Genomic DNA, 72089 nt, shown 5'->3' on the forward strand with positions numbered 1-72089 from the left:
AATAACAATTCAAAACAATAACAAAAAATAATAAACTTCAACCTTTTGCATATCTGACATTAGTGTAAGTTATTCACCATGAGGATACTCTAGGTCAAGCATAAGTTTCTGCAAGAACCATTTCCATGATTCTTTTCCTTCCCCTTCCACCACATCCCAAGCAACCGGAAGCATCTAGTTATTTCTGTCTCTTCCAACAGCCATAAGCATTATGCCCTTCGTAATAGATTTCAGAAAGTATTCATCAACAACAATAAAATACATACAACCTTCTTTCCAACCTTACTTCAATGCATGTAAACAAACATACATCCTATGAAATCTTGCCACTCCATCATTATCTCTATCCACTTGAATTGTTATTGTACTTCCAAGATTAAAGTGTAGCAACTTTGCAGCATACCCCTAAAGAGTAACAAACTCTTCAACATAGGAACCATGTATCTCCCTCAAAATGGTTAATCTAGCTCTTCAACATATATTATATGTTGCATAGAACACAAGTTCTGTTTTGAAAATTTCCACCAATGAAGATATCTTCAATTTTGGTTGCATTAATATATTATCTTTGAAGTACTTCTGAATCATCTTACAAGATAATGTTGTGTGCTTATTACTCCTACAACACTTATGCACTGAATTATATGTATTCACAACATAACAATCAAATCAATTGTCATGACTTGCAAATATTTTCCAAGGACAACCGACATTACAACACACCATTGTCATGTTCTTCTCATTTTTTACAAACCTCAATTTAACACCTTTTGCCACAGAATATTTCATTACAACCTCTTTGAATTGATAACAGTCTTCAAATCTCATCCCCAGCTCCCATTTTGGGATGTCACAATTCGGATTATATTTAGGTCCTATTATTCGACTCCCAGAATATGCCCTACAAATATCTCCATTGTCATCACTATCACCATATTCGTCTCGGTCTGAAGACTCCAAGTACTCACTTTCGTTACCTTAAAGCTTGGCAGATGTTTCGTTTACTGCATCTTCCTCAACAAAATATTCTCCACTGTCTTCATCAAGTTTAACTTGTTTCTTTCCCATTTCCATCCTGAAGATACTAATTTTTTTTACCCATTTTATTTATTTATTTATTATTATTATTATTATTATTATTATTATTATTATTATTATAATAATAATTATTATTATTATTATTATTATTATTATTAAAAAAATAATTACAAACCGGCCCAAACCCTAGCTCCCAGCCACTGCTTCCAGTGAGTTCCAGCCGCCCCACGTCTACACTGCCGACGACTCCACTTCCAGATGTCTAAGCCCGCCGTTGCAATGAAGCCACACACGTTGAAGCCCTATGGTGAGTCACCATATGGTGAGTCACCACCATAGCTATGGTGACTCACCAAAGCTTCCCTCTTGGGACTGGTCCGATCCGAGCACTGTGGTGACTATAAAAAGCACCACCAAACCTGAAAAAAAGGGAGGGAGGAGGAATCGGAGAAAAACGGAGAGACAGAAACAAAGAGGGGCCACAGCAAGCCAACACAGAACAACCCAACAGTCAAATATCGAAAGAAAAGAGAAGAGAGAAACTTACCGAGGAAACTGCAGTCATCAGAGCCTCCTCGTACCATCGGAAAGCCGAGAGTCAAAGGTAAAAAAACCTTAGATCTAGGTCGATCTAAGGGGATTTAGAGTAAAAGGAGGTTGGATTTGGCCTTTAGGAGTTGAGATCTTTAATTTGGTGTAGTTTGGTAATCTCCGGCCACCGGAGACAGCAGCCGGCGGCGGCGATCGTCGCCGGAAACGGAGACCGGTTCTCTTCTCCGGTGAAGGAAAATGAGAGCTTCTCTCTCTTTAGAGAGAGAAGCAAAACCAGACAAATGAAACAATAGCCCAAGGGAGGCCGGCCGTTTGGGTATTAATACCCTCATCAAAATGACGCCGTTTTGATGAGGGGTACCTGTGTAATTTACATGTATGGCTAAACCTTTTTCGTAGCCATCCTAGTTTTGTAATTATTCATTTTAATCACTGAAACTAACTTCTGAATGTTCTAATTCAGTCTTCGAATTTTATTTTTTTATGTTTTAATCCTTACCAGTATTAAATAATATATTTAGGATAAATATCATATTTTGTCCCTAATAATTTTAATATTTCTATTTTAATCACCGATTAATTAATTAGGTTAAATTACTCTATTAACCATTATCTTTCATAATATTTTGAATTATTATCTTTATTTTTAATACTTTATATTTAGTTTTATAATTTTAATTTCTTTATTTTGATCATTATTTAATTACAATATTATTTTGTTATTACTTTTATATTTTAATTATGGCTTTAATTATTATTTTATTATTTTAATCTTATAAATATATTTATATATTAGTTTAAATTAAATATTATAAAATTATAATTTATTTTTATTTAAATCATTTTATGAAAAATTATTACATTTTTAATATTTATTTTATTTATTAATATCAAAGGAAAGATGTGTCTTAAAGGACTTAGAAGTTCTTTTTTGATATTCATAAATAAATAAATATCCTGTTTTTATAAATTATATATTAATTATTTTTAGAAAAAATGTTTTTTAGTTATTTATTTTTTAATATCGAAGAAAGGAGCTGTCTTAAAGCACCTAGAAGCCCTTTTCTGATATTTTTAAATAAATAAATATCTTATTTATACATATTAATATATTTTCTTAAAATTATTTGAAATAACATAATTATGAATTAAATATATTTGAATTCTTAAATTTCTAATAATAGAGACAATGTATAATTAAAAAGTACCAATTTTGGGCGTTGTAGGGGTGCTAATCCTTCCCTAAACGTAACCGACCACGAATCCCTTTTTATTATTAAAAAGAAAGAATTTTTGGTTATAAACGCAGATCAGTTCATCTTTTAACTGATGTTTTCTTAAAAACTCTTTTAAAAGATAATTTTTAGGTATTCGACCTACCTGACCCAAAAGGCCGATGGAGACTCCCAAATTATTTTAAAAACCATTTATTCACATCACTTTTCCCACCAAGTAAAAAAAATTCGTGCCCGAACGAAAACCGGTTACGACAGCTTGGCGACTCCGCTGGGGACTGTCAAACTTTAAAATTAATTATAAATTGTCTCTATTAATTAGAAATTTAAAATTCATTTATTTAATTTTTTTAAATTCTTTTCTTTCAAAATTTTTTATTATTTTATTAATATTTTTTTCAGGTATTAATTATTTTATTTATCTGTTAGAGGGTTGAACGTTTCTCCTCACACACAACACTTGCATTGCATAACATAAAGCTCTATAATTGAGTTTGTCCCTTTTAAGTGGGAGTGAAAGCGACGTCTTCGTGAGAATTTATTCTCCGTGTCAGACCTAGCAAGTAACTTTTGGGGTTCATATGCTCTATGTCTTCGTGAGAATTTATTCTCCGTGTCAGGCATTGAGAAATGTGTCCCCTCGAATTGAACTCGATCTGCTTAAGTCTGTAATGGACTAAGATTGAGGGTTGACAGCCCAAGGGGGCATCAACAAGGATAATTTGAGTACCTTTACTCCTAGAACTGAAACCTTGCATATAATAAACCCTAGAAACTCTCTAGATTTGAAACCATGTTGAAATTTTGTCAATAGGTATACACAAAGGAGAAATAAGCTCTAGCTTTTAATTTATTTTATTTCATTTTCTTTTTCCTGAATAAATGCATGCGAACTAGAAATCATGCGGTTAGGTTAATTTTTTCAAACAAAGCATGGAACTAGAAAGCATGAGGTTAAGATTTATACCTTGATAGATAGATTTTTTCCATTAATTGGCACTAACCAATTTTTTTTTTCATTTCTCATTTTTCATACATATTGTTTGCTCTAAACTTGTTTATATTGATTTCTTTTGTTTGCATTGCATGATCATGGCATAACCAAAAGGTGTTGACTTGAAAGACTGTTCATCAAATTGGAAAGAAATCATAAATGGACAAAAAGTTTTATGATCAAACAAAATATGATGCGGCCAAGGAAAGACATCCTGAAGAAACTCTGAAGATAGAAATGAGCAATGCACACAGAGATCCTGTTATATTAATACCAAAAGTACTCCACAAAGATTCTGCCAGATTGATACCAAAAGCAGTCTATGGTAAGAGCATCAGTCAGGGCATTCAGAGTGGAGGAGGTTTTTATGAAGCTCAAGCATGTTATTTGAAGGACTTGAACGATCAAAACAAGAAATTGAGCACAGAAATGAAAACCATGCATGAAGATTTTCAGAAGATCAATCAAACCTTTCAAAATGCTGGCCTAGGAAGTACCCCAGAAGAGTGGATAACAGGGGTCACAAAGCTGAAAAAAAGCTGCAACATATATGAGACTCTTGTTCAATAACTTATTGGACAGAAAGGTTCTCTTACAAGGGAAAATGAGCAACTCCGAGAAATGACACAGAAGATGAAGGAGAATGTCATGGAAGAAGTTGTAGTCCAGACAAGCAATATGTCCCTTAAGCTGATAGACTAATTTGGCTTTGGAGAAGTTAGGAATGAAATATATCCCTATATGTAAAGTTTTGTTTGATGTACCGAAACTTTTGCGTTCAATGAAATTTGTTCTAAGATGATCACTCTTGAGTAACATCTTTTCATACATGCATTTGTATTTTGCATTTGTACATTTTTACGTTTGTATTTACATTTACATTTTTAAACCTATATCATGCATTAAAACATTTCATTAAATAATTATGTTTATTTATTTTCAATATCAAAGAAAAGGGCAGTCTTAATATAACTGGATGTCCTATTCTGGTATTTTAAATAATTTACATTTACATTTTTACATTTGCATATTTACATTTGGCATCTCTGCATTTGTATTTTTATGTTTGCTTTTGTATTGCACAATTTGTATTCTTATTATTACATTCACATATTTACATTTGTATTTGGCATCTTTGCATTTTTATGTCATAATACATTAAAACATTCATTCATTAAAATAAGGATTTCAAACGAAGTGATCTTGGTTTTTCATTGAAGCAAGAACGCTCAGCATGACACAAGAAAAATGTCTAAAGAAACTGAGGATAGGCTAGCCAAATTTGAGATAGAGCAGAAAGAAATACAAGAGGAATTGAGTAGCAAGTTGGCACAAATTGAAGCTAATATCACAAATTCTCATATCGATCTACTGAACAATATGAAAGAAATGATTGAGAAACACCAGATAGCTGGAAAAAGTCTTATTGAAAACCCCATAAATTCTTTGGGTGTTACACCTGTTCATATTCCTGAGTTCACCTCTGTACCCCAGGAAATTCAATCACCGATTTACTTCGCTGTTAAGAACTCACCATATCAAGCTGGAGCATCGTTCCCCACTGATTGTCCTACTACTTCTGAGTTAAAGCCTGATGAATTTTGTATTAGTAATGAGGTCCTTGACCTAAACAAATCAGTTGAGAAGGAAAAATTCACTCAACTATTGGAAAATATAGAAGAGGTGGTAAAATCTATAGAGACAGTTGAGTCATTTTATGGGTTTGATGCCAAAGAACTAAGTTTGGTCCCTGGCCTGGTTATTCCACCAAAGTTCAAAGTTCCATATTTTGAGAAGTATAATGGGACCACATGCCCTTCATATCATATCACTATGTATTGTCGTCGTATGACTGGCTATGTAGAGAATGAAAAGTTGTTGATCCACTGTTTTCAAGACAGTTTATCTGGGTCTGCATCCAGATGGTATAATCAGCTAAAACGTACTCAAATACGTTCTTGGAGGGATTTAGCTCAAGCTTTTTTGGGTCAATACAAGCATATGACTGATATGGCCCCTGATCGAACAATGTTGCAAAGCATGAATATGAAGTGCAATGAAAGCTTTCGACAATATTCACAATGATAGAAAGACGTTGCTTCTCAGTACATCCACCATTGACTGAAAAAGAGTTCACTACTTTGTTCATCAGCACATTAAAATTTCCTTATGTTAATCACATGATAGGGGTTGCCCCTAATAATTTCTCTGACATCATCATAAGTAGAGAAATCATCGAAATGGCTATCAAGAATGGCAAGATAAGAGGCTCTGACAATACTAAAGTCAAGAAAGAAGCTGGGGTTAATACAGTAAGGTCTTATTCAGTTAAAAATGGTGCCAAACCTTATAGAGTGATCAAGAAGAAGAAAAATGTGCAAGGATTTCAATTTCCTCCCTTCCACTGTTCGAGTGAAAAATTGCATCCAAAAATGCTCTCAGCCAGATCAATTACTCCACAACTTGATCAATCACAGTGGCCTCCAAATGAGAATTGGACCTATAAGGAAGTTCCTTGGATAAATCAGACTGGAATTCCAAATTGTTCAGCTAAGGTTCCTAGTAACCTTAAGGGAAATTTCCAAGACCCTTTAGAGCAAGCAATTCAAAAATGCAAGATAAAAGAAGGGGTTAAGGTTCAATGTTCAGAAACCGTTGTTGCAACAGAAACTAATGTAACCAAATCCTACGAAGAATATCGGGCACAAGAAAATGGGAAAAGAAATCAAAAGGCTCCCATGGATGTAATTCGAGATTGGCCTATAGGTCTAAGAAAGAATGAGGCAGATATAACCCAGAAGACACTTCAGATACATGTATCAGATTTTCCAAAAACCAGTAAGGAAAAGGACAACTTAAGAAATCTGGTTAATATTACCCCAGTTATAGCTGAAATGAGCATTCAGAACCCCCTCGATAACATGAGAGCATTCATTCGTTCAGAACGATCAAAGAAAGTGATAGCCTCGCGAGCGAGAAAAACTCTGAAGGTGTTTCAAGAATCTATCTCAGACCTGTACCCTCATTTGGTTAAAGGTCAATACATTACACCAAGATTGGTGAAGGTGTCACCAAAGCCTTATGCCCATTGCTATGATCAAAATAGCTTCTGTAATTTTCACTTGGGAGTATCTGGACATTCAACAGGGAATTGTTGGTCACTGTTAAAGGAAATAGAGACGCTCGTCGACAAGGGAGTCTTGACACAAGAAACGATCAAGGAATGGGGGGAAAATAAGGATAAAATCCTGGGCCAAGCACACACCCAATAATAGAGGAGTAATGATGCATAAACAAGTGAAAGTGTTATCTACCACTATAATACTTTCTATTTTCAGCATCTTGTTTGAATATGTTTTTTATTCTTTTCTCCGCTTTTTGTGCAATAAATAAATATGTGTTTCTTTTATGGTTATGAGCAAGGAGTCAAATTTTAATCTTGAGATTATTGAGTATCAAGTAGATCAAGAGTTATAGATCTATTGGCAAGTGGTAAAATTATATCTTCAATATCCCATCTAATGCCAATTACTCGACCCTTACCAAAACCAAATCCTGACACTACATTTATCTGAGATTCTGAAGAAATGTCTCTACTTGTTTTTGAGACATCAACTCTAGATGTTTACCTTCTTGGATAGAGTTGGTTGGTTTATGATATTATCCCTTCCACCATATACATGACTTTAAAAGTCAAACATTTGTCCTTCCAAACACAAAACCATCATAAACCAAAAGACCTCAAAAGAACCAAACTTTCAATTATTCGTGAATTTTACTGCAAGAAGAGACGAGATGAGGCATCATGGACCAACTCATTGATGATAATTTCGAGTGATTAGGGCATACTCAAAGAAGAAGGGGAAAGTGATTGATTGAAATAAATATATCATGCATTAATTACATTTTTTCATGTAAATAAAGTTAATCTTGAATATTCATCCCCCTGTGGATACCTCTTTTTACAAAGGTTTCTGTGTATGAGATGATGAACGGAATTGTTTCATTTATCCTTTAATATATATATATATCCTTTGTTGTCCCCATTTGAGCCTGAATAATTTTTCTTCTAATTCAACCCTAACCAAGGATTACCCTCTACATTGGGGGGCAAGGTAAAGGATATTGGCTCACAAGAATAAAGATTGTCAATACAGTTTTATTATGAAGACAAGTTTCCATGAAGTCATGAAAGTTTTGAACTACAAAGTATGTCAAATACAGAGTGCTTGAAGATCAATCCAATCAAGAATAATGGAAAACTTCCAAAATGCAAAAGGAAAAGGAGGTGCTCAAAGCAATTGAAGTATTACTCATCCAGCAAAGAAGGAAGGAAAAAAAAGAAGGAAAATTGAATCAAGATGGGTGACTTATTGAGCCTCAAGTTACAAGATTGATCAAGTACGAACAAGAAGAGCAAGAAATGACGAAGATATGAGAAATTGTAAATGAATCCTAAATTTGGCAGTCTAGAGGGATCCAAATGATGGAAAAATCCCCAACAAAACATATCCAAGTTAAGCAAGGCAAGATTGATGGCATCAGAATGAATTGATCCTTGGTTTGATTACCCTTAAACACTTATTTGGGCCTTTTTATCCCTTCCTTTCGTAACCATAAGCCATGGCCTACGTTACGTACCTGAAAAGTCCATGGATTTCTAAGTAAAAGAGGATATCTTTAGAATTCATTCCGCCTCCCAAGATTGATTTTTATTTGCAAAAATTTGTTTTTAAAATCTTTAATGCATGATATGAAAAATGATAAAGGGGGGTTCAAGATGTAAATTTTTAAATAACATCTTGAAATAAAAGGAGGATTCGAGTTAAAAACCTAAAAAAGGCGGCTCGAATATTGAATGGTGCAATAACGACATAAGAGACGATCTTAAGCTCTTAATGAAGCACCACACATCTCAAAAATGGTCCTGAGATTCTGGAAACGATAAGCATCTCTACAAGATGAGCATAACAACCATTTCTTCAAGTTAGTGGAAGCCCGAAGCGACATACTGAACCAATTTAAAAGAACCTACTTTACCAGAATCCACCTACACCTTAAATCAGTCAATAGTTTTGACACTTGCCATAGGACTATGATTTTTGAATGATTTAAAAGTGTAGTTGATTTATTTGATATTCATTAAACTCATTGTTTATGATTTGATTATATTGTGAACCTGAAAGGGGTAATACTTTGCAAAATTCTTTCATTCTTCAATAAAGAAAGGAGAAAAAACATTTTCAAACAGGATAGTCTCAAATGAGGAAGGTCCTTGAAGCAATTGTTGCTTATTATACCTCTGTTGTAGAAAAAGAATAAACGAGGCCAGAATAATGAAGCACTTCACATTTTTTAAGGCAAGTGGTCCAAGAAGCCAGAAAGTCTGGAGAATTGAACTTGTGACACTCTCCTATGACATTATTAACGGCTCATCAAGAAAGATTATCGTTTATCTAATGCTGAGGGCGATAAGCATCACCAAACAGATTATTTTCCCCAACCATCAATTCATGTTCTCTAGAATATTACATCATAAAGCCATGAACAAGTCACTATCTGCACTCTGGTTATACTATGATACTGGTTCAAGTCTTGATGCATCATTGTGGCCTCTTCCATGCCGATTATTTTCCTTGTCAGGATTATATCCATTATGTCATTCAGAAGATTGTTGAACTTAAATAAGACATTGGAACATATCCTACACTTGTATGCCATTCATATTGGGTAACATTAGTTACAGGATTCCAAAAGTTGAGATAACCAGTTTTACCATCAACTAAACCTTTCCGTGGTTAAGGAACAGTGGGATATGGAAGTGTGTATTTTGGAGCAGCAGAAGAGACAGTCATTGCAAGGAGATGCACCAACAAAAATCCTCGAGTCCATCTTGATGGTGTTTAGTGCTTCCATTAAGGTTGTTACACGGGATGCTACCGACAACAAGGTCGAATCTGCCAAATTTACTCATCAATTGCTCCAACCGATCATCATTCAGTTCTTGCACATTTGTTTTCAAAGGTATACCAAGACAGTAGAAGGCAACCTCTGCGTCACTGATTCCAAAGAAAAGAGACAGGACATTGATACCACCGGGGAACATGTCTCTAGCAGATCTTTATCCTCGTGTATGGTTTTTAGGGAAACCTAGAAGCATTTCCACCTCATCAGATTTAAGTGGAGTAACTTTATTCTTTCCAACCCATACTAGATTCCATTTTCAGCACTCATCAAGAACATACTTCTGGACACTCGAAGGTGGCTCATTGTCATAAGCTTCAAGAGCCTTACAGATCCTTTCTGTCAATTTGGCACTTCCTGTGCATGTTTATAAACAGTTCAACTTTGTTCTTGGATTCCAGGAAGGCCATCAGTTCTTTGTCAATGGAAAAGCATCATGTATGGCACATGGAGGAAGCAGAAAAAGAGGAAATCTGTTCTCAATTGGCAGATTATGAATATAGCCCATTTTCAGTGTAGCAGTATGAAAATACTTTGAATCTACAAGTTTTGGTTTTACAACATCAGTACTGTGACATTTCAGTCCAAACATTAACTGGAGCAAGTGTCATGTTCTCATAATAGAAATAAGAAGACCCAATAGCATCTTCTGGAAGTGTTCTTTGAGTTATCTGATCTGATTTGGTATGAACTCCAAAACCAATCAGTGAATTTGAAAGATGAATTTGCTCATAGTAGAAATAAGGAGACCCAATAGCATCTTCTGGAAGTGTTCTTTGAGTTATCTGATCTGATTTGGTATAAACCCCAAAACCAATCATTGGATTTAAAAGATGAATTTGCTCATAGTAGAAATAAGAAAACCCAATAGCATCTTCTGGAAGTATTCTTTGAGTTATCTGATCTGGTTCGGTAGGAATCCCAGAACCAATCATTGGAATTGAAAGATGAACTGCATGATCGTCTTCATTAAGAAGCTTCTTTTCAAGCTTCCTCTGCTTCTTCCTTTTCAAAAATCATAGCCCAAGTTTCGCCTTTGCTTGTAATTGGGGTCATTGTATAATGAATTCCTATTTTCTACTGAAAGAAGTACGTCAGCAACCTTAGCCATTTGATCAGCACATATAAAATCTGTCAACTCTGCAATTGATGAATTCAGACCACATATATCCATGGTTATTAAAGCCTCAACCTCTGAATATCTTGTTTTTGTCAAGTATAACAGTTTATTCTCCTCATCAGAATCAGAATTCAGGATTTCCTCGGTATCAGAAAGAACTATCAATATCTGTGAAATCATCCTGAAAGATCGCTTCATAATCAGATGAGTTGTTATCAGAATCAACATATTGCATGGGTGTGGATTTTTCAAGAGCCTGTACCACTGTATATTTAGTCTTGTTATTGTATTAGATTACTGTTCGCATAAATTGGTTTCTCTCCCACAGAAAAGTATATTTCAGAGATGACCTTCACTGAAAGATGATAAGCCACTGTGTCAGCCTGGAACATATTACCAAGCTATTTATATTGCTCTGTCTGACTAAATCCCTCCAGATACAGAAAATGGTTACCTCATTCAGAAGACACATATCTCAGACGTTTTTGTCAGAATGATTGAGTACTTCTTAAGTTTGTAATAATATGAAGAGAATTTCTCCAGTTACTTGACAATACTACTGTTTAGTGACACCAGAATGAGAGTATTCAAGATAAACAGATTTGGGGCACGAATAAAGCCACAAGTACCTACAATAGTTCATTGTCAAAATTGGACCTCGTGGGGATCATGACATTTCAGTCAAACAGACGTCGAGAGTAAATCAGAAATAAAAAATTGAGGCATCTCGAAAGCCCAATTCAGACAGATCTAGAGGGACATTTTGAGGGTCCATTTTCAACCAAAAATAGAATATTGGGGCATTTTGAAGGCTCACAACAATATGAATATTTGGGCATTCTTAGAGGCTCATCTTAATAAGAAATAATGTTGAGCATACTTTTAGCATCTGTATCAGCAAAATGTTGGGGCATTTTAAAGGTTCTTTCAGACACATCCATGTGGGGCATTTTGAAGGCTCAGATTAACAAGAAGCAAATGTTAGGGCATGCTGAAAACCCTTTTCAATCTGAATCAGGAATGTTGATGTATCCTGAATGTTTATATCAGCAAAATGTTGGGGCATGCTGAAAGCCTTTTTCAATCAGAATGAAGAATGTTGATGTATTTTGAACGTTCGTATCAGCAATTGTTGGGGCATGCTGAAGGCCCACATCATCATGTGTCAAGATCATTGACTTGAACAAATATTTCCAATGAGACATAAAGGTATGAAGAATGAAAATGGTGAAACAATGACAGTGAAGTTGACTATACATAATTGCTTCGTTCATCAGGCAGTTACATTATGATCATGTTGTTGAACAAATATCTACTCAGCAAGTATGTTTTCAAATACCCAATCTTCTTAACCGTGTTTCACATGACATCGTGTTCTTTGTTAAGCTACATCACGGTTGCATGAATAAAGATGGTCCCTAGGTAGACTACTCGATCCAGGGTTCAGTTCCTCAAGATCTCAGCTTTGAATTTGGACTTTTGTGTGTCGGTGATAATTGAAAATATTTTTTTGAGATTCCTGTCAATTAGTTTCAACCATACTGTTGAGGTTACGAAGCTGTTTTTCACATCAGTTTTGTTTACTTGATGACATTGAAGAGAGAAGTTCATGTATATTGCTCTTTCCCGATGTTACTGGGGTTATCATTGCCAGCCAGGTTGAACTGAATTTTTTGGGGTTTATCATGTACGTTTCATCCCCAGCAGCAAGAAATCCATGAATATCTTTCTGTATATGGATCCTATAGCTGAAGTATTTCTACTTTCTACAATGCTCATTACAGAATAAAAACGTGATCAGTATTACACTTATCCTTGCCCGAGATGATATCAAGATCAATTAGTGTCTCCTATTCAGTTCGACACCAGCACATTTTGTGAATTTGACCAACTTTTTGGTCATACCAGTATTTCACTTGTATTCCCATTGAGTTTTGTTCTCAAATGGTCTTGTGACATCATACAAAAAATTTGAACACCATGCAAAGAGCTTCATTGACCAGCAATTCGAGTAGAAACCACAGGAAATGATGAATGTGTTGTCAAATGTTTTACGAACCAGTTATTCCGATGCTAAACCAATGTTGTTATCATATGGTTTTCCTTTATTGATACAAGATGAAGTTTGTCTTCTTCAACCCCAAGATTAGAAATGAGATATAATGAAGATTTCTTTCCACAAAAGGAGAGCTGAAATTTTAAACAAGAAACTAGTGGTATCAAAAGGTTGAACTACAGGTTGTTGTTAAGCATCTCGACATGATATGATCCAAGTTGCCTTATTCAAGATCTGATTATATGTGGATACATGAAAGGAATTGGAATAAATCTTCCTTGTGATGTGTTTCAAGAGTTAAATTAGAACAGACTCTACTCTCCTAATTAATCCTTGCTGAGTCAGGCATATCTACATCTACTTCTTCAAAGATGATAGATTCCCTTTTTAAAGATGATAGATTCTCTTTTCAAAGATGAAAGCTTTATCGGATTTCTGCACAACTCCAAGCAATGAAGTTGATTTTATCCAAGACAAAATGGGGCATCAGGGTCATAATTTTAACTACGACAAGAGTTCCACAAGTAAAAACATTTCTTCTGAGACTTAAATGAAGCAAAGAAGATGCAATGATACAAGTTGATCAGATGATTCTGTAGAAATGCAAGCTTGATAGCATAAGTTTCTACACTGATATCCAGAGGTAACACTGGCAATAAATGATGAAGTGAAGGAAGACCAAGTTCATCACTTTAAAGTCGAATGAAGATTGCATCAATATTCATGCATCATATTTAGACATTTGAAAAATAGGAGCATTTTCATTCATTTTATCCATGTTGAATTTTAACAGGAAATTCAAAGATTTTAGCAAGGATTCAAATCCATCATTTGATGGATCAACATTGCCAGGTCGAGTTCATAATAAGAAGAACTCATCTGAACAAAGAAGAAGAAGTTCGTAATGAGAAGAACTTGTTCAACTTTTCGCTTGAATTCATCATTCGATGGATCAACATTGCCAGGTCGAGTTCATAATGAGAAGAACTCATCTGAAGAAGGAAGAAGAAGTTCATAATGAGAAGAACTTGTTCAACTTTTCGCTTGAATTCATCATTTGATGGATCAGCATTACCAGGTCAAGTTCATAATGAGAAGAACTCATCTGAAGAGGAAGAATACGTTCATAATGAGAAGAATTTATTCAACCTTTTGCTCAAATCCATCACTTGATGAATCAGCTTTTCCAGAAAAAGTTCATAATGAGAAGAACTCATCTGAAGAAGGAAGAAGAAGTTCATAATGAGAAGAATTTGTTCAACCTTTTGTTTGAATTCATCATTTGATGGATCAGCATTGCCAGGTAGAGTTCATAATAAAAAGAACTCATTTAAAGAAAGAAGAAGAAGTTCATAATGAGAAGAACTCATCTGAATAAAGAAGAAGAAGTTCGTAATGAGAAGAACTTGTTCAACTTTTCGCTTGAATTCATCATTCGATGGATCAACTTTTCCAGTGAAAGAGTGCATAATGAGAAGAACTCATCTGAAGAAAGAAGAAGAAGTTCATAATAAGAAGAACTTGTTTAACTTTTCGCTCGAATTCATCACTCGATGGATCAACTTTTCCAGAGAGAGTTCATAATGAGAAGAACTCATCTGAAAAAAGAAGAAGAAGTTCATAATAAGAAGAACTTGTTCAACTTTTCGCTCGAATTCATCACTCGATGGATCAATTTTTCCAGAGAGAGTTCATAATGAGAAGAACTCATCTGAAGAAAGAAGAAGAAGTTCATAATAAGAAGAACTTGTTCAACTTTTCGCTCGAATTCATCACTCGATGGATCAACTTTTCCAGAGATAGTTCATAATGAGAAGAACTCATCTGAAGAAAGAAGAAGAAGTTCATAATGAGAAGAACTTGTTCAACTTTTCGCTCGAATTCATCACTCGATGGATCAACTTTTCCAGTGAAAGAGTTCATAATGAGAAGAACTCATCTGAAGAAGAAGAAGTTCACAATGAGAAGAGCTTGTGCAACCTTTGCTAGATTACATCACAGAAGGAGATAAATTGTCATCCCCAGTGGAAAAGTTCATAATTAGAAGAACTAATCCCAAAGAAGAAATTATTCAACATTGCCATCATAATCAAGTGAAGTCAAATGGATAAAAAATTTTATTATCTTTTCGTCTTTGCCCTATTCTTGTTAACACAAGAATGAGCAAAGAGGGGCAGCTGAAGATACTAATTTTTTTACCCATTTTATTTATTTTATTATTATTATTTATTATTATTATTATTATTATTATATATATTATTATTATTATTAAAAAAATAATTACAAACCGGCCCAAACCCTAGCTCCCAGCCGCCACTTCTAGTGAGTTCCAGCCGCCCCACGTCTACACTGCCGACGCCTCTACTTCCAGATGTCTAAGCCCGCCGTTGCCATGAAGCCACACACGTTGAAGCCCTATGGTGAGTCACCACCATAGCTATGGTGACTCACCAAAGCTTCCCTCTTGGGACTGGTCCGATCCGAGCACTGTGGTGGCTATAAAAAGCACCACCAAACCTGAAAAAAAGGGAGGGAGGAGGAATCAGAGAAAAACGGAGAGACAGAAACAAAGAAGGGCCACAGTAAGCCAACACAGAACAACCCAACAGTCAAATATCGAAAGAAAAGAGAAGAGAGAAACTTACCGAGGAAACTGCAGTCATCAGAGCCTCCTCGTACCATCGGAAAGCCGAGAGTCAAAGGTAAAAAATCCTTAGATCTAGGTCGATCTAAGGGGATTTATGGTAAAAGGAGGTTGGATTTGGCCTTTAGGAGTTGAGATCTTTAATTTGGTGTAGTTTGGTAATCTCCGGCCACCGGAGACGGCGGCCGGCGGCGGCGATCGTCGCCGGAAACGGAGACCGGTTCTCTTCTCCCGTGAAGGAAAATGAGAGCTTCTCTCTCTTTAGAGAGAGAAGCAAAACCAGACAAATGAAACAATAGCCCAAGGGAGGCCGGCCGTTTGGGTATTAATACCCTCATCAAAATGACGCCGTTTTGATGAGGGGTACCTGTGTAATTTACATGTATGGCTAAACCCTTTTCGTAGCCATCGTAGTTTTGTAATTATTCATTTTAATCACTGAAACTAACTTCTGAATGTTCCAATTCAGTCTTCAAATTTTATTTTTTTATGTTTTAATCCTTACCAGTATTAAATAATATATTTAGGATAAATATCATATTTTGTCCCTAATAATTTTAATATTTCTATTTTAATCACCGATTAATTAATTAGGTTAAATTACTCTATTAACCATTATCTTTCATAATATTTTGAATTATTATCTTTATTTTTAATACTTTATATTTAGTTTTATAATTTTAATTTCTTTTATTTTGATCATTATTTGATTACAATATTATTTTGTTATTACTTTTATATTTTAATTATGGCTTTAATTATTATTTTATTATTTTGATCTTATAAATATATTTATATATATTAGTTTAAATTAAATATTATAAAAATTATAATTTATTTTTATTTAAATCATTTTTATGAAAAATTATTACATTTTTAATATTTATTTTATTTATTAATATCAAAGGAAAGAGTTGTCTTAAAGCACTTAGAAGTTCTTTTTTGATATTCATAAATAAATAAATATCTTGTTTTTATAAATTATATATTAATTATTTTTAGAAAAAAATGTTTTTAAGTTATTTATTTTTTAATATCGAAGAAAGGAGCTGTCTTAAAGCACCTAGAAGCCCTTTTCTAATATTTTTAAATAAATAAATATCTTATTTATACATATTAATATATTTTCTTAAAATTATTTGAAATAACATAATTATGAATTAAATATATTTGAATTCTTAAATTTCTAATAATAGAGACAATGTATAATTAAAAAGTACCAATTTTGGGCGTTGTAGGGGTGCTAATCCTTCCCTAAACGTAACCGACCATGAATCCCTTTTTATTATTAAAAAGAAAGAATTTTTTGCTATAAACGCAGATCAGTTCATCTTTTAACTGATGTTTTCTTAAAAACTCTTTTAAAAGATAATTTTTAGGTATTTGACCGACCTGACCCAAAAGGCCGATGGCGACTCCCAAATTATTTTAAAAACCATTTATTCACATCACTTTTCCCACCAAGTAAAAAAAAATTCGTGCCCGGACGAAAACCGGTTACGACATCCCAATTTTTAATTTATGTATGATGTTTATAACTTCATCATCCACATCAGATGTAAAATCTATATTTTTTATGAAACCTTCTTGATCCTCTTCATTAGCAATATCCCCTAATTCAACATCATTTACAATTGGCTCACTATTACATATTTCTTCAAAAATAGTAGCAACAACAACCCTTAATTCAACATCCTCTATAGCAGCTTCAAACTCATATTCACTATCAGAATCGTCTACAACAACTTCAACATCAACTTCACCATCAGGTTCGTCCATTAGCAAAATGACCAGACACTCCGTTTGCCTCTAAATCATCTTCACCAACTGGCCTATCTACATTAGCAAGCCCAAAAATACTTCATATGCCTCTAATTTATCTTCACTAGCAAGCCCATCACCATTATCAGACCAAAAAATTACTTTATTTACCTATACCCCATCTGCACCAGCCTTAGTAATTTCTTCATCCACATCAATTTTATTGTCAACATAGATATCAACAGTACCATTCTTGATCAGTAAATTCATGACCTACCTAACTGTATCATCATTGTGAATCAACAACAAACTATCACAATCAAACTTCACATTAAGTACCCTAGGACACACAAATTTATGCGGTCCATATCGCAAAAGTTCTACATTCCCTAGTATATCCCACAGGTATAACACATCTTGAACAACTTGAAATTTTTCAGTTGATCCATTTACATATTCAAATCCCGGACTTGCATTAAATCTACCACCGTGAAAACATTGCAGCACATAAATATCACCAGCCATAGTACTTCATCACCAATAAAGAAAAGATAGCATTAGCCATTATTATGTGGAATGTATAAATCATGTTGCATAAATAGTAGCCGTCATCGTCATGAATAACACATGGCATAATTTAAAAAGCAAAAAAATTAAAGTAATAAAGAAAAAGAATCCACATGAATCACATGCAAAATCCACATCCTAACAGACAAAATTATAAAGAAAATATAAATGCACGTGCATCATTTGCAGCACATGCACCACATCCCACCCCAAATTACATTAAACCCTCGCATGCTATTAAAGAACACATCTGGATCAACAGTCAAAATAATAACAAATCTAAGCCGAACACAACATGCTATTGAAAAACCAGAAACCAAATTGAAACATCAATAAATTTCGGCCAAACAGAAACATAATAATGCCAAACACAACATGCTATTGCGGAAACAGTAAAACCAAGTTAGAAAACAATATAATGAAAATAATAACAAAACATCAGAAAAGTAGGGTAAACTAACAACATTTTCAATCTGAACATATTATGGTAAACAATAAAACAAGAATAAAAGAAGGTTTTCAAAGTGATGCAATATCTCACCCCTTTTTCACCATATACCCTTCCAACAACGCTGACCTGTGAGAACAAGAATAAAATAAGAAGTTAAACAAAATAATAGTAAAAAGATTTTCACAATGCAAAACTCAAAGTAAAAAAAAAATTGTTCTTACTATTTTTATTGCATTGGTCTCGATTCTAAGTTTCCAGAGTTTGCGAACAAGTCATGCATGTTTTTTAGAGTTTACGAAGGAATCATTATAGGGTTTTAGAGTTTGGAAACTATGGTCAACGACGGTTTCTGTTGGTCAAAGGGTTCAATTGGTTTCTTTTATAGAGTTTGAGCCAAACTCCCCCCCTAAAAAATAGGGGGAGCATTGGTTCTTTTTATTTTTTGAAACTTCAAGGCCTTTGATGCATTTAAACCTTATTTTTTTATTCTAGGCCTAACTCAAGGTGACAAGTTTCATTAAAAAATTAATTTTTTTCAAAATTTTAATATGAATTTGGTTTTTTATTAAAAAAAATTGGAATTCGTCACCTCGAGGTGACGATTTCTTTTTCTTGTAACAATTTTTTTTCAGCTACATTACCCATGTAAATATCAAATTTTGGTATTGGGTAAACTACATGTATAATATATAAACTATCATTTTTGTTTTCTTTTGGTACCTAAATTTTTACCTGTTTCAAAATTATATCAAAAGTTTACTTTTTTATTTCATTTTGGTACCTCGCTGTTAAAAGTTTAGCGAAACAAGTATGACATTTTTATGAGTAGATTACATCATTTATCACTCAACTATCTTCTCACTCCTATTTTGGTCACTAGAGTTTATTTTTTAATTTTATGACATCATTTTTTATTATTAATTTATTAATATATAATTAAAATAAAAAAATTTAATTTAATAACTTTCATATTGCTCCTAATGTAATCACTCTAACTTTTAAATCTAATTTTAAAAACAAAATACCAAAATGAAATAAAAAGTAAACTTTAGATATAATTTTGAAATAAATAAAAATTTAGGTACCAAAAGAAAACAAAAATGATAGTTTATATATTAAACATGCAATTTACCCAATACCAAAATTTGATATATTTACATGGATAATGTAGTGAAATGTGTTGACATTTGAAAGCTCAAAAAATAGTTACACCAAAAGGAACTTTTTAATTACGAGCTTTCCACAACTCAACATAGCAAGTGTCTTAATAGAAACCAATGAGAAGAAAAATGACCTAGGTAAAGGTAGAATGAAGCGAGATGAATAGGGTTTAATATCTTCTCTAACTGAGATGAAGTAATAAAAGCCTAACAATGGAAAATTTGCAAGTCCTCACAAGGTTGAATATTCACAACAGTCGAAGTGGGGTTCATTTTGACATAAATGAATAAGCCGTGCCGATCATCCCATCAGAATGTCTAGCTTTGTTAAAAGACCAAAAATATGACCAAATGTGGAGCCTATTGTGAAAGTACAACAGTTGATTTGAGGAAATCCAATCGGTGTTTGGTCAGATTAATCTTCTCTTTTGCTTCTGCTGCTTTTTCCTGAACACCACGGACGATATCCTCGGGAGCTTTCTCGATGAACTGCAAAAAGAACATATTGTAGAATTTTAAGGAACTTATAAGAAATTGCAGGCATCAATATGCATAGGAAAATTGATTTAGATTGTTGGAGAGAAAACCAAGCCATCAATTGACACATCCCATGAAGACTTGTGCGAGTAAACAGCAATCCATCAGTTAACATTTCAAATGCTTTAGCACATATACTTTCCCAAATTTGACAACATTCTCATTTGATTTCAGAAAGACAACGACTTGAGCTTCTCCCTAAAGTCAATTCTATCTAGGTTTCTGGTTACATGCCCCCACAAAATTTGACACATGATAAACAAAATGCCATACTGAACATTTTCGGGAATTCTCTCCAAGAAACTTTTGACTACTACAACAAAATAGTGTTGCTTTATAAGTTCCGTGCCTTTATTTTATCCTAATTTTAATTCGTATGCTCCACAATATTTTAGAAGCTTAAGCACAGTGGTCACGAGTTGTAAGTCACTACGCCTTACTCATAACAGATCCATTAACCACATGCTTTGTTATTATATGACATCGATGCCAAGGGTAATGCATAATATCAGTGCATCTACAACAATGACCAAATAGTTCATACTTTAGGGGAGCTGAGGCGAGCTTTTAGTTCCTCATACTCTATTTGCATCTTTGATAGGCACTTGGTTAAGCGTTCGACTTCAGCAGAAATATCAACAATATCAGCAAGGGGAAGATATGCCTCAAGTCCTTCACTTGCAACAAGGTTTAGCATCCTCTGCAAGTATAAATAAATTTTGATACCTCGCTTTTTATATATCAAAGAAGAGTCGACCAATAGCAAGTACTATCAGGTGAAATGAACATACAAAACATTTATTATTCCAAAGACCGAAAGATATATGGTTCAAAGTAAACAAACCTGGAGGAGAATCAGTGAAATGAATATTGTCTATATATAGCTTGGATAAGAGAGCCAAAACCTCCTTCTCTTCCTGCATCAGGAGTATACAACCTATCAAGATTTATTTGCAGACATGCTAATCGTATGCAAAAGACATTGGCATTGCTCATTAAGCCAATCCTTTTGCCACCTGACTTGACAACAGTCAAAGGTAGTTTGGTTACGAGTTTATGTTATGCATTGTAAGATGGCTCAAACAAGAAAAGAGACAAAACAATGCCATTTATTTTTCTTTACAGCTAATAAGACAACATCTAAAGAAACAAACTATACTTACAGACATATACTGAATGACTTCTTCACTGCCAACAATAGAAGCAGATATACGCTTTGCTGGCTCAACAGAGTACTCGGTTCTAGCATTCCAGATTGCTCGAGTCTATCACACAAGTTACCAGAAATTAGTGATTGATTTACCTTAGTACTTATGGCTTGAAGAATAGCAGGAATGGAGCCTAGGGAAATGTATAGGGGAAAAGAACACATCTATATACTCACCAGAGCTTGTACAAATCTTTTTACCAAATTAGTATTCCTGGGAAGAGAAGTTTCAGGCCAAGCAGATATTATAAGAGCTTCTGTTCGACTGGGAAGTGCCTGCAGATAATAAAAACAAAAAGAAAAATCCACAGAAGCAAGAATTATGTGGAAGTTGAATCCGTATAAAACCTTAGGGACTGCGAAAAACAATAAACTATAGAAAAAAATATTTCTTTTTTGAAGCACTATTCACGTCTTATTCACACAAGTGCATGTGTGTAACCAGATGTGCACATTAAAATCTAAACTTGGAAAGGTGCAATACATGCTTTGTGATAAGGTAAGGAAGAATGGGGAAGAGGTTCCTATGACCTGTGAGTGTTAATAGAAATGTATGCAAGAGAATTTAATCTAAACTTAATATTAACAGGAATGGCCAAATTCAAGAAGACAGCAAACTAATTTACTTTGAATTTGGAAAAAGTATTAACAAAAACATAGTAAAACACAATGAAGCCCACACCTGCCACAATTCCTCAGTTAAGAATGGCATGAATGGATGTAATAATTTCAGTATATTCTCAAAAACGTAGAGTAGAACAGCCTGTGCTACTAAAGCAACTGAATCATCTCCAGAGTGGTAAAGGCGAGCTTTACTGGCTTCAATATACCTATGGAAACAAGAAAAAAATCCCGTGCATGAGATGCAGATATAAAAACCAATCACACAACACTAAAATAACTACAGTTAGTCAAAGTAAAAAACTATACCACTGTACCACTACGTTTTGCCAAAATATACAAAACATGACAGGTATTTAATGTATGCGTCATCAGCACAAAATGATCCAACTTACAATAGAATTCTTATACTGATACCCATAAATAACACATGCGATCCACGAATTGAATTTTACCCCTTCACCCTTAGGGAAAATAGGGTATTATGTGCTATATAACAAAAGCATAAACTTTGTTTGTTTTCAGTTTTCACATCAGAACAAAGGGCATACATTTTGGTTTCAATGATCAGTGAATGACATAAGATCTAGACCTTAATGGCATAAAACAATAGAACATAGTTCTGTTAGTAGAAAGTTGATCATAAAAACATTTAACATACCAGTCGGCAAAATCACCCCAAAAGAAATCATATATTTCTCTCCCAAAATCCCCAAAGAAAAATTTGTTATAACTCTATGTGACATCATCAATAAGCATATGCAGTTTTGAGACCTGAAAAATGAAAAACAGTACTCAAGTAACTTCTGTCTCATTCAGAAAAAGGATAATCAGGTATGAATGACTGTAGCTAACTTGGTTCAAGTATACAGAAAAAGGGAAGAAGGATAGAAGCAAAATCACCATAGTATTATTTTCTTACCACCCAACATTCTGGAAGAGGAAGCCTTAGAAGATAATCCTCCGTGTTAAACTGAAAAAGAAATAATACTTTTCAGTTTACAATAGGATGGCACCCATCTTCTTAGGAAAAGGACATTGTGATGGTGTCAAAAGTAAAAATAACTTGCACCATATGCAATAATGATAGCTCCATATGCAAGCACAACTCAGAATAATACCATTGATAGAACAACCAACAAATACAATAAACGCCTCTTCAATAATTAGAAATAATACATATACACTTGCTCTGATTTTGCAAGAAATGATATGGTAGCAAAGCATACAGTTTTCCAATACAAGGATAGACGTGATCTAGTCAATCTCACTGATCTGACTAAAGAGAAACGAACCTTACAATCCTGTATGTTCTGCCAACCAGAAACATTATCCCGATTAGGCAGACTGTACAGCACAAACTTGCCAGCATTCCATAATTTATTCGTGAAGGCCTTGTTTTCTGTTAGCCTTTCAGTAGATAAATTTAGATCCTAGAGAGAATTCAAGGAGCATACTGTTATAAGAAACATCATGTAGAAACAGTAGCAAACATTCTATGAAACAATTTTCAATATTGAATTATCAACTTGTTGCTTATAGTAAAAGACAAACCTGACCAGCCGTTCCTAATGCGAGAGTGAATCGCAATGCATCAGTGCCAAACTCCTTGATAGTATCAAGTGGATCAATAACATTGCCAAGAGTTTTAGACATTTTACACCCCTGAAAAACCTTACATGTTAGACAGATATTTTTTTTGAGCCTTGTGAGTGATGGAAATAATGTGTCGTTCTTAGAAAAACAAACTGTAAGGGCAAAATATAGATACAGCAACAATACATTTCCCCTTCTTTGCTCTGTTTCTGCACCAACCCACCCACCCGCTCCACATTTTTACTTTTTCTATTTCAGGTTATAGATAACAATCAGTCATATGAAGGCCAATAATTTCCAATTGACAAATCTACATTGTTCATGTCCATTTTGAAACCCAATGTGTCACCCTTTGTAATATTTACAAGGAAGGAAATCATGAGAGAAGATAAAAAGGAAAGATATAGGGGAGGGGTTGATATGATCATATTTATAGGAATCAGAAGACAACTACCTTGCCCTTAGGATAGATATGAACCATGAAGATATTACGGTTTAATTTTTTATATCAATTGAATATCAAAAGCTCTCATATAAACAAACAAACATGGGCAAGTTGAGAAAATATGCAGATGCAAGGGAACACCACTTGAGAAAACATTTTGGACTTTAAAATTTATTCCCAAGTAATAGCCTAATTCATTCTACTTACTTGGGAATCACGGATTAGACCATGGTGATAAACATATGAAAATGGAACAGTTCCTGTGAATTCAAATCCCATCATGATCATTCTTGCAACCCTGAAGAACAATATATCATGCCTGTCCAAAGTGAAAAAGTGTTAATGCCAACAGTAAAAACATATAGAAGTAATCAAATGGAAATTCCTGAAACCAAAGTATGCAATAAAGCCATCTAATTTCTTATTGAATACTGTAATAGAAGCACTCTCCTACTGAAAGAATAGTGTATGGCATCTTAGTTATAGCAGTTAAACAAAGGGGTTCATACCCAGTTTCAAGCATTTTTGTCGGATAAAACCTTTTAAAATCCTCTGCCGACTCATCTGGCCACCCAAAAGTACTGAAAGGCCATAAAGCACTGAAAAGTAGCAGCAGTTCTAGTATAGTCAAAAACTATAACATTTATCACATAAACAAATATTGATGTGTGCAGACAAGTTTCATTTCCAGAGCATGGTAGGACCTTATCAAAATCTCCTAAACTTAGATGAACCAATAATTAAAAACTTAAGTTGAACAAGACGGATTAAAAAACAACATATTCCATTTTCTACCAGTTACTGCATTACTAAAAAAGCCCCACAAGTGAACTCATCTGGAGTAGTAATTTCAGGAACTTCACAAGCTATTTCAAATAATTAACAGTAAATTTTTCACACCCACGTGGTGGGTTAAAGAAATATTTTATGCTAAAAAACATTATTTGTTTTTTGAAATTTTATCCAATAATTATTACAGGTTGAGTGGTAAAGAATTTATAAAATCTTAACGAACAAGCATTTGACCCTTAAATGAGTAGTTTTTAATTCTTATTTAAAAATTATATAAAAATATGAAAGTACAAAAGCGCTATTATAATAATATTAATTATTATTTAAATGAAAGGGTATTCTAGTAATTTTTCACTGAGCTAGAACCTGGTTAACCAGTGACACCAACTCAGTCAGGAGCTTAATAATAGTATAGATAGATAGATAGTTGCCTCAATGCTTTTTGCACCAAAGTTAGATATCAAACGTATTTTTACTCAAATGCTGATGTAGTCCTAGTAGGAAAGTGACAGGAAATCCAACCATATGGAGAGATTTTTTTTCCTTTTTGAAGAAAAGCTAATAATCATGCAAGAAAGTTCTATGAGAATATTAATATAATAGCCTTATTTGAATGACAATTTCAAAAATTACTTCCTTTCTGTTATGCGATCTGAAAGACTTAAACATGATTCATTGATGTGTCGACAGATTTTTTTTGGCATAGTTCTTCATATCTAATCAAGAACTTGTTTCAGAAAGGAGAAAAAAGTAGAGTGTACTCGTTTGATTGATTGCTTGAAATATTTCATCATTTAATTGCAGTGTTTATTACATTATATTAAAGATTACATTACAAATACCATCTGAGGTTTATAAAGAAAGTCCTTTACAGACTTTTACAGACTTGAAAAGGTGCCGACAGAAACAAACACAACATAGAAGAGAGTAAACCAAAGAGACAGCAAAATTAGAACAGACAAAGACTGGTTTTAGACTTTAAATGCATAACGTGTTGGACTCTAGCTTGTAATATAATTGAGCTCCATCCAATCTGTTAGATTTTCTTAGGCAATAAGGATTTTAAAAGGAAAAAAAGAAGAAGAAGAAAAAAGGAAGTCAAATTATGTACCAAAACAGAGGGAGAAACTCTAGGTGAAAAATGACTTTCCATCCTAAAAGAGAGGATATGAAAGTTTCAGAGTTCAAAATTGAAAAACCAACCTTGAGAACCAAGTGTCAAGAACATCAGGATCCTGATAAATTTCTACATCTTTTCCGTATTTATCATGAGCCTTCATAAGAGCTTCCTCAGCATTCCTAGCAACTATATATTCCTCTTCACAATCTTTTCCAACAATTTACCAAACAGGTATGCGATGTCCCCACCATAGCTGTCTGCTTATGCACCAATCCTTGATATTTGTCAACCAATGATTATAAATCTGTAATCAAAATGATCAGATGTGAGTGAAGGCAGATACTCACAAACAGAAGTAACCTTAAGGGTGCGTTTGGATGGGGGATTGTGAGATTACCGACGGGAATTTTTTTTTTCCGGAATGTGATTCCCCCGTTTGTATTTCAAAGATTCCCAACCCCCGGTAATAAGCCATTCCCAACAGTGACATTTTGGGGAATTATTACCGGGAATGTGATTCTCCCAATCCCTTAAGTATTTGTCATTTCCCGGCATTTTAGACTAAAATGCCCTTAATTTTTTTTCAAATAATATCCTTCTTCTGTTGTTGAATAAAAAAATTCCACGAAGTTTAAATTGCAAATTTATCCTTAAACTATTTTAGATTTACAAAAAAAATCCATAATTAGAATTTTATATGAAGTTCAGGGGTTAAAATAAAATAAAACCCTTTCATTAAACCTATTTATCTTTTAAATTTTGTAAAAAAATTATATAAATTTTATGAATTTAAAATTTTTAAAGAAAATATATAAATTAAAAATAGTAAAATTATATATATTTTCTATGATCTTTTATACAAATATTTTCATTTGAATATTTAGAATTCAACTTGTTAAAAAATATATATATAATAAGGACAATTTGGTAAAATATACATTCCAATAATCTTTTATTCCTTTATCCAAACATTTTAATCTTACATTTCTGCTAAACGAACCAAACACAACAATGCAACAATCCCAATAATGTGTTAGGTAATGTTACATTCCGGTAATCCTATTCCCGGAGGTAATGTTACATTCCATGAACCAAAAGCACCCTAAGTAAAATATCGATTGACAGGAAGACAGGTCCCAGATGACAGTGGCATTTGCCGAGGGGTGTTGCACATGAAGGACGACTAAATGTTGTCCATCGTCTAAGCAAGGAGGGAGAGCTAACTAGATGGAGATTGGAGAATGACAAATGGTATCATCGTTAGACAACAGTGTGTCCTAACTGGGTACATCCATGTTTAGAAGGTCATAACTTTTTCCGTGTCCACTTAAACATGTTGATATGAGCATAAAATGCAGGTATTTTAGGAAAGAAGGAAAAGACAGCAGCATATCTTAAGGGAATGCAATTATGCTTATCATCTTACCTTCTCAAATCTTTCAGGAATAATGGTCAATTCTCCCTTTTCAACTGCATGAAGAGCCTTTTCAGCTAAGGGCTCCATCGTTACAAACCACTGCTTGCTTACTAGTGGCTCTATTATCTAATAAGAGAACCAAACATGGGAAAAATATGAGAAAGAATTACTGAGAGTAATTATCAACACCGTAACTTCAAAAACAAAAGAACATAATTAAATGAAATATCCACACCTCTCCTCCACGCTGAGATCTTGGCACTCGTAAGGTGTGGGGTTCCTTTTTCACAGCTAAGTCGGTCTCCTCAAGATCATTCCACAGTTTCTTCCGTGCCTCAAACCGATCAAGGCCACTAAAATTTAAGAGCCAACCAGAATAAATTAGGAAAAGATAAAAAGGCGACTTTAATTTATCATTTGTTCAGAAAATCCTAACAAATTACCAGTACAGTCCCGCAACCTCATTTAGTGTCCCGTCCTTGTTCATAACATTAAGAATGGGAAGACCAAGTTTTCTAGCCAGAAGATAATCATTATGATCATGTCCAGGACTTATCTTCAGCACACCAGTCCCAAAGTCTTTATCAACATACAGCCACCATTGATATAATCAACAATGCAGAAGTGAGGTTGTCAACTTGAAATTCATTTATTTAATGGAACAGTTGCAACATTTTCCACCTCAAGCAAATTATTCATTCTTAAACTAGAGATGAAACCCACAATGAAGATGCCTACAGGTTACTAAATGAAAAGGATGCGTCCAAAATTTGGAGCACAATGTCATCATGATGCCCAATGCGACCTTGGGCAAGACAAATATCCCACAGCTTGCCAAAGGCAATGCATCCAAATATCTTACTTCTATGAACCATGAAGATTGAGGAAATTATGGGCATGGATATCAGAGACTCCAAATTGCACTTCACCCTTTACAAATCAAATGGTATAATTTATTATGCTATGGCAATCAACTTCAGAAGTATTAGCTCATATGCTTCTCCAACTCATTATTTTTCTTGAAGCATCCAGTATCTGACACCCATCTTGAATGCATATTGAACACGAGTATGAGGATATAACCTTCAAGGACCCAACAAATACATGGAAAAAGAATAAAAAAGCCTGTGTCTGAAACATATTTGTATCAGACAATCACAAATGAGAACACCATAAACTAGCTCCTGTCTTTTATCTAATGTTTTCCCATACAATTATCACTATTCAACTTTAGTTTCTCCATCACTAGAAAGAATTTTTCCCTCTTTTATATCTTGAATAATATAAAATGTTTAAGCCTTTACAGGACAGACTTCAATATCTATGTTTCATTAACATTTTTCTAGTTAAGTAAAATTCAACTAAAAAGCTTACTATAGTTAATCTGCCTCATCTTGCACTATTTCCATTTTAACCTTGATGTTATTACAAAAGACTAACTCTCTACCCAAAACAAAATGAGAAAAAATGATCAAGTGAGAGAGAGGTTTAACAACTGGAAAAAACCAAATGAACCTTTTATGCATTTGGAAATCAGAACAGGCAGTGACGATTTGAAAGTATTCAAGCTTAAAGAAGGCCTAAATCTAACTTTGCAACGCCAGATCATAATGTCTTTGTCAATTTAGGTTCTTACAAAGAAAGGTGCTACAGAAATATGAAATGAATCCCTACAAACAAATTTCTAAGGTCATAAATATTAATGAAACAGACTAATTCTAGGTTCAGATCTTGGGCTCTCTGGCTCAGCAATCACACCTAGACATACCAAACTTTTTTTTTTATAGAAATGGGAGATCTCATTAAAAACCCCCTTCATAACCTATGAAATATACACTATTTCACAGGACATTGGAAGGAGGAAAAGAGTGTCAAAATTTTATTGAATATCATAACCATATTACATTAGAGTTTACATCATACACCATACAACTACCACTAACAAACATACACAAAACCCCCTAACCAACCTCTCTTGTCTACGCACAAACCCACTCAACCAATTCCCTCTATAGCCAGTTTATCCACCTCCCAATTGGACCCTCTAGAAATATACCTAACAATCACATCCCTATCCCTAACTAAAAATATAATCTCCTTCAAAATAAGACTCAACGAATCAGGACAACCACCCTGGTTTTTGATCCAATTCACCACTGAGAGGCAATCACATTCTAATATTAGCCTCCCTTTCCTACACCATATAAATTCTATAAAAAGCATCACAACAATTCAGCTACTGCAGGACCCTGACTAACAGCCTCCAAGAAGGACCCCAACAGAAAACCCCTCGAGTCTATAAGAATCCCGCCAATGCCCCTTTTAGCCAATCACCACTGACTGCACCATCCACGATCAATTTAAAGAATCCCATAGGAGGCGGAACCCATATAGACCGAGATAAATCCAATCTCTTATGGCTACCACACTGGTCCGCAACAGATGGGTCACCAATCAACCAATCAAAGGAAGAGGAAAAATGAGGGTGCTTAGCAGAAAACCAAGCCACCAGTCTATACCGAGCAAGGAAGAAAAGATTAAGCTGATCCTTAGACTTCCTTCAAAAACTATCTGATTCCTATACTTCCATATAGACTACATCACGACTCCCGGAATAAACTTCCATATTTCAGACTCCGGAACCATCCCCCACCAAGCCTGAAAAAAAAAACTGCAGGATCAAAATGAAGAGGAGATTGAACATTCCAAAAACGCATAAACCTGCACCATAAACCCCAAGACACACAGCAGTTGAAAAACAAGTGAGAAACCGACTCTGGAAACAACCCGCATAAAGGACAACTAATGTCATCAATACCAAGAACCTTCCTCTTCAACAACTCACACTTCACTGCCAACTTCTGATGTACAACTTGCCAAAGGAAGGATTCCACCCTAGGAGGGACAAGTCCACACCAAACCATACTAACCCAAGCCTGACCAGGCCCCAACACATCGAACCAGCACTTTAGACAATACCTCACCGAATAAGCACCATCACCACACCCTTTCCACAACAAACAATCATCACTCCTCTGATCGACACTCACACTCTTCAATAATTTCATCAAATCTAGCCACACATCCAATTCCCAATCTGCTAGATTTCTCCTCAATTTGATCTCCCAAACCCATGATAACGAGCAGAACAAACCAAAATCTGAAATTTTACCCCATGTATTAACAGATAGGAAAAGCAGTCTAGGGAACCTATTCTTTAACGGCATTCGACCAATCCACACATCATACCAAAATAAAATAGACTTCTCATCCCCAACTTTCAAATGCAACAACTTTCGGGCACACTCACCCAAAGCATCCTCTTTCAACCAGCTTTGAACTACATTCTTCCACAACCAAGAAGCATGGCTAGGAAACTTCTTCAAGAGAATATCACTACTATCCAAATTGTATTTACAACATATCATTCTTTTCCACCAAGAGTTCTTTTCACAAGAGAATTTCCACGCCCGTTTACCCAAAAGAGCTCTATTCACTAACTGAAGATTAGAGATTCTCAGTCCTCCACAATCCTTTGGCGAACAAATAGTCGACCACCTAACCCAATGGATCTTTTTCCTCTCAACCGAACCTCCCCAAAGGAATCTAGCCATAATAGAATTTACTTTCTTCAAAACTGATGTTGGAATTCTAAAAATAGACATAAAGTAGATAGGTAGCGAACAAAGTACAAATTTGACAAGAACTGTTCTGCCAGTAAACGAAAGGGAGGAAGCTTTCCTCCCAGCCAATTTAGAATCAAATCTCCTAACCACCGGCTCCCACATTGCAGCCGAATTCCTTTTATCACCCAGAGGAATTCCAAGATATTTCGTTGGGAAGGTGCCAACTGAACACCCAATAATATCAGTCCAATCTTTTAAACAGCCTTGCCGAAGCCCTCTGGATATATTAAATTCCTCCGTGGGAGAACCATTAACTAAAACAGAAACAGTGGCCGACGAAATACATTAACGAATCCAAGAGCACCATTCTCCCCAAAACCCATGAGAACCATTACTTTTAATAACAATGTCCAATCAACCAAGGCATATGCTTTCCTAAAATCAACTTTAAAGGCAACTCCAGCTAACCCTTTCCTCCTCCAATATTCAATACCTTCATTTGCTATAAACGAACAATCCAAAATCTGCCTACCCGAGATAAATACGAACTGGGAAGGCCCAATTAATAAATCCATTCAACCTCTAAGTCTACTAGCTAAAGCTTTTGATAAAATTTTGTAAAGTCCCCCAACAAGACTGATTAGGCAAAAATCTTCAATGCATTCTGGACCTAACTTCTTAGGGATCAAGGTGATAAAAGAGTGATTAATTCCTCTTTCCCACTGTTTTCCAGCAAAGAAATCACTACAAAACCTCATCACCTCATCTTTCAGGTTCGGCTAATTTTTTTAAAAAAAACCCATATTCAGCCCATCTAGCCTTAGTGCTTTGTTAGGATCCGACTCTGAAACTATTTCCCATATTTCTTCTTCTGAAAATAGAACTTCCAATCATGTGGCAATGTCTGAACTAAGTCTGGAAAAACCAACATCCATCTCCTCTACTTCTATAGTATTTTTCGTGTTATAAGTGACTTTAAAGAAATCAAGGATATGGGCTCTAATAACGCTCGGATTCGAACATTGCTCCCCATTAATCTTCAGAGAATGATAGAATTCACCCTGCCTCTACTGGATGCACAATGATGAAAGAATCTAGAATTACGGTCCCCCTCCAAGAACCACTTGCACCTTGACTTCTAATGCCAAATTCGTTCCTCCCTAGGTAAAGACTCCATAATTCATTTTTAGCCTTCACGATCGAGTCAAAGGAGAGAAAATGCGACCCCTGCTGCAAGGCCAACTCCATCTCAAGAATGGATTTCTCAAGAGCCGAGATCTTCCCTAGTAGTTCAGAGTGTCTATTTCCGGTCCAATCTTTAACAACTGCCTTCACTCCTTTCAACAGGTATGTTATTCCTCTACGTCTCTTCTCCATCTTTAATTCACCGATTTTTGCTTTTACCATTTCCAGAAAACTTTCTTTCTCATCAAATAGTTAAATAGTTTAAACGGTTGAGGACCCCAATTAATTGCGCAAGTTTCTAGCAGAATAGGATTGTGGTCAGAGAGAACGAGGAAGCAGTAGTTGAGAAATTATTGGGAAAAGATCTAAAAACGTTTTGTCAACAAGAAACCTATCTAGCCTTGTTGAGTTAATCGATTGATGGAATCGGCCAAGAGGGGGTGAATTGACAATTAAAAATTTGGTGGAAGCTTTTACAGAAAATTGAAAGTAATTGCACAGCGATTTAGAGTGATTCGACTTTCTCAACCAAAGTCTACGTCCACTACCTTAGCTATCCACACTAAGGATTTTCCACAAATTCACTAATTTGTCTTTCTTTTAGGACAAAGAGTAACCTTACAAACCATCAAGAATTATACCACAAATTCTTGAGAACACTCTCTCCCAAAGAGAATAATACAAATTTGCAAACTTACAAGGAAATCCTCACAAGGTAGATTGTTTGCACAATTCTAGAACAAAGAAAAGAACACTCAAGAATGATTACAATTGAGCACAATAAGTGTTCTTGAAAGCAAAATGAATATTGAATGAAAAATAAGCTTGAAATGCTCAAACTTGAGGTTTGATGCTTTCTCTTTGATTCTATCTTTATTCTAGTTGCTTGTTGTTTCTTGTTATTGATCAATGGCTTCTAAGCTTGCTTAAATACACATTGAATCACTTCTGAATGCTGGGATCATTAATGAAGTTTTTAGAGCCGTTTAAGTGTGAAAACAATTAATATTTCTGCTTAGAGCGTGGGGGAATCGGTACCCCTTAAGGGGAATCGGTTCCCTAAGTGTAAAATTCAAATATTTCGACCGTTGAACAGTGGGGGGAATCGATACCCTCTGGGGGAATCGGTTCCCTCCGAGCATACTGGAATTCTCAGAGCCAAACCATTCAGGGGGGAATCGGTACCCCCTTGGGGGGGAATCGGTTCCCTCTGAGCAATCTGAAAATTTTAGTTTTGAAATGGTTCGAAATATTTTGTAAAATTGTTTTGAAATTATTTTAAGACTAAAAATTAATTTTACACTTGAGTAAGGATTAAAAATGACATTTGAAAGATTTGGAGTAATATTTTGATATTCGAATAATTATATAAAATATACTTAGAAAATCTTTTTGGAAAATCTTAAAATTCATTGAACTTAATTTGTTATATCGAAATATCAAAATGTTTTCAACAATCTCCCCCTATTTGATATAACAAAACATTTTAGTAATTTTAAGATTTTGAAATTACTCCCCCTTACTTTAACACTTCTCCATTTAAAACATAAACATTTAACACTTACTTCTCCCCCTTTTTGTTAAATCAAAAAGACTTTTAAAAGAATTTAAACAAGGTTTTCAAATCATTTAGCCAATTGAATATATATAGTTTAAGCTGCTAAGAACACAATCAAGAGAAACGTTAGCCATTAGTTTCATAATCAATATTCATAATTAATGTGACATGGCAAAATTGGTCATATTGCTAAAATGATGTAAATGATGCAATAAATTTAACTAAACCAAATATTTAAACATCCAAACAAATCCAAAGTCTAATAATCCACAAAATCAAATATTCCAAAATATTCAAAATGTTGAAACAATAAGTTTTAAGTTCAAAGCAAAACACATAATCAAGCATCCGTAGGAGGATCGGGATGAAGAAAACGAGCTCGCATAGCGGCCATCTCATGAGTGAGTTTATTAATACGAGCGTTGGTTGCTTCATTGTTTGCACGCATCTCCCGGAGAATTTCCAATTGTTGAGCTCACATTGTGGATAAATGAGACTCTATTGAAGTAAAGTGCGAATCTATGGTAGCATATCGAAAATCGAATGTCTCCATAAAAGATTGAAAATATGAAGGCATTTGATTTGTTTGTTGTGCTTGCTCCTCGGGGTGCTCAGGCTCATCTTCGGCTTCATCGATGTCTCGCATTAATTGTTCAAGCTCAGGATCGTCGCCAGCTTCTGGTGGAGCTCGTGAAGAACTAGCTCCTGGAGTATTTTCAGAAGATCAAACCCATTCACCGGTTTCCTTATCCTTTATCCATCCCGCTCTCGTTAAGGAAAGAAGATTAATTTGTTTCTTTAGAGGAAAGACAGCATCTAGACCTACTCTAAGCCCGGCTTTAGAAAAAAGATTACTCATAATGCAACCGTAAACTAGAGATGAACAGAGTTTTTTGTTAGGAACAAGATTTACGGTTTCAACGATTTCAACAAAAATAATCTGAGGTAGGTTTATTTTAATACTGTTTTGAAAACAATGTAACCACCAAAGATCTAAAGCACGAAGAGTAAAGTAACGACCTCCGGATGGTCGAAATCACCAAAAAATCATTAGATGAAGAAAACGATCATGAAGGTCTAAGACACTCGCACTATCCCTTCTTTTATAACGAGAACCTAAAACCTGTTTTTCATTTGATATACCATCATTATCTAATCCTAATGCTTTGGCTACGTAAGCCGAGTCAATATGTAAGAATTGTCCTAGGAGGTAGGAACGAACTCCTATGGTTTCAGTTTGAGCTCGGTTTTTTACACAAACGGCATTAGAGTAAAAGATGCGAATAAGTTGATGGTAAACTATAGGTTCAAGGTCACAAAATTTATCAAATTTCCACTCTTGTAAAAGAGGAAGATATCTAAAATCGATATCTAACATAGCTTGACGAAAAGGGATACGTTCTTCTCTAATTTTGTAAGAGTCAAAATATTGATAATACCAAAAACGATAATTTCTAGGACCATGATGATTGAAGCACGAGTTTTGGATAGTCATATTAGGATCAATAGGATTAGGATTAGGAATTAAAATTTCAGGAATAGGAGGATTTGGAGGTGGATTTGGTTGACGGTGTGAGCGACTAGATGATGACCTAGCACGTTTAGGATTGGACATGGTTTAGGAAGTCGGAATAGAATGGATAACCTGCAATTTAGAAAACACATGTTTGCAATTCAATCAATCCCAAAACTCAATTTAGTTCTCAATATTTCAAGGTTCTCTAAACCAATCCTAATGGGCAAAGTTTTCGAAAAACTTATTGAAGAATAAGGTTTTGAAAATCAATATATGTATAGTTTTTAAAATAACGTAATTCAATCAAAATATAATTTTTTTTTTATTTCGAAAATTTAAAAAAATTTGGAAAAATCTTGTGTTTTTTATAAAATTAGTTGTAAAAATTTAGTTTCTAAACACTAATAAGCAATGCCCAATCACTATTTCTATTTAAAAACTAGTCCTATGTTCAAAATTAATGAAATAGAGAGTTTAGAAAAATTTAACTTGAAAGATGAGATTGAGTGGATTTTGATGTTGTTTGCACGATTTTAATGATGCTAGCAGGTTTAGAAGATGATATTTGAAGTGAATTCCGATTAAAAACGTTGATTTGAGAAAAGAATGGAGATAGGGAGAGTAGAGAGGGGAAACGGCGGCAAGAAAGAAGAAGAGGGTTTAGGATTTTTGGGTGTTCTGCCCGTGTTAAAATCCAGAACCCCAGGGGGGTATCGATTCCCCTTCAAAGGGGGAATCAGTTCCCTCATGAGGGTATCGATTCCCTCTGTACCAAAATGCTAAAATTCGATTTTAAACACACAAAATACTAAATTAACTTTCTCTAGTAGTATTGGCAACTCATATATTGAAAATTAATCGGGCAATGAAAAATTAATCATGTTCAAACAATCAAATTAATGTTCAAAGAATCAAATTAATTTTTAAACTATATTTGAACATAAGTTAATTTTCATCAAGAATCATAAACTCCCCCTAACTAATAGCAAAGAATGCAACTAAAAAAATTACTATTCTAAGCATTTTTCATTTAGTCTTAAAAGTGTTAAAATTATTTTTTTAAACACTAAGTGAAGATAGGTTGGTCAAACCTAATTCTCTCCTAAGTGTCCAAAATCTTTCCTTGTCTAAAGGTTTTGTAAAGATATCCGCTAATTGGTGCAAAATATCAACAAATTCTAGAACTACATCTTCCTTAGTGACATGGTCTCTAATGAAGTGATGTCTTATTTCAATGTGCTTAGTTCTAGAGTGTTGGATGGGATTTTTAGTGAGACAAATAGCACTAGTATTGTCACACTTGATAGGAATGGTACCTACTTCAATTCCATAATAAAAAAGTTGTTTCATCCATAAAACTTGTGCACAACAACTACCAGCTGAAATGTATTCGGCTTCAGTGGTAGATAATGCAACACAATTTTGTTTCTTTGAAAACCAAGAAATCAACATATTTCCAAGGAATTGGCAAGTACCGGAGGTGTTTTTCCTATCTAATTTACATCCTCCATAATCCGCATCAGAAAAAGCATGCAAGCTAAAGCTAGAGTCTCTAGGATACCAAAGTCCTAAACTAGGAGTGTTCTTAAGGTATCTAAAGATTCTCTGAACAGCTAGTAAATGTGATTCCTTAGGACATGATTGAAATCTAGCACATAAGTAAACACTAAACATAATGTCTGGTCTACTTGCAGTTAAATAAAGCAAAGAGTCAATCATTGACCTATATAATTTAACATCTACATATTTACCTCCTTCATCTAAGTCAAACTTTGTTGAAGAGCTCATTGGAGTGTCGTGAGGTTTGCCATTTTCCAGTCCAAACTTTTTGAGCATATCTTTGACGTACTTAGCTTGATTGATGAAGATGTCATCTTTTCTTTGCTTGATTTGGAGTCTCAAGAAAAATGAAAGCTCCTCCATCATGCTCATCTCAAACTCACTTTGCATTAGCTTAGAAAATTCTTGGCAAAGAACATCATTAGTAGAACCAAATATTATATCATCAACATAAATTTGAACTACTAATAAATATTTACCTTTATGCTTTAAAAACAATGTAGTGTCAACCTTCCCTTTTGAAAAACATTTTTCAATTAAAAAGTTTGACAATCTTTCATACCAAGCTCTAGGAGCTTGTTTTAAACCATAAAGCGTTTTTGTCAATTAAAAAACATGATCCGGAAATTTTGAATCTTCAAAACCTGGAGGTTGTTTCACATACACTTCTTCCTTTATAAAACCATTTAAAAATGCACTTTTAACATCCATTTGATATAATTTAAATTCATGAAAACATGCAAATGCTAATAACATTCTAATTGCTTCATCCTAGCTACGGGAGCGTATGTTTCATCATAGTCTATACCCTCTTCTTGAGTATACCCTTAAGCAACAAGTCTAGTCTTGTTTCTCACTATATTACCACTCTCATTATGCTTATTCCTAAATAACTATCTAGTACCTACAGTAGATTTATTACTAGGTCTTTCAACTAATGTCCATACTTTACTTCTCTCAAATTAATTTAATTTTTCTTGCATAGACATAATCTAATGTTCATCATTTAATGCTTCTTTAATATTCTTAGGCTCTATGCATGAAATAAATGCAATATAATTACAAATATTTCTAAGAGAAGATCGAGTTGTTACCCCTTTGGATGGATCACCTATAATCTCACCATCCTTGACATAGTTGTACTCTCTTGGATAAGATACTTCCTTTTCTTCAATGGTTGGATTTTCAAGAGGATTATGAGTTTCCTCATTTTTTGTTTTTTCCTTTGATGATGGTTCTCCAACGTCATGTCTAACGTCATTTGTATTTATAGCACCTACATCATCATTCACACAAGAATCCTTCATCGGAAGGGGATTATCATCGAAAATAACATATATAGACTCTTCTACAACTAAAGTTCTTTTATTAAATACTCGATAAGCTTTAGAATTTAAGGAATAACCTCACTTTTAGTATCAAATTTGCAAGGTTTTCTTTACCGTTGTTTAAAACAAAACATTTACATCCAAAGGATAAAATAGTTAATGTTAGGCTTTTATTTTTGAAAATTTCATATGGAGTTTTCTTTAAAATAGGCCTAATCATTACTCGATTTACAACATAACAAGTAGTATTTGTGGCTTCCGCCAAAAAATATTTTGGCAAATTATTTTCACAAAGTATGGTTCTAGCTATTTCTTCTAAATTTTGATTTTTCCTCTCAACAACTCCATTTTGTTGAGGGGTTCTAAGTGCTGAAAAATTGTGGCTAATACCATTAGAATTACAAAACTCAGTAAATCCAAGATTTTCAAATTCAGTGCCATGATCACTCCTAACACTAGTTATAGAGTAACCTTTATCGTTTTGGATTACTTTTGAAAACGTGATGAATTTTTCTAATGCTTCATCTTTAATACTTAAGAATAGAATCCAAGTATATCTAGAATAGTCATCTACCAAGACAAATGCATATTGTTTTCCACCCAAGCTAGTAGTCCTAGTTAGCCCAAAAAGATATATATAGATTAATTGTAATACTCTACTAGTTGATACGTCATTAATGGATTTAAAAGAAACTCGCTCTTGTTTTCCTTTAGCACAAGCATCACAGATTTTATCATTATCAAATTTAAGCTTAAGCAACCCTCGAACTAAATCACCTTGAATTAGCCGTTGCAAAACTCATACTAGCATGTCCTAGTCTCCTATGCCATAACCAACTATCATGTTCATCCTTAGCAACTAGGCACAATTAGTCATATTAATAGAATCTAAATACACCATGTATGTTTCCTATTCTATGACCAACAAGCATAATCCGATTAGATACAATGTCAATGACTTTACAACCATTAATATCAAACATGACATTGAATCCCTTATCAAAAAATTGACTAATACTCAATAGATTATGCTTTAATCCATTCACATATAAAACATTCTTAATTTGTATGGAAGAGATATTACCAATAGTACCAATACCTTCAATGTGACCTTTTGAATCATCACCAAAAGTCACTTCTCCTCATTTTTGACGTTAAGCTCAATAAACCGGCTTTTGTCTCCGGTCATGTGTCTTGAGCATCCACTATCAAGGTACCATGAATTTGGATTTGTTTCTCGTGCCTTGTAGCAATGCTCTTTTTCCTACAAACATAGATTAATTTCTAATTTTTTGTACCCAAAATCTTTTGGGTCCATATTCATTAGTTTCCAAAATCCTAGTCCCCTTAGGTATCTATTTGTGTAGGATATCATTATCTTTAGTAGTAATGAGCTCTTTAGGAACTCATATACTTCTAACGATTTTTCCATTAGAAGTTCTTTGGGGACCTCTATGATTGTAGCTTTTAAAACTTTTTCTAACAAAGTTGGATTTTGAATTTTTTCCATTTTCAAAACGTTTTGCTCCAACTTATCAAAAAAAAGATCATCAATTTTCTTTTTATGATCATCATTGACCTTTGAAAGTAAATTTTGCAAATCCAAATTTTTCTTTTCAAACTCTTCTAGTTTGATTTGCAAATCTTTGATTTTACTTTCAAGATCGTCGTTGGTTTTGGATATGAGTTTATTTTCATTTTTCAATTTTGAAACATCATTTTTATATTTTAAAAACAATTTCTCATAATCCGAAGCCAACCCATTATATTCCTCTAATAATTCATCATAGGATAAATCTTCAAAATCAGATGAGTTAGAGGTTACCTTAGAATCTTCCCCGAATGCCATCAAGTACAAGTTTGCTACTTCTTGTTCCTCTTCATCGGAACCTTCTTCGTCGCTCCATGTAGCCACATGAGCCTTGTGCTTATTCTTTGATTGACCCTTTCTCTTTAATTGTGGGCAATCATATTTGACATGCCTCGGCTTTTTGCATTCATAGCAAATGATCGGATCCTTCTCTTTTGGTTCATTTTTTAGGCCTTTATTTCAGTTGAATTTTCTTCCTCGGTAAGATCTCATCATTTTTTTGAACCGTTTGGCAAACAATGTCATTTCCTCGTCATCATCATCTTCATCCGAATCACTCTCATCTTTTATGGATTTGAGAGCAACTCTAATGTTTTTCTTCTTCTCCTTCGCCTTTGGTGTCTCTTCAATCTTATCAAAGTCCACCTCATCTTCAAGCATCATTTCATGAGTGAGGAGTAAACCGATTAGCTCTTCAAGAGTTAAGGACGTTAGGTCCTTAGACTCGATGATTTCCGTCTTCTTTGATTGCCACGATTTTGGGAGGGAGTAGACTAACTTCCTCACAAGTTTTTCACTTGAAATGATCTCTCCATATGATTTGAGACCATTGACAATCGTTGAAAATCTATCAGTCATAGCTTTGATATCTTCATTTGGTTTCATCCTGAAATTTTCATAGCTATGCGTTAGAATACTAATTTTAGATTTCTTTACCTCATCGGTACCTTCATGAGTGACTTGAAGTTTGTCCCATATTTCTTTGGTGGTTGTACAAGATAAAACTCTTTCGTATTCATCTGGTCCAAGAGCACAAAATATGATATGGATGGCTTTGGAGTTGAGCTGGAACATTTTTGTCTCCCCTTCACTCCACAATCTTGGATGAGTGAGAGGCTTGATGTATCCTTCTACTACGACATTTCATGCTTCCATGTCACTTGCTTGAATGAAGTACATCATCCTATTTTTCTAATAGGCATAGTTAGCCCAATTGAAAAAGGAGGCTTGTTGACGGGCATCGAATCGAGATCGGAGTCGAAGTTTGAAGCAGAGGCCATTGATGACTTTGATTATCGATGTAACTCTTCTCGAATCGACTCAAAAGGCGATTAAACCTTCAAATAGGTTAGGCTCTGATGCCAATTGATGAGTTAATCGATTGATGGAATCGACCAAGAGGGGGTGAATTGGCAATTAAAAATTTGGTGGAAGCTTTTGCAGAAAATTAAAAATAATTGCACAGCGATTTAGAGTGATTCGACTTTCTCAACCAAAGTCTACGTACACTACCTTAGCTATCTACACTAAGGATTTTTCACAAATTCACTAATTTGTCTTTCTTTTTAGGACAAAGAGTAACCTTACAAACCTTCAAGAATTATACCCCAAATTCTTGAGAACACTCTCTCCCAAAGAGAATAATACAAATTTGCAAACTTACAAGGAAATCCTCACAAGGTAGATTGTTTGCACAATTCTAGAACAAAGAAAAGAACACTCAAGAATGAATACAATTGAGCACAATAAGTGTTCTTGAAAGCAAAATGAATATTGAATGAAAAATAGGCTTGAAATGCTCAAACTTGAGGTTTGATGCTTTCTCTTTGATTCTTTCTTGATTCTAGTTGCTTGTTGTTTTTGTTATTGATCAATGGCTTCTAAGCTTGCTTAAATACACCTTGAATCACTTCTGAACGTTGGGGATCATTAATGAAGTTTTTGGAACTGTTTAAGTGTGAAAACAATTAATATTTCTGCTTGGAGCGTGAGGGGAATCGGTACCCCTTAAGGGGAATCGGTTCCCTAAGTGTAAAATTCAAATATTTCGACCGTTGAACAGTGGGGGGAATCGGTTCCCTCCGAGCATACTGGAATTCTCGAAGCCAAACCATTGAGGGGGGAATCGGTACCCCTTGGGGGTAATCGGTTCTCTCTTAGCAATCTGGAAATTTTGGCTTTGAAATGGTTCGAAATATTTTGTAAAATTGTTTTGAAATTATTTTAAGACTAAAACTTAATTTTACACTTGAGTAAGAATTAAAAATGACATTTGAAAGATTTTGAGTAATATTTTGATATTCGAATAATTATATCGAATATACTTAGAAAATCTTTATAGAAAATCTTAAAATTCATTTAACTTAATTTGTTATATCGAAATATCAAAATGTTTTCAACAAGCCTGACCACCGATTGATCCGCTCTATTATTCCCCCAAGTAAAACTACCACCACTCAAAGGAAGATAAACCAGATTCGCATTCTTAACAAATTCAGAAAACACCCTAATTGAATGAGAGTTTTGAGACCTACCTACTTTTTCTTCCAGATTCAAATAAGCGTTAAAATCCCCACCTACACAGATAGGCCAAACAGCTTGATCAATAAAGGAGTATAGCTTATCAAAAAACCTTCATTTTCTGCTTCAATAGAAGGATCATACACGTTGACAAACCAACACTAAGAGCATGTTTCTTTAAATTTTCCTAAAAACGCTACAAATCTATTAACCACAAACTGATTCATTACTTCAATCTTCTCCTCGTCCCATAAACTTAACAACCCACCTGCAGACCCCACCGACGAAACCATAGCACATCCTTGCAATAACCTCCCTCACCTTCTCCTTTCTCCCCAAGCCCCGCACGTTCCATGTAAGACACGAAAAATTTAACTTTTATAAATAAAAACCCAAATACCACCACAGGACTTGACAGACATACCAAACTTAACAGTTCACACCTACCCCCACCTCCCCAAAATGGAAAAAGAAACACACAGACAAAACAAGAACAATCCAACACACTTTTGTGCTCTAAAATTGTATTTAAATTCTTGTCATGTATATTCCTATCATTTTGAGTGACAAAGCATTAGGAAAATAATCATTATTACATTGATGCAGAATGCAACAATATTTAAGAAAAATAGTAACAAGTGCTTTTACCTTATCAAAGATAATAGGAACATGACGACCATAAGTCATAGGAACAATAGCCATTTTACCAACATATTTGGAATAACGCTCATCCTGAACAAAAGTAATGTGTCAATCATACAAGGGCATAGAGTTCTGAAGTTATACCTTAATGTGCAAGTTTTGCTGGCAATATAATGTGCAGGGAGAAAATGAAAAGCATAAAAATAAAGGTGATATACCTTAGGATTCACAGTAATTGCTACATCACCAAATAAAGTTTCAGGTCATGTGGTTCCTATTGTTAAGAAACCACTCCTATACAGAACAAATATTTAAGCATCAGTCGCAACACATGGCAATACTAATAAGGTAGATTCAAGATGATCTATTTAAGGACATATTACAATATGAATTGAAAGTATATATAATTTTATATTACAATCAAAATCAGAATAATATAAGTATAGAAAGGAGATTCCCAACCACTTAGTTGCCAAATTTAACACCCCAATATGGCTAAAATTTTCAAGCTCTCAAAGTTACATGACATTCCCTGCCTTCTCTCCATCCTATATCTTTTAACTATGACGATTATTAATCAAGTTGTCTTACTGCTTTTTCCCCTTTGATTTACTAAAGTCCATTCATACTATAAGAAAAAGTAAGCAAACACATAAACAAACACCGAATAAAACTAAATACCTTGAACCTCCAGCGACTCGATACTTGATATGATAGAGGGTGCCAGGCTCTTCAGAATATTCTACTTCCTAGGGAGCCATTGAAATGACAAAGTTGAATGATAAACAATGCAAAACGAAGAGCAGAAAAGACAAGCAATATCCTCATGAAACAAACATCCATACCAAGTCTGAAACAACAGTCTGTAACTTTGGAGACTAGTTAACCATGTAAGATCCTAAAAGAAAATATCATATCATTTAAACTAGGTTTAGAGTACTATTGTGCAAGGGACAATCAAATAAAATCAGAAAAAATCTGAGCTGAGTTGTATAATTGTATACTTAATAAAATTAAAGAATAAACAAATAAAAAAAGAAAGTAGCCTCCACATCCTACCATCAAGCACCAGAGAATCTATTCAGGTCACCATGAAAATAATTGTATTTAAGTTCTAAAGGGAACCTCTAAGTTTAAAACCTCCTTCCCTTAAAGTCTTTTGCTGAGCTATTTTTAGATCAGACTTTGTATATGTGTATGTACAAAAATGGAAGTACAGACAAGTTTATTTACATCAATTCCATGTTACCAAGTGGGACCAGTCAATAGCCACTACTTGAATTAGAAGTCAAACTGAAACATAGGTACACCTACATCAATGAATTCCAAGGGGTAAAAGATATACAAAATCCTTTTTAAATACTAATACTAGTCTTTATCGTTTTCCATTTGATATGGTAATTTCTTTAAGCTTTTTGAATGGAAAGATAATATTTACATTCTATTCTTTTTCCCACTATAGACAACTAAAGCAAATGAGAAAGAATAGAATATTAAGATCAAATGTATGCTGCGTGGGGATTGTGGCATAGGTTTCTGAATTTGTGGAAGATATCAGTTGTCATGCATGAAAATGCATATTGCTTTCTTTCACCTTGGGAGGAATTGGTGCCTCATTCAGCTATTTGGACTTCTATTCCTGGTGTAGTTTTGTGGACGATTTGGAAATGTAGGAATGCCATTGTTTTTGAGAAGGGAGTGTTTGATCCAGTTCAGTTGTTCTTCACAGCAAGGTTCAAATTAACAGCTTGGTTCCTAGCAAAATTCACTAATATTCCCATTTCGATGGATTCCCTCATTGGTGATCCCTCTCTTGGAGATCTTTGCTCTGCCCCAAAAAGTCAGCTAGCAAATCAGATTTCTCCGTCCCCTCCCCCGGTTGGTTTTCTAAAGTTGAATGTGGACACTGCTGTCAAAGGTGATTGGAAGGCAAGCGGTTTAGGAGGAATTCTAAGAGATAACTCCGGCACAGTACTAGGATCCTTTCAAGAAGCTTCTGGTCTGGGTCCTCCATCTTTGATGGAATTAATGGCCATTAAATCTGGATTACTTTTCTTCGAATCTTCTATCTGGTGTTCTAAGGGATGGTTGATTATTGAGAGCAATACTAAATTGTGTGTGGAGTGGATTGAAAACTTGGATAAATGCCCAAGTATGTATGTTTCAATCTCTAAAGAAATTGTGGATAAGATCAGAAACTTGAAGGGTATTATTTGTTGGATAGCTAGGTCAGAAAACTTAGAGGCTAACGTTTTAGCAAAGACAGGAATAGGTTAAGATAGGGAGTGTGGGTTGGTTTTTGTTTTTTCTTGTCTTTTGGTTTATATCTATTGTATGGGGGCAAAGTTTCGTTGTACTCATATGCTATGTATTGCTCTTTGCCTCTTTCAATTAATAAAATTTGAGGCACTCTTTTCCTCCTTCCACTGATCTATGGAATACCTTATGGTGTTCTAGAAATCATGAAGGGGGTTTTTAAAAAAGCCTCCATTTCTAAGCATGTTAAATATCAGTTAGCAAAGTGCAAAATGGTAGTAATCAATGGAATTTTGACATATACCTTGATAAATTAATCCTTTCTCATGAAGTCTAACAAAAGCCTCAATAACAGCTCCTGCAATAGGAACGCAAGGTTCAGAATAAATGAACTTACCCTACTGATATTTCAACAATGTAAGTCCCTGATTAGTACTTTATAATGACCACTACTATTGTTATAACTTCACACATAATTTAAAAGACTTTGAAGACTAGCTAGATCACTTTTACTAGATAGAAAACCGGTCTTACGACTTAGCTGCTCATCAAGGGTGAAACATTCCCTAGTCCAGTCACAAGAAGCCCCAAGTCTCTTAATCTGATTAGTAATGGTCCCACCATACCTTAAAAGGTAAACGAAAATTGAAATTAGCAATGAGAAAAATAAATTAAAATATATAGAACAATTATTACCTATATCATGCAACCTTAAGAATAAAATATGAATAATAATACCGGAAATTAGGCAACAGGTGAAAGCAATAAAAACTTTACAAGTATCCCTATTTGGAGGGAGAAGAGATAGAATTCATTTTAGTTGCATAGTCCCAGCCCCCCTTTTCGTCCAAAACAACAAAACATTAAACACCGTAGACAATATGTACAAAGTAACAGAATCAATATCAGAAAAGAACAGCAGGGAAAACCAAGTATTCAAATAATTTAAGGGAATACATACTTCTCTTTCCACTTCCAAACTTGTTTTGCAAATTCATCTCTACCCAGTTCTACCCTTTTTATTCCTTCAGAAGTCAACATTCTTTCCGCAACCAACTGGGCAAAGAAAAATAAAATAGCTTCAATTATACTCATTTTCTACATGTAACATAAAGTATAATGAGGGCAGAATACAAATCAACATTGAAACTGAAAACATTATATTTACATGGAGGATTAAAAATAATATGACCGTAAAGATCAATTTTTTTTCCAGAAAACATTACACAAGTTAAATCTGAAGGTGGCTTAATTAGATTATTGGACTATTCCAATATGTCTCTCTTTTTTTTTCTCTCTTTCTAGTTTAGGAATCGGATGAACAGAAATCATGGCCATGAGGCCATCAAGAAACTAACCTGAGTTGCAATACCGGCATGATCAGTTCCAGGAAGCCAAAGTGTTGATCTTCCGTACCTAACCATGAAATCCTAAAAATGACCAACATAGGAGAAATATAATAAAAAATAAGCATTACAAGACCAATAGCAAAGCCAATAAATTGCAACGTCTAAAAAGTCGAGGTTAGAATCTATTGGAACTAGAAGGATCCTTTTATCTTTCTTTATATCTCATCCTCATCTTCACCTTTTTGTACCAAATCACTAACCAATTGCAATTAAAAGAGTGCAAACTGTTTCACACAACATTTTTTCTGATGGTAAGGAGTTAAATTGATCAATGTAGGCTCATATACGTTGAAATAAAATAAAATTATGCTATATGAAACATTTTTCGAAGTTGAGATGCAACGGTTTCCCACTTAATTATCTATACTCTCAAGTTCGTAAATAAACTCGGAAAACCACAATGAATCTTGTGTCAATAATGCCTGACAAATGCATCCTAAATGTTTGACACTGCCAGTGGAATAAGTAATAAAACTAAATCCTTTCTGGAGCATCTTAAAATCATTTTCACAACCTCAAGAGTCACAAACATTGCATGTCCCATATGCAGAGAGCCAGGAACATTAGGAGGTGGCATTGATATGACAAATGGATCACTTCCCCTGTCAAATTTCGGTCTGAAATAGCCTTGAGAATGCCACCTGAGATCCAAGAGTTCCATAAATACTATCCGCACAAATATATGTTGACAAAGTTTACTTCAAGTATGAACATAACCATATCCAAATTCTAAAAAAGGTGAATGCACATATGCAGCAGCATAACAAGCATGCTTTCTGACAGTTAATTCAGAACAGCAGAACAATTGCTAAAAACAGCATTTACAGACACACAGTTTTGCCATGATAAAATATATAAGCCTAAGCTTACAAACATATATAATTACAGAACTTGCATAAATGAAATATTTAAGATCAATATTTGGGCAGAATTTTAACCCAAAAAAACGTGATCTAACGTTTTTTATTTATAGAAGTAGGAGGTCTCGTTAAAAACCCCTCTCATAATTGACCCTTTCCAAAAGGAAAGGGTCGACAAGCGGAATGAGGAAAAGAGTACCTCATTTTATTGATATTTCATGAATACACCAGAAAACCTTTACATAATAACAGAAAAGGTTGTCCTCAAAAGATGCAGGAACAACCTGTTAAATAGCAAACAATCACCCAATCCCTTCCTTAGCTAACTTATCAGCCTCCCAATTACAACCTCTAGGAATTAACTTCACGAACAAACCCCTAGACAATACATAAGACTCAATTTCCTTAATAAAATTACTAAAGAACACAGGGGCGAGACTAGGCGACTGGACCCATTCTACAACATTTTTGCAGTCACTTTCCATAATTAATCTGCCTTGTGTAGCCCAAACTGAGGAATAAAAAATTTCAGTAGCTTTCCAAATAGCCTTCAACTCTGCTAATGGGGGAGGACCAGGTCCGACTCTCTCTGAAAACGACGCTAGATCGAAACCATTTGAATTTTTAAGAATACCCCCAATGCCACCAGCCATCTCATCGCTTCTCATAGCACCGTCGACATTAAACTTGAAGAAATCAGCAAGGGGAGGGAACCATTTATGAACTACCCTATTCGGAACCTTTAAACACTTGAGACCATCTGCTAAAGAAGGATCAACTATTAACGAATCCACCGAAATCGACACTTGATGAAACTTGACTAAAAAACCACTTGACTAATCTAAATCTGACAATGAAGAAGACGGACGACCTGTCCAGAACCTTATTCTCAAAAACAATTGAATTCCTATGTTTCCATATCGACCAAAGGATCATACCTGGAATAAATTTCCAGATCATTGAATTCACCACCAAATCAGACCAGGAACTAATTAGGGAAGGAATATCCCGCGGCAAAGTTGTACATACATCCCAAAGTCTGAAAAACTTGGTCCAAATCTCACCAGCTACTGGGCAAAAAATAAACAAATGTTGGACAGTTTCATCCCTCAACATACACATCGGACAAAGCTCCCCATCTGATAAGGGTATCCCCCTGTTCTTCAGCTGTGATTTAACTGCCAGTTTTTGTTGAGTAGCTTGCCAAAGAAAATTTTCAATTCTAGCAAGCACCAACCCCGACCATACACAATTCTTCCAAATAGGGTTCACCACTTAATCTTTAACAAGAGTCCTACAAGATTTGACCGAAAACAACCCATCGCCTTTCCCTGACCATGATAAAAATCATCCACTGCCTCTGTCAACTGAATGTTGTTCAATTTGATCATTAATTCCAACCATTATTCCAATTCCCAATCGCACAAATTTCTTCTTGTTCGAATATCCCAAATCCAACTATTAGAATCATAACAGCCAAAATCGACCACCTTACCCGATTTATTTGGGGACAATGCAAAGATTCTCGAAAACTGAATTTTCAAAGGAATATTATCGACCCATACGTCATTCCAAAAGGAAATTGATTTACCATTTCCCACTTGGAATCTAGAATGTGATCTTAATCTCTCACCAATCAAATCATTCTTCAAGAAGCTTCTAACAATTCTTTTCCAAATCCAATAATCTTGGGTAGAATACACCCTACAAACCAACATAGACATACTATCAACTCTTTTCCAAATCCAATAATCTTGGGTAGAATACACCCTACAAACCAACATAGACATACTATCAACGTCGTGTTTGCAGCAAATCAAATCTTTCCACAATGTATCCTTCTCTTTAGCAAACTTCCAAATTCATTTCCCTAGCAAAGCCCGATTAGTAAGATTTAAATCTAAGACCCCCAAACATCCATTTTCAATCGGACAACACAGCGTTTGCCAATTCACCCAATGGATACGATTCTTCTCTGAACCATCCCCCACAAGAATCTAGCATCAACGAATTCAATTTCTTACTAACTTTACTCGGCAGTTTGAAGACGGATAGGAAAAATATCGGAAGAGAGGACAGAAATGATTTCAATAGCACCAATCTACCAGCCAAGGATAGTGCAGAAACTTTCCAACCTGCAAATTTTTTGTTAAACCTCTGTATAACTGGATCCCACAAATCCTCTGAATTCTTCTTTGCTCCTAACAGTAACCCTAGATATACCGTCGGGAATGAACCCACAGAGCAACCTATGGATAAGGCCCAATCTTTTAGAATAGCTTCTTCAATATTGATCTCATACAAATGACTTTTCGAAAGATTTAGAATGAGCCCAGACATCAAGCTGAAAATTCTCAAGACTCTCTGAACATTTCTGATTTGCTCAAGGGAAGCGCAACAGAAGATTATTAAATCGTCTGCGAACTGAAGATGCGACAACTGGCAAGAATTAATTGACCCTCCAACAGTGAAACCATAGAAAAGGCCCAGATTCACTACTACTTTAGTCAACATCAAATGAAGTAACTCCCCAACTAGATTAAACGGGATTGGAGAAAGGCTGCATCCTTGTCTTAAACCTTTTGACATCATAATCTTCTTTGTGGGGTACCATTAAGAAGAACGGAGACAGACGCAGAAGATAAACAGTAAGAGATCCACGAACACCATCTCTCACCAAATCCCATCTCCTTCATGATTCTTAGAAGGATTGGCCATTCAACTGTGTCATAAGCTCTACGGAAATTTACATTAAAAACAACACCTAGCCCTTTTTTCCTCCAATAATCTATAGCCTCATTAGCAATAAATGCGCAATCCAACAACTGTCTTCCTGGAATGAAGGCGAACTGAGACGAGCTAACAATATCTTCAACGCACGATATAAGTCTCTTGGACAATACTTTAGACAAAATTTTATACAGACTTCCAACGAGATTGATGGGCCTATAGTCATCCAAACATATTGGATTTATCTTTTTTGGAATTAAGGTAATGAAGGCGTGATTGACACCGTGCTCCCATTTCTTTTTCTGGTAAAAATCACTAAAGAACATCACCGAGTCCTTCAAACTAGGCCAGCACTTCTTAAGAAAACCCAAAGTGAGCCCATCCGGGACAGGCGCCTTATTACTATCCGAACACGAGATCGCTTCCCAAACTTCATGTTCCGAAAATTGCACCTCCAGCCACTCCCTTTGTTCATTTGATAATTTGGAAAAACCAATGTTCATATCATCCACTTCCAACGTTGCTACACTGTTAAACACCTCCGTAAAAAAATCTGCTACATGCTCTTTTATTTGATCAAGATCCGAAGTTTCCTTACCTTCAATAATCAATGAGGAGATGGAATTAATTTTTTTCTTGCTCGAGGCACAAAGATGGAACAACCTCGTATTCTTATCTCCATCCTTAATCCATTTTGCTATTGACTTCTGAAACCATATCCTCTCATCTATCATGTGCATCCTCCAGAACTCATTCATGTATTGCGACTACTGGCTCCAATCTTGAGGCGGGAGATTGCCATTTTGGAATTTTAATTCCATATCAAGAATTTTGGCTTCCAACACCGAAATAGACTCGGAAATCCCTATATGCCTACTGCCCGACCAGCTTTTAATCGCTTTTTTGTACCTTGCAAAATGCTTAATATGCCCCTATGTTTATTTTCCCTCTTGAGGTTAGAAATTACAGAACTAACCACATCTTCAAACCCTTCTTCCTCTAATAAATAGTTGAATAATCTGAATGGCTTAGGACCCCAATTCAATCGATTTTCTTCTAACAAAACCGGATTGTGATCCAAGAGAGACTTGGGAAGAAGACTTTGAACTACGTTCAGGAAACAATTCAGAAGTCCGCCATTAATTAGAAAACGATCCAATCTGACCAACGTTGGAGAATCTCTATTATTACACCAAGTAAATCTGCCACCCGCTAATGGAAGGTCAATTAAATTAATCTGTTGAACAAAATTCCTCAGTAGCTCAATTGAATGCCAATTATGAGTAGCACCCATCTTCTCATCCGGCTCTAAGTAGACATTGAAATCTCCCCCAATACACACTGGAACATTAAGGTCTACTACAAAATCCATTAACTCCTTGGAAAAAACCTCCTTTTTTTCCTCTATAGAAGGACCATACACATTAATTACTGCACACTCCACCCTCAACATTTTGAATGTACCATTGCAATAAATCTGCTATAAATAAATTCTTGATTAACTTCAAACAAATCCTCGTTCCACATGTAAAGTAAACCTCCTGCAGAACCCACAGCTGGAGAAAAATTAAAACCCTTTAATCGCATCCCCCTAATCTTCTTCTTAACTCTTGCTGGCACTATTCAAGCTTGGTCTCCTGTATCAACAAAAAAATGGGGCTGCTCTTCTTCACAAGTCTGGCCACTGCTCTGACTTTTTCTTTTCTTCCTAAACCCCTAATATTCCACGATAACAAACTGATTTTTTACATTTAATTTATCTGATACTATTTTTTTATAAAAGTTGGAGGTCTCATTAAAAACTCCCTTCTTATTCGTCCACATACTAATAAGTATGTTAACGAACATTGGAAGGAAGAAAAGAGTACCTCAAATTTCATTAAATAAAACACCCAGTACATATGACAACACGAAATACCCTCATACGAGGACAGACACCATTACAAAAAATCAGAATCACCTAAAAATCGCACCTCCTCAACCACAAAGCCCAGAGACAATCACTCTAATCCTAAGTTCACCTCCAACAAAAGAAAAACAACCCAACACTTAAGGACATAATAAAAATAAAAAAAACAACACCTACAACCATAAAAATGAAATCAATAGTTTTTGAAGAGAACTCCACTGAAAGCTCCAGTACAAACCAAAGCCACAAAAAAACAACTTCGGATAGACCATTAGAAGGAAAGAGGCCCATCATAAGAACATCTTCCGAGGCTCGGGGGCTGACTCCATCAGATGGGTCAACTGATTTATCAACACGATGCTCCACGATATTTAAGTCCAAATGATCCAAAGCCTCCGTTGAATGAATATATGAATCTGAACAAGGGGATGGAGATAATCCAAACCCAACACCAACGGACCCGCTTTTAATTATATCATCCTTACCAAATTTATTGCTCGAATTATCAACACCTTTGGCACTCTTCCGGAGTGAATCCTTTTCTAATTAGATAGCTTCAATTGCAACATCTTCGTCGGAGCATTTTGAACCTGAGTATCAGTATCTTATATATGATACTATTTACAAAACCCAACAGTAAAAAGAATAAGCTTAAATCTTCTTCTTCGAAACCCTTTTCTTCTCCAACTTCTCAATCTCCTCCTCAGGCATTTTTTGCCCCCCTCTGAAAGAAATCCCCAACATGTCACTAATCTCTCTAGTTGCACAGCTTCCTCTCTTGCATTTATGAAGGTAGGAGACGAACTAGCTAAACCACTATCTATCTCCAACGAATCACGAACCATCCTTCTCTGAACCCTTCTATACACTTTATCATAAAAATTGATACTCATCTCTGAAGATACACTGCCTATACGATGAAGAGAGGTTTTATTTTTAACGGAATGACTAACACTTTTAAATCGAGTTAACACTGGCCCAAGATTGTCTAGGGGAACTTTGATTTTTCTGTTATTACCGTTGTTTCCCCTGGCTTGAATTTTTCCACTGTTTAATTTTGTACAAGAAGGCACAAAGGCCCTTGGTCCAACTGACTGGTTACTACCTGTTACCGGCCCAATATGATTATGGGTGGATGTAATCTGTTTTTCTGAGTGGCATCCTTTAAACTTTGAGAATCCCTTTCTCATTAGCATTTAAACCATCTCTTGCGAAATTAACCCTAACGTTTATTTTGTCTGCTGCATTAAACGCCTCCCCTGAAATCCTTCACGAGTCTGCAACATCATTAATGCCCGAAGTATCAGCACCCCTTTGCTAATTTACAACTGGATTTAGATCATCAACATCACCTGACATGCCTCTCTCGAGCCACGTGTTCACCTTAGTATGAACATCCTCCAGGGACGGTTGCCCTTCCAGATTTCCTTCCAAACTCCAATCATCTTTTTTCCCACTCCCCGATGAACTGTCTCCCCAAATATTCTCTGAGGAGCTTGCATCATTCAGGCTACCACTTACTTCAGATCCTGACTTGATATACCCAGCTTTAACCCTAACCAGGAACGATCTTTTATTTGCAAAGAGTGTAATAATGTTAGGCACATCATACGGACTTGCAACCCTCAGTAATAGTTTAGCCACCGAGAGATCAACTTTTGACGATGTATCGTTATGAATGCTTGTGAAGAAAGAATTGTTCCAGCAAATGAGAGGGATTCCATAAAGATGAACCGAACAAAACGCCATGGGTATGCCATCCTCCATGATCAACTTCTCAATCCAATCAAACCAATATACAGTTCTACTTTCTTATTAAGCCAAGTTTCTTCCATCTCTTCTTTTGAATTGAAGTTAAGGATGCACGCGTTCCTATCGAAGCCCTGTCTCCTCACAACAACATCAATCCCATCGTTATAGAGAGCTCTCTGCACAAACTCAAAATCAAACCCTTCTTTAACTATACCCGTCAATGAACGTTTTATCCACTCCCTTTCCTCCTCTGGAATGAAAAAGTTCACCAGGTGTTTTGGTTCATTCTTCGAAACCATCTTCTCAACTCCCACTGAAGGGTTTTTGTCATTAACAAGTGCCTCCCTGTAGGATCTACCATCATTAAACTTTTCGAAGAGAGCCTCCTTCTCTATTGTTTTTCCGTGAGGACTCTTAACTCTGTTTTCCATTTGAACACCATTTACTCCTCCCGGATAACGGAGGTTTATCACCTTCGGGTACTTAGCTATTCCTACCGAGACCTTCCTACCATCTATAACTATGTTATTCAACTTACTGGCCGCATTCAACTGCTCTCCCTGACTTGCAAAGTGAACAAAGCGAAGGTTGAATCCCTATACCTAGCTCTATTGTTTACCCGAGGAATGAAAACACTAATAACCTTCCCATGATAATCACATAGTTCCCTTAACGTACCCCTAGTGATTCTTCTATTGAGATTGTCAATGAACACTGACCTGGTTACTCTAGTGGGGAGTGAATCAACTCTTCGACTTCTATTGGAGAGAGAAGTCATTCTTTTTTTAATAAGTATTTAATCTCAAATTTTAACGTGATCCAACGTTATGCTACCTATATCGATAGAAAAAAGATCAAGCAAGCAAATAAGGGTGTTCCTTATTATTATGGAGTTAACAACTAAAGTAAGAAAGTATGATGTATATGTAACATCCTCAATACCGGATTAGTGATTAAATTATAAAACTTTAGAATTTGGTGACTAAAGTAGATAATTTGAAAAGTTCAGGGACTTATATGGGAAATGTTGTGTAGGATTGAATTAAAAAGAATAATGAATGGAAGGGCAAATTGGTCATTTGGGGAAAAAATAATTAAGATAGTAGTCGTTATATTTAAACCCACGTGGAAGTGAAGGGAGGCAAAGTGAGTCTCCAGAGTTCTCTTCTTCTTCATCCTCCATACGTGAAAGCCATTGGAAAGGTGAGTTTTCTTGTTAGCTGATTATTTATTGAATTTAAGTTGGGTCTATGATCCTTAGGTGATACTTAAGCTTACGGAAAGCTTAAGTTATCTTCATATCAAAAGATGAGTGAGTTAGGAAGGATTAAAGAAAAGAGGGGAATAAGTGAAATCATAGAAGAAGGTTAGTAAAGAAAGTTTGAGATTGGAATTGACTTGTCATCAACATAATTAAAAACTATGAAGTGTTAGAATTGGAATTAAAACATGTTAGAAATTTGGTATAATTCTTAATTACTATATAGAGGATAGAATTTGAAGGTAAAGATGTGTTAGATGAGTACAAATGGATTTAAGTCTGAATTTGTTAAAGGCATTCATGAGGTATCGATACCCATGTGAAGGTATCGGTACCATAGTATAGTAGTATTGATACCAGGTTAAGGGTATCGATACTGAAAAACATCGAATCTAATTTCGGTATCGATACCTTGGGAGAGTATCGGTACCCTATAATAGAAGTATCGGTACTATGCTTGTAGTACCGGTACTACTTAAGTTGGGAAGTTGATATTAGTATTTTGGTTAGTTTAAATTAGTATGAATCCTTTTCGACTATTTCAAATTCTGATATTCATTAGATTATATTCGTGTAGATATTGAGCTCAAGCAAGTTCCGAAACAATCGAAGAATTAAAACGGTCAGGAGAGAGAGATAAAGTTCTAGAATTGACTCGAATCAAGTAAGGCTAAGGTGAGTGCATATCATAGTTAGTATCGATATTGTTTTATGGAAATAAGACTTGTGATAAGTCTATTTCCTATAGTTGAGTTCATGATTTCATATTCATGTACATGCATACGTTATGATTATAATGAGTATGTGCATAATTCATACATGCTTTTATATGATATATATGTGATGAATGCAACTATAAGAGAATAATTCCAAGTTATGTATGAAAAGATAAATGATCATATATGTACATATGACTTGTTATATGAGAAGTGATTTGAAAATGTAACAGGTATTCATATTAAGCCCATGTTATATGATATGAGAGTTGTAGGTATAATTGGCATGCAAGAGTCGAGGGTTATAAGTGGTCATTCGGGACATAGTGGTCCTTCGTGACAAAGTGGTCATTCGGAACAAATTTTAAGTGCCCATAGTGGGAATTTATTCGAGTTGTGGTGACAGCATTTGAGCACAACCTCAGTGTATTCAAGTACCTCATATTCTCAATAATGTACATGGGCATCTAAAGATAAATTGAATTGAAACTTTTATAAGAAGTCAGATTTCATCTGTGCATGGCATGATCATATATGTTAAAGTTTAATAATTACATGCAAACTGTAATGTCATGATGGAATGATAGTAGTGCATGTTTCATGGATTCATTGATACATATTCTATTATGCCTCACTAAGTTTGTGACTTAGCGTGTAAGTGGTTTACATGTAGGTACCAAGAAACAAGGAGATCAGAATTAGGAGTTGCAAGGACAGCATACCCCTACTAGCAGATAAGATCAAAAGTAATTTGCAAAGTATGTATTTTGTTGTATCTAGTTTTTGGCATGTAAACAAATTATGAATTACAAATGCTCTGATCGATTTTGTATTATTTTGGTCCAACTAGTGTAAATTAACAATTTTATTTTAATAAAAGTTTAAATTTTCCATGATTTTTATAAGAGTCAAAGTTTTGAAAAGTCAATGTGACACCTCGGATTCGTATCCGGGTCGGTACGGGTTAGGGGTGTTACAGTATATATTGGATGGGAACCACTTCCATGACTGTAAAACAAAATTAGTTTTACACACTTGCATAACTTTTATATGATTTATATTTGTTTAAGTTGAGTGTTATATTTCATATTTCATTCAATGTAGATCATTATATGCATGTATATATATGCGAACGAATCCACTAACACTAGTGTAAACCTAAATTGATTTCAAACACTTGCATAATTTTATATGATTTATATTTTGTTTAAGCTGGGAGTCATCAGTCATATTTCATATTTGTTCATGTTTATCATGTACGTTGAGTTTTGAGTAAATCAAAATTATCAAACTATTTGTTCAATACAAAAAGCTTTCAACATTTTAAAACAGAGTCTCGACTGACATGATAAAAATATCAAGTCAATCTAAAACTCTAAGTCTAGTAGTCTAGTTCTACAATAAGTACATTCATATTATTAAATCTAACAAAGTAACAATCAGATTGTTATAATATTAATCATATAAAAAGTTATAAAAGTGTGTAAAACTAATTTATTTTTAAACTACTAGAAATGGATCTAGACCTGGAATACTGGACAGGATAAAGAAATAAAAAAACTAAAGCACTATACAAACATGACAAGAAAAAGAAAACAAACATGACACGAAAAAGAAACACAAACATGACAAATATATTTATTCTCTCTATCTCCCTCCCTCCTCTCTCTCTCTCTTTACATTCACACACACACACAAATATAACATGTGTACCTGGCACATATGTGGACATGGAAAAAAGCTGAGCATGTTAGTTTCAGGCATATATCCATATTTAACATTCATCTCAAGTCTAGGAAACATTGAGATGTAACTTAAAGATAAATTAACTAAAATAGCCTCTTCCCTTACATTATACGTTCATTCACTTTCATTTTAACTTCACTTAATAAAAAACTTTTTATTTGGTATAAATATGAGTAGCAAACAACATGAAAACCTCAGCATTCAAATAGAAAGAGGACTCTTTAATAAAAAGAGACAATAAATAGCAAACTACCACATTCAAGAAATAAATACCAATTGTATATCCTCTCCTCGGAAGTGAAATCAAACGACTTTGCCAGCTCCAGAGAAGTGAAATGCCCTTCTCTGATGCAGCAACTGAAAATGCAACAGGAAATTAAACTCATACCCAACTAAAAATGCACCCCCTAAAATGACAATACTAAAAATTTTAGAAAGAATTCTCTTAATTTCTTTCATTAATACTAATACTTTTATCACTTCACATAATTAAGTTATCTTTAATTGAGAAGTAAACAATTAACTAATATGCAGCAGACGCCGAACATGTTTTACCCATTTAAAAAGTTAAAAAAAAAGGCATTCCTTCATTAAGAAAAATAACTATTTTTCCTCATATCAGATTTTTACAGAAAATGCTCGACTTTTAAGTTCATTTTCTCAGGCTGAATTTTTCAAAGAAGGCAAATAGAAATAATTCGAGCAAGTATATTATTCAATTTAATTTTCCTCCACTCAGCCGCCAGATAAGCTAAAAATAGAGAGAGAGAAAACAAAGTAAAGAAAGCCTTTAGTTTGGATATATTGACTTACCAGTAAAGCTCCGACGGTTTATGGAGGTGGAACAAGAGTGAGAAAGGGGGAAGCGAAAACGACTGCGTTTGGAGAAGAAAAGAGGGTTTAGATTGTACGCAGAGTGACAAGATAAAAGAAAAGGGTGAGAGACGGCCATTTGGTGGAGACTCATCTTCTTAGAGAATTATTGAATTTCCTCCTTTTCTTTTAAATTAAATGGTGGCGGGTTTTAGTTTTCGCTTTCTGATAAAATGAGACTGGGGGTCGTTCTGCGGTGCGGCGCCTAAAAAACGGCTAATATACGGCGTGACCGGTTAAACAAGTGACCGGTTAAAATTTAGACCGGTTATGTTATATTATTTAACCGGAAATATTATAAAGTACAATAACATACTAGGTAGCGCTTATATAATGTAATAGGTAGCGCTTATATTTACCTATTTTATAAGTAAACCAGTATATTTATACCGATAGCATTGCAAATTTACCTATTACATTATATTATATTGAAAGTGTCCATACTTTTTATAAAAAGGATCGATACTTTAACAGTGTTTCATGTTTTCCACCTACAATATTGATTTAATAATTTCATTTGCACAAAAATTATTTGATTGTTTTGATATTTTATAAAATATTATTTAGAATTTTTAATTTAATAATAATATACCGTAACGTAAAAAATAAATCATTAGACGCCTATAATTACTAAATTAATATCTTAAAACTCACTCAAAAGATAACCTTAAATTAATGTTTTCCACAGTGAAAAAAGTATGGACACTTTTATAAAAGGATAGACACTTTACAATATACCACTACCTATTGCTTGGCATCATATGAGATTTGGATTTTGATTTCCTTTTGCTTGGCACCAAATGAGCTTTGGATTTTGATGAGCATCGGAAGTATTTCAGACTTATGATTTGGGTGGTACTCAACTTATGATTTTAGTTGCTATTTGTTACATTTCTTGTATACCACCCAGATCATACGCCCGAAACGTTTCTGACGCTTTAAAGTTGACCAAAAATAAAATGGTCGGGATTTCCCTCGCGTTTATACGTTGGAAAAAAAACAATGGAAATTAGGAATAATCAATGATAACATGCATATTGGCTTGGGCTAATATTTATAGTGGAAAATATATAAATTCAAACTCAAATTGAAATTTAAATTCAAACTCCAATTACATATGAAATGAATTTGAAATGCAGTGTTAAATTGAACATGAAAATTGCATAATTGATTCATACTGTTCAAACATGCTTTATGAACCATCAAGCTAAAAGACAATATTGATTGAGTTCAAAGCTGAGTTGTGAGTTGATGGAGTTGTCACACTTGTCACATGGTTGGAATAAAGTACTCACATGCGAGATAGATACCTATTACATTATATAAACGATACCTATTACATTATATAAGGGCTACCTATTACATCATATGTTTACCTATTATATTGAAAGTGTCCATACTTTTTATAAAAAGGATCGATACTTTTTTTAAAACTTATGTAATTTATGTTTCAATTTTTTAACAGTGTTTCATGTTTTCCACCTACAATATTGATTTAATAATTTCATTTGCACAAAAATTATTTGATTGTTTTTATATTTTATAAAATATTATTTAGAATTTTAAATTTAATAATAATATATACCGTAACGTAAAAAATAAATCATTAGACGCCTATAATTACTAAATTAATATCTTAAAACTCACTCAAAAGATAACCTTAAATTAATGTTTTCCACAGTGAAAAAAGTATGGACACTTTTATAAAAAGGATAGACACTTTACAATATAACCATTACCTATTACATTATATAAGGGCTACCTATTACATCATATGTTTACCTATTATATTGAAAGTGTCCATACTTTTTATAAAAAGGATCGATACTTTTTTTAAAACTTATGTAATTTATGTTTCAATTTTTTAACAGTGTTTCATGTTTTCCACCTACAATATTGATTTAATAATTTCATTTGCACAAAAAATTATTTGATTGTTTTTATATTTTATAAAATATATTTAGAATTTTAAATTAATAATAATATATACCGTAACGTAAAAATAAATCATTAGACGCCTATAATTACTAAATTAATATCTTAAAACTCACTCAAAAGATAACCTTAAATTAATGTTTTCCACAGTGAAAAAAGTATGGACACTTTTATAAAAAGGATAGACACTTTACAATATAACCATTACCTATTACATTATATAAACGATACCTATTACATTATATAAGGGCTACCTATTACATCATATGTTTACCTATTATATTGAAAGTGTCCATACTTTTATAAAAAGGATCGATACTTTTTTTAAAACTTATGTAATTTATGTTTCAATTTTTTTAACAGTGTTTCATGTTTTCCACCTACAATATTGATTTAATAATTTCATTTGCACAAAAAATTATTTGATTGTTTTTATATTTTATAAAATATTATTTAGAATTTTAAATTTAATAATAATATATAACGTAAATAAATCATTAGACGCCTATAATTACTAAATTAATATCTTAAAACTCACTCAAAAGATAACCTTAAATTAATGTTTTCCACAGTGAAAAAAGTATGGACACTTTTATAAAAAGGATAGACACTTTACAATATAACCATTACCTATTACATTATATAAGGGCTACCTATTACATCATATGTTTACCTATTATATTGAAAGTGTCCATACTTTTATAAAAAGGATCGATACTTTTTTTAAAACTTATGTAATTTATGTTTCAATTTTTTAACAGTGTTTCATGTTTTCCACCTACAATATTGATTTAATAATTTCATTTGCACAAAAAATTATTTGATTGTTTTTATATTTTATAAAATATTATTTAGAATTTTAAATTTAATAATAATATATACCGTAACGTAAAAAATAAGTCATTAGACGCCTATAATTACTAAATTAATATCTTAAAACTCACTCAAAAGATAACCTTAAATTAATGTTTTCCACAGTGAAAAAAGTATGGACACTTTTATAAAAAGGATAGACACTTTACAATATAACCATTACCTATTACATTATATAAACGATACCTATTACATTATATAAGGGCTACCTATTACATCATATGTTTACCTATTATATTGAAAGTGTCCATACTTTTATAAAAAGGATCGATACTTTTTTTAAAACTTATGTAATTTATGTTTCAATTTTTTTAACAGTGTTTCATGTTTTCCACCTACAATATTGATTTAATAATTTCATTTGCACAAAAAATTATTTGATTGTTTTTATATTTTATAAAATATTATTTAGAATTTTAAATTTAATAATAATATATACCGTAACGTAAAAAATAAATCATTAGACGCCTATAATTACTAAATTAATATCTTAAAACTCACTCAAAAGATAACCTTAAATTAATGTTTCCACAGTGAAAAAAGTATGGACACTTTATAAAAAGGATAGACACTTTACAATATAACCATTACCTATTACATTATATAAGGGCTACCTATTACATCATATGTTTACCTATTATATTGAAAGTGTCCATACTTTTTATAAAAAGGATCGATACTTTTTTTAAAACTTATGTAATTTATGTTTCAATTTTTTTAACAGTGTACTGCGAATTTAAATGATAATATACTTGTAGTTATTGTACATACCTAAATATGTACTGCGAATTTAATGTTGTACCCACCCTTTAACTACAGAAACATGTTCAAAATGAACCTTCGTTTACATATCCATCAACTCCTGGAGCACTGAACTTGCACAACAAAATTTTTGCCATGGATAATACTGATGTAGACAATGTTAAGCCAACCGAGGAATGCCATGAAGTACATAATGTTGATGAATCTGACAGATTGGTTGGTCAGCTCTTCTGTTCACGTGATCAAGCTTGGCACTTTTACAAGGGATTCGCACGGGAACATGGGTTTAGTGCACGTAAGGGAACAACACGGCTTGACGTGGAAGGGAATGTGAAGACACAAGAATTTTGTTGTTCCAAAGAAGGGTTTCGAGTATCAAAAGTCAATACTGTTGATCGTCAATGTGCTCATACGCCAGTCACAAGAACAGGATGTAAGGCTAGAGTCGTAGTTACAGCAACAAATACAAACGATCAGTGGGTTATAAGTAAGTCTGATCAGAAACATAATCATGCATTGTGCACATCTGCTATGACACCATTTATGCGTTCTAATCGAGCTGTAAGTAAGGCTGATATCGATGAGGCAACAACATTGAAAGAGGTCGGTGTTGGCACGTCACAAGTAATGAACTATTTAACGCAGCAGGCAGGGGCTATCATAATGTTGGATTTACACATAAGACCTCTACAATGCACTTCAAAGAGGTAAAGCAAAGGAAATCGTCGATGGGGATGTGAATGCGCTTATTGCCTACTTTGATTATAAGAACATGATGATCCCGGGTTTTTTATGACATACTCGGTAGACGAATCGGGGGCATTGTATAATCTTATTTGGTCGGATTCTACATCGAGATCGGATTACACATGCTTCGGTGATGTAATTGCGTTCGACACAACGTACAAAGATAATTTGTATGGTCGACCAATTATGCCTATTGTTGGTGTCAATCATCACCATAACACAATTGTGTTTGCCACTGCCATAATCGCTGACGAAACGTCTCAATCTTTCGAGTGGGTGCTACAGAATTTTTTAGAAGCCATGATGAATAAATCACCTATTTCTGTTGTAACCGATGGGGATAGGGCAATGCAGAGGGCTATCAAATCTGTTATCCCTTATGCTAAGCACAGATTATGTTCTTGGCATCTTTCTCGCAATGCACAAGCTAACATTGGTGACCCAAAGTTTACAGCAGCATTCTCAAAATGCATGGCTTCCTGGTGGACACCAAGGAATTTGATATTCAATGGCGTTCGATTGTTTCAGAATTCAACGTCCAAAAGCATCCATGGGTGATTGAGAAGGGAAATACACGACACTTATGGGCACAAGCATATCTAACCGGTCATTTCTTTGCCAATATTCGCTCAACACAAAGGTGCGAGTCTATGAATGCTTCACTAGCTATTGCACTGAAACACAAGAAGACATATTTAGATGTTGTTCGTGCAATTGAAGATGGAATTAGTAGAATGCGTATGAACGAGTTGAAAGCGGATTACTTAAGTTCCCATACGAAGCCCTTCCAGATCACAAAACTGGTCGACCTTGAAAGCCATGCCGCTGCGATTTTTACCCGCGAATCTTTTCGTGTGTTCCAAGATGAACTTACACTGGAGACATTGTACCGGATTGAGGCAGAGATTAAGTCCTTATCAGATGAATGTCAACATTATATTTTGTCAAAGTACGCAGAAAAAAATAGGAATTTGAAATTAGTTTTGATTCTCGTACGAAAACTCTAATTTGCTCCTGCAAAAAATTCGAGACCGTTGGACTTCCGTGTCGCCATCAACTTCACATTTTGAAGCAATTGGACTACACATATTTGCCCGGGACTTTGATTCAAAGTAGGTGGACTAATGATGCGAAGGCTTCTGCACCCAGCTATGTTGATTTGAATGTGTCTCCAGAAGTGATGCAAATGGCAAGGTTCGCTGCTCTACGTTCAACGTCAAGCAGGTTATGCTACATTGCATCAAAGACGACGAGTCTTTCAAAACCGCAAGAGATGAGATGAAAAAACTAATAGAAGAATTAGAAAACTCGTTTGGTTTGAATCATTCAGTCAACCAGAGCATTGTAGTAAACAATGTTCGTGACCCTCAACGAAAACAACGCAAGCGAAAAGAAGTGCCGAAGAACAAGGTCGAGAAGCAAATTAGGCGATGTGGGTACTGCAACGGTGAGGGGCATAACAAACTAACATGTCCTCAAGTCAAGCTTAGTTTGAGTACAAGCACACAGCCTACATCAACTGATTTTTTCGAAGACGGAATGGAATGACAACGATCTCCATATAATATATCGTAAGTATCAACATCACTCCTATTGTATGTACATATAAATATTTTGAATGAAGGAAGAAAAACCGCGTTACTTCAATTACCGACACTTTTTTAAATGGTATGGACATAAAGTACCGACACATATTATAAAGTGTCGATATAGGTTGTAGACCTATTCGCTCATAAAACCGGTATATTTATACCGGTTATATTACAAAATTATCTATTACATTATAATTATGGGTCCGATGTGTAAATGTCGACACTTTTTTAAATCGTATCGACACATTTTTCTTCCAATATGGACATAAAGTACCGACACAATATTAAAAAGTGTCGATATAGGTTGTAGACCTATTCGCGCATAAGATCGGTATATTTATACCGGTTATATACAAAATTATCTATTACATTATAATTATGGGTTCCGATGTGTAAAATGTCGACACTTTTTTAAATCGTATCGACACATTTTTCTTCCAATATGGACATAAAGTACCGACACAATATTAAAAGTGTCGATATAGGTTGTAGACCTATTCGCGCATAAGACCGGTATATTTATACCGGTTATATTACAAAATTATCTATTACATTATAATTATGGGTTCCGATGTGTAAAATGTCGACACTTTTTTAAATCGTATCGACACATTTTTCTTCCAATATGGACATAAAGTACCGACACAATATTAAAAAAGTGTCGATATAGGTTGTAGACCTATTCGCGCATAAGACCGGTATATTTATACCGGTTATATTACAAAATCTATTACATTATAATTATGGGTTCCGATGTGTAAAATGTCGACACTTTTAAATTGTATCGACACATTTTTCTTCCAATATGGACATAAAGTACCGACACAATATTAAAAAGTGTCGATATAGGTTGTAGACCTATTCGCATAAGACCGGTATATTTATACCGGTTATATTACAAAATTATCTATTTTATTATAATATGTTGAAAGTGTCCATACTTTTTATAAAAAGGATCGATACTTTTTTTAAAGATATGTAATTTATGTTTCAATATTTTTAAGTATGTTTCATGTTTTCCACCTACAATATTAATTTAATAATTTCATTTGCACAAAAATTAGTTGATTGTGTTGATATTTTATAAAATAATATTAAGAATTTTTAATTTAACAATAATATATACCGTAACGTAAAAATTAATCATTAGACGCCTATAATTACTAAATTAATATCTTAAAACTCACTCAAAAGATAACCTTAAATTAATGTTTTCCACAGTGAAAAAAGTATAGACACTTTTATAAAAAGGATAGATACTTTACAATATATTAAAAAAGTATAGACACTCAAATGTATATGTACACATAGAAGCAAATATGGAATAATTAATGAAAATATACATACAATATAATCACACCAAAATTTAAATACACAAGAATGTTCAAATAATGTCCGACAAACAAAATTAATCCGATGAAAAAGGTTGTTTCTAACGAAGTCTGGAACATTAGAGGCCTTCAACAAATTTTCCAAATACTCTCGTATGTTTCCGCCTTTTTCTGAGGACATACATAAATAATTTCAATTATCAAACTAATGAGGTGCAATTTTACTATATTAGTGTCGACATGACCCTTAATGTGTATAAGAAACATGTACAACAACATACTGCTAACTTTTCTCATCTCATTCATAATTATATTCACATAAAAAAATATAAATCGTATACAAAATTATAAATCTTATACAAAATTAACTCGACATTTACATCATTGCATCCTTTGTTATTCTTATGTAATATTGCAGCTTTTGTTATCTCCTGTCTTCGTTCATTTGATTGTGGCTTACGAGATCATTTAATACTCGCGATCGATCCCAGTCTCCAACAACCTATATTCAAATTGTCAGAACGTTAAGTATTGTCAACTACAGCATTCAATCTACGACTTTTAACAATTTTACCACAAACAATTTTTCTATCCACTTACAAAATCACCAGTTGCCCCTGTAGAACCGATCGATTCCATCCACATCATCACATACATGCCGCAATCATATCTGTTACAAAATTTGAAAACCACACATGTCAATTATGATGAATACTGCATAAATTAAGCTTTCTATTTGTGATAACATCTCATACCCATTCAATTGCTATTCTTCTTATGCTCCACAAATTTGAAGTTTTTCAAGGGATACTTTCCTAGAGATCCACATGACTCAACCCAAATGCGTTTCTTATTATAAGAATCTAATATTTTAATCTGCATTAAAATAGAAGAAGTTATGCACCAAAAAAAATGCATTATAATTTACATAATGTCCTTCATACATACATACATACCAATCTCTTAGCATTCTTCACTCTCTGTTTAGCTGCTTCAGTTGTAAACATACTATCATATATTGTTACAACATGATCTACCATATCCAACACCAACAGATACCAGTGTGAATTATGGTAGTTTATTGTGATCATTATCTGCAACAATTTCACACCCAATTTGACAAAATTCAACATTCTATATCCGAAACATCATTTGCAATTGGTATGGTGTCTTACCTTCTCACAGTCGGTGAATTTCACATAGTTATCCAATATGACACCCCAGAAGGTAGAAATATTCTCAACACTTTCTTTATTGTTGGCTTCCAACGCCTGTTGCTGTAATACGCAACAAACATATTATTACCGTCTATAACACTACTTTTCAATATTTATTAATTTAACTCACCACTAAGAGGTATGGAAGGTAGCCAATCCTCCGGTGTGACTTTTGAGAATCGTAGCATATGGTCCAGGCGAGCAATCGATAACCTAACAAAATTAATTACACAATCAGAACATATTCAATAAGTTTTATTTATTTTCTACTTTCTACTTACCACACCGCCAACCCATTCTGTAGGCTTCAACGTTGCAACGTCGTATACAGTAGCGAATTGATTTCCATTGATATTACAGAATATCTGTATGAATCATTAGGATTAATATCTTGTCATGAAATATTTAAATATCACAAAAACAATATATTCACTTACCCCGATTCTAACTCGCTATTCCATAAATAATCACAAATTGCAGCTTCGATGTCATCAATTCCGGTTGGAATGTCTGCTTTTTCAACCTACAATTTGCATACAAATTTTTGTCACAACAACATAAAAAATCAAATTAAGTATTCTTTTATTAAACTTACCTTCTGCTTCTTCTTCTGGGGTGCAGGACATTCCGAATCCAAACTGCTGCTATGACACTCTCCGGTGTATAAAGCACATTGGGCCTCTCCTTCTCCTCATTTCTTCCATCTCTTCTTCTTCCTCCTCCCTCTTTTCTTCTTCATATTTTTTCAGTTCATCGTACTTTTTTTCTACATAGCTCTTCATATCTTTTATTTCACCCTTCAATTGAGCTCCTTCATCCGAGTATTTATCAACCACCCCCTTCACCCCCGTAAGTTCACTCCTCAAATCAACAACCTCCTTCACCACTCCCTCAAATTTTTCTCCCGTCACCATCTTAATATCACCCCTTAACACCGAAACTTCTTTCACCACTTCACCCCTCAACACCTCTACTTCTTTCACCACTCCTTCTATTTTTCCTTCCACTACCCCCTTATGCCTCTCGAGTTTCTCTACGACTTGATCAAGTTTCTCTTCGACTCTTGATTGTCTTTGCATGATTTCAAATTGGATTTTTTTGATATCAGCCAATTCAGACATCAAATGTCGAAGTTACTCTGTTTTGCTTCACCGTCGTCCCACTCACCTTCATCCCCCAATACAACCATCCCTCCTTTCTTCTCCTCTGCCTCCACTGCCTCCTCTACATCCTTGCCATAACCTTCAAAAAATAAATTACAATATTAAGACATTGATTATATTCTTAATATTAATTACATTTATTACCATTTCTTGCTTCTTCCCTCTATCCAACTTCAACTTCACCATCACTCAACCACCTCTTCCTTCCCCCATGCACGGATGCGTGCCACTCCGGTTCTTTCATAAGCCGGCACTGCCTCACAGCCCAACCAAAAATCGAACAGTGCAACCTGCATTTATAATAAAATTAGAATTTTTATATAAAAACACAAAAAGTGATTCAACTCATTTACCTCTAAGATTGCTATGCACCCTTTGAGGTATCTCTGGCTGCCCTTTTTAAAGGTGATAATTGATTCAATCAATCTCGAATGGATATATTCAGCCCAATTGAATTCACCCTTCAAGCCTTCATCGCAAATGAGCTTATATTCCTTGTTCGTTGACGTATCACCCGTTGGACAAAGAAATATACCGACAAGGTACAATAGAACTCGGGCCTTCAGCTCATCCCCCAAGTAAGATCCACTTTTGATATCCTCTTCAACTTCAGTATATGTCACCTTATGATTCAAACCATATTTGGAGGCAAGTGCTTTCCAGTTCTTACTCCTACAGACTTCTATAACACTTTTGCCTTTGTTTTGTACCCCAATACGGCTGCAGCAGTCGATACCCCCAGAGGGAATGAATAATCACCATACTTAGCCATACATTGACTGACGTCAAATTGTGCCATCAAGGATCGACACAATTCCCTCCGAATAGGTCGATCCCTTACTCCGATCAACGATCCAAAACCTATTTCTCCCAGCACATTCAACTGACCCTTCTCCTTAAGGTGTTTAATTAATAAATTCACCCTTTAATGCTGCATCTTGTCGAAACTTCCTACATTTTTAACAATATATAATGTTATAGTTCTTATATATTTGTATCAACGTATTTACAAGTTTAATGAATACCTTATTTCATGTGCTTCCTCCGTTCTTTGTATTCTTTACTATCATTCCTTGACTGTGTGATGTAAGGTTCCTTTTCAGCATCACTCATTGAATTCCTTTGGACCTCACATCTTTTTTCACCTAATATTAAACATAAACGTTCTTAAAAATACATTAACACTAAATACTAATACTACTCAATGTCAATTTCATTTACATACCGAACCGCTCTGTGTGCCATCTCCCTTCATCCTTTTGCATTCGGCCATACTGTTAACATTAAAATTTGTAATCAATTTAAAGTTATCGATACTTAATCCAATTACCATTTCAACAATAATAACAAAAAAGACATTGATACTTACTAGAAGTACATATATCCACCCTTTGGTTGCTTTCGAGTCTCGGCCTCAATTTCAAAGTCATCTGCTCCACCAACAATTTTCCAACCCATTGACTCCATTTTTCCTTCATATAGTTTACGCAAATCAAATTATTTGTTACATACACTTTCAAATACAAATATAGATAACTACTCTTGTGGTAAAACGGTTTTCTTCAAAAGAATTTGAATGGCCACACCAAAATGTGTCGGAACATTTATACAACCTATAATATCATTTCTACCTATAATATTTAATAAAAGTATCGACATTTATCGTTTTCCTTGAATATCTATTTCTACCTGCAATCGGTCCAAATGCTTCCTTACTCCAAAACCCCAAACAACACATAAAAAACCCTATCGCGATTACTGTAAAATAATAAAAAATTAGGGTTTTGACAACATACTTTCGATTCGACTGCAGCAACAAACAAACAAACTTCGCTTTAGAAACGCTTTTGAAATGCAGCAACAATTACTCTTCGATTTCAAAAACTCTTACCGTTTTTTATATTTGATACCGGTTTTATCATATTTTTACCTGTTATATCGTTGTGATCGATATTTTTTTTTAAAGTATCGACACATTATAGGCGCTATAACTGCTTCTCTTTTAATTCACAAAGTGTCGATCCTTATATAACGTATCGACACTTTTAATTTTACCGGTTTTACATTTTGTTACCGGTTTTATCATATTTTTACCTGGTATAATCGTTTTGGATCGATATATTCTTAAAAGTATCGACACTTTTTAGGATTTAAAACTGCTTTTAAAGTTATGTATTTATGTTTCAATTTATTTAATAGTGTTTATGTTTTCCACCTACAATATTAATTAATATTTAATTTACACAAAATTTTATTTGATTGTTTTGATATTTTATAAAATATTATTTAGAATTTAAATTTAACAATATTAACCAATATAATAATAAATAGTTTTCAACAGTGAAATAAGTATGGACACTTTATAAAAATGATATATACTTTTTTGAAAGTTATGTAATTTATGTTTCAATTTTTTAATAGTGTTTTCATGTTTTCCACCTACAATATTAATTTAATAATTTCATTTACACAAAAAATTATTTGATTGTTTTGATATTTTATAAATTATTTAGATTTTAAATTTAACAATATTAACTAAAGATAATAATAATATTTTTCACAGTGAAATAAGTATGGACACTTTTATAAAAAGGATAGATAATTTACAATATACAGGTAAAATATGACAAAACCAGATTCTTATGACAAAACCGGTAAAATTTACTTGATATGTTAAAAGTATGGACACTTTTCTAAAAAGGATAGATACTTACCGATAACCAAAGTTTACCGGTTACCAAATTTTTTAATAGTTTTTCATATTTTCTACCTAAAACATTATAGTTGTCAACCATAATAGGTACCGCTAAACGAATTTATTAAATACATTTTAATGTATCCGGTAATGCTGTATATTAGCCGTATATTAACCCGCCTTTCCTGAGACATTCCCGACATCTGGATTCTGGATATAATAGAGATTTAAAAAAAATAAGTAAAAATAAAATATGTGTTCTCATATTATAGTTTTTTTTCCAATGTGGCATGCTCAAAGTATATTTGGCTCAATAAAAGATCAGATTTTATTTTGAGATCTACGGTATTTTTTACAGTGCAGGGGAAGTTCGTCACCTAAATGACGTTTCATGAGATATTATTTTTTTTTTGTCCTAATATTAAAAAAATATTGTTGTTTCATATTATTATTTGAATCTAATTTCGAAAAATACATTAGAACTCGTCACCTCGAGGTGACGAGTTTGGTTTGTGTTTAAATATATAGTCGTTTAGATTTGAAAAATAGCATTTGGTAGCCGTTCAAACTCGTCACCTCATGTTTATTTTCATAAATTTTAACTATAAATAGGAATTGGGTTAGTTGATTGAGTTATAGGAGAACCAAAACATGCATGTGTGGGAACAATACTTCAGGTATTTTTTGGAAAATCATCTTTGGTCTGATTACTCTAGTATTGATGATTCGGATTCAAGCTCTTTAGATAAAGAGTGGGTGAAAGAATCAATAAAATCTATTTTTGATTAACATAATGAGTTGAAAAGAAAGGAGAAAGAGGAGAAGAAGAAGAAGAATGAAGAGTTAGCAAGCTAACACAGCAAACGACTCATCGAAGGAGAGATAAGAAAAATATAATGTAAAAAATGAGAGATCAAGAGAGGAAAAGTTGTTTTATTATGCTGAAAAAAAGTTTAAAATAATGTATTAATTTGAGTTTAGTTAAACGTTATAGTATGCAATTATATGAAACATAAAAACTGAAAATTATCATTGATATTGATTAATTTTGTAAAATCGATACAACGTGGGAATACGATGACAAAGGATTTATCGATTCGCTCGATATCTTGGGAGATGTGATAGTGCTTCATGTTGTGGCCTTCATATCTGCAGTGGTCGCATAGCTTCAACAGAACCTTGCTCTCTTGAGGGTCATCCCATATCAATGAATTATACTAGATGCAGGACGACCCTTCAACTTCCTTCGTGATTGTGGATTGGATAACCATTATTCAGAGACAGTAGGTGGCCATTGTTCGGGAGATACTTAACTCGCAATTGTATATGTTGCGCATAGTATGCAAGCTATAATATCATCAGCATAAATGTATGTCTACATTCACCTGCAGCAACAGCGTGAACGCATGGGTATCTGAAGGTTTGAAATCGACCACAATCACTCCATCTTCTATTCATA

General features: G+C 34.2%; 2 protein-coding genes and 1 long non-coding RNA gene across 6 annotated transcripts; all 3 read right to left on the minus strand.

The window, feature by feature from the left end:
* Nucleotides 1-19775: 19775 nt before the first annotated feature.
* Nucleotides 19776-21636, minus strand: LOC120171104. Its single transcript, XR_005520847.1, has 4 exons — nt 21243-21636; nt 20924-20996; nt 20624-20779; nt 19776-20031 (listed from the first exon to the last, which is right to left on the minus strand). It is a non-coding gene; the product is annotated as an uncharacterized LOC120171104 (long non-coding RNA).
* Nucleotides 21637-21926: 290 nt separating this feature from the next.
* Nucleotides 21927-27864, minus strand: LOC120171100 (valine--tRNA ligase, chloroplastic/mitochondrial 2-like). 2 transcript variants are annotated; one of them, XM_039178894.1, is made up of 11 exons: nt 27721-27864; nt 27513-27630; nt 27287-27403; nt 25944-26164; nt 24458-24547; nt 24156-24267; nt 23462-23572; nt 23203-23340; nt 22830-22880; nt 22569-22681; nt 21927-22116 (listed from the first exon to the last, which is right to left on the minus strand). In XM_039178894.1, the coding sequence occupies exons 4-10, from the start codon at nt 26018-26020 to the stop codon at nt 22643-22645; spliced, it is 618 nt and encodes a 205-aa protein (XP_039034825.1). In that variant the 5' UTR covers nt 26021-26164; nt 27287-27403; nt 27513-27630; nt 27721-27864; the 3' UTR covers nt 21927-22116; nt 22569-22642. The 2 variants fall into 2 exon arrangements, with proteins under 2 accessions (XP_039034825.1, XP_039034826.1); XM_039178895.1 differs by having other exon boundaries at nt 27287-27446.
* A 14942-nt stretch (nt 27865-42806) lies between these two features.
* On the minus strand, nt 42807-58488 carry LOC120171102 (valine--tRNA ligase, chloroplastic/mitochondrial 2-like). 3 transcript variants are annotated; one of them, XR_005520845.1, is made up of 10 exons: nt 58256-58488; nt 57716-57799; nt 46983-47109; nt 46418-46489; nt 46021-46115; nt 45594-45685; nt 45364-45417; nt 43485-43552; nt 43022-43097; nt 42807-42893 (listed from the first exon to the last, which is right to left on the minus strand). XR_005520845.1 is itself a non-coding variant. In XM_039178896.1 (9 exons), exons 3-8 carry the CDS (start codon nt 47043-47045, stop codon nt 43682-43684), a joined length of 396 nt encoding a protein of 131 aa, XP_039034827.1. In that variant the 5' UTR covers nt 47046-47109; nt 57716-57799; nt 58256-58488; the 3' UTR covers nt 43485-43552; nt 43649-43681. The 3 variants fall into 3 exon arrangements, 2 of the variants coding, with proteins under 2 accessions (XP_039034827.1, XP_039034828.1); XM_039178896.1 differs by lacking the exons at nt 42807-42893; nt 43022-43097 and adding an exon at nt 43649-43701; XM_039178897.1 differs by lacking the exons at nt 42807-42893; nt 43022-43097; nt 43485-43552 and having other exon boundaries at nt 45370-45417; nt 45602-45685.
* Nucleotides 58489-72089: the final 13601 nt, after the last annotated feature.

Source organism: Hibiscus syriacus, unplaced genomic scaffold (genome assembly GCF_006381635.1).
Source record: "Hibiscus syriacus cultivar Baekdansim isolate YM2019G1 unplaced genomic scaffold, ASM638163v2 tig00111810_pilon, whole genome shotgun sequence".
Classification (NCBI taxonomy): Eukaryota; Viridiplantae; Streptophyta; class Magnoliopsida; order Malvales; family Malvaceae; genus Hibiscus; species Hibiscus syriacus.

Excerpts from the sequence above, each read along its gene's own strand:
- LOC120171100 (XM_039178894.1), bottom strand. The coding sequence starts at position 26,020 with ATGAAGGCTCATGATAAATACGGAAAAGATGTAGAAATTTATCAGGAT. Across the intron at positions 24,548-25,943 it reads CTTGACACTTGGTTCTCAAG|TGCTTTATGGCCTTTCAGTA; the intron begins GTTGGTTTTTCA and ends GCTACTTTTCAG. Across the intron at positions 23,341-23,461 it reads CATTAGGAACGGCTGGTCAG|GATCTAAATTTATCTACTGA; the intron begins GTTTGTCTTTTA and ends AATTCTCTCTAG.
- LOC120171102 (XM_039178896.1), bottom strand. The coding sequence starts at position 47,045 with ATGCCACCTCCTAATGTTCCTGGCTCTCTGCATATGGGACATGCAATG. Across the intron at positions 45,686-46,020 it reads GTTTGGAAGTGGAAAGAGAA|GTATGGTGGGACCATTACTA; the intron begins GTATGTATTCCC and ends TTACCTTTTAAG. Across the intron at positions 43,702-45,363 it reads GAAAGGATTAATTTATCAAG|GATCTTACATGGTTAACTAG; the intron begins GTATATGTCAAA and ends ATTTTCTTTTAG.